The following is a 63145-nucleotide window of genomic DNA, read 5'->3' on the forward strand; positions in this document are numbered from 1 at the left end:
TGGCGTGGGGATCGCCGGAGAAAAAGCTCGGCACGGGGGAGGGGGGCTAGAGGGATGGCCGGGGCGGTGGCGGACCGGCGGTGGGGAGTGTTTTCGGGGTGGGCGGGGCGGCGCACTGCTGGCCGCGGGCGACAGGGGGCTGCTGTTTGGCCGGTGGTGGTTGGCAGCTCAGGGGGGTGGAGGTTGAAGATGAACCGCAGGCCCTTGATTTCGTATCCAATGGCTACAAAACCGACTAACCAGAGATGAAAAAGTCAGTCGACCAACGTGTAGCCTCACCTTACTAGTGCGTTCAGTTTCGACAGCAAAATTCAGTTTCAACAGCAAAATTCAGTTTCGACAGTTAAGTTCAGTTCGACAGTTAAGTTCAGAGATGAGCGGATGATGTATTTTACATCTAGCACTTTGTGGTTATGTATTTTACGTCATGTATTGGAGATGCTATTAGAATTCCACTCAGGTTAACGTTGTTCGTTGTTTCTCTTGTCCTGCTTCAGCCTCGGCGTCATACAACTCACCAGAGCTGCTCCAATGACGAAACCCTCCATCACAGCGGAGCAGTACCTCGGGCTCCATCTCTAGACGCCTAAGATCTTCTTCCCCTCCTCTGATAGCAAAGTCAGCCGGAGTATCCTCACCGGCCAACCCAATCACGCTGAGATCGACATGGCCTCGCCAAAAAGGTTGTACACTTGTTGCATCTCTTTTCTACTCTACATGTTATATATATTGTCCACTGAGCACACGGATTTTTTCCTTTAGTGTCTCCTTGAAAGAAAAAAGTAGGAATTTTAATTTTCACTTGTCCTCCTTTTCAAATTCCTATTCATGAAGCACAAGACTAAGAGATAGTAGCATAATAGCATTATAACCGTACATTTTCTTGTGGTTTGACTTAATCTCACCATGCTTCTTTACATCATGTGATCTTCCAATTGTTGTGAATCAAACACCCAGATTGGCAGAAATCCTGTGTTTTTAAATTCTCTGTTTTGCACGTGCATTCGTATCCTATTCTTGTCTATTTCGTATCCCTGCATTGTTGGAATCCTCCAATTCAAACGAGCCCTTACAGAATTACTTCTCTTATAGATAGTTGTCAAAGAAAACCTTGTGTGGTTTGTCCCGCTCCTGCTACGCCGTCGTCCACCCCAGCTCAGCTGCTCCAACGACAGAAGGGTCCAGCACAACAGGGATCCGGCCTCCAGACTGTCTTTCGCCGCCTCAGATCTTCTTCCCGGCCGCTGGCAGCCATGAAAACTGCATTACGATCATCAACCGAGCAGATGACCTCGAGGACTACATGGGTCCGCAAGAGAGGTCGCACTCTTTCGTGTCCGCTTACGTTATGCATCGCTTAATATTACATGCTACTTTATCGTCCTGTTCACCGATTAGACTCTAAGTCAGCTCCAAACTAATGGTCAAACTTGAGTTTTAAAATGGTTGTGGGGTACATATTGGGGCCGCTATCAATAGTATCTATCTACTATCTGGTTAATCTCCGGTGTCTACTATGAGTTTCATGTTGGGTGGGAAACAAACAGTAAAGAAGCCATTATCTGTATTTTTTAACTGAAGCCATTATCTGCCTGCTATTATTGGTTTTGGGTCTATCCACAGGTTGCTACCATCATTCTGGATTTCTGCATGCACTCCTTACATAATCTCACTATGTTTTATTCCTATGCATGACAGTTATTGTAAACAATGGAACTGAACATGTAGAGCAAAAGAGACGAGCCTTGCATGGTAATAAAATTTCATGCAGACGTCGCTCCATGGTAGGCGCAAAGGCAGCCCCCCTCCACGCATTTTAGATTGTAATTGAGAGGAAGATATCTGTTCTGAGGGGGATTCAGAAGGAGAAGACAACTCCTATTTACCCCCTGAGGTCTTCGCTCTAACTTGGCATGCTGATGTTGGTTATATCATGCATATGGTGTCTTGCATTGCTTACTTTATACATCAAATATGTCATCTGCTTAGTTTAGACATCCTTTGTGCGAATGCTATCTGTTTTGTTTATTCATCATTTATGTGAATTATGCAACGCCATCTTGTTTAGCCAGGCATCATATATGTGAATTTTGCAATGCCATCCTGCTTAGCCTATCATTTTATATGTAAATTATATCAGGCCATCCTTTTTTTCATCACATATTACATTTGTCAACAATGTTAGTACATTCAACTGCTCTTCGTGTGCATGAGCCATTTGACATGGTGATGGCAAATGCTGGAGTGAAAACAAGGTCTTTAGAGCAGACTATGCTATCTGACGAAGCGCATATCTCGTTGGTTATGGATAGCTCCTCAGAGGAGGATTCAGCGATAGATGACCAGTCCTACCCCCCCCCCCCAAGGTGTATGCTCTAACTTGGCAGGGTTATGTTGCTCATATCGTGCGTATGGTGTCTCGCATTGCTATGTCATTTGATTAGTTTAGACATGCTTTGTGTGAATGCCACTTGTTCAGTGTCTAATTACCATATATGTGAATTATGCATTGCCATCTTGTTGCAAGACATTATATATGTGAATTATACAATGCTATCTTGTTGCAAAGGCATTATATATGTGAATTATGCAATGCCATGTTGTTTAGCCAATCATCATGTATGTGAATTATATCATGCTATCATTTTTTTGTATTACGTGTTCCATTTGTCGACAACGCTTGTATATTCAACTACTCTTCCTATGCATCAGCCATTTGAAGCGGTGATGGAAGTATCTGGAGTGAAAACAAGGTATTCGGAGCAGACAATGCTACCTGCTGAAGCAGACATCTTACTGGTTACAAAGAGCTCCTCGGAGGAGGATTCAGAGACTCATAACCAGTCCTATTTCCCCCCTTGAGGTTTATGCTCAAACTTGGCAGGGTTATATTACCCATGTCATGCATGTTGTCTTGCATTGCTTAGTTTTTACATCATATATGGATTGCCATCTGCTTACTTGCTTACTATATAAATCATATATTTGAATTATATCATGCCATCATGTTTACATAGTACATACACATCATCTATCTAAATTATGTCATGGCAACCCATTTAATAAAGACATCATATAGTTATATTATCTCATCCTGTTTAGTGTTTACAGTCATCATATTTTGGATTATGGCATTCTATCCGTGAATGTATGTGGATTATGGCATGCCAACCTATTTAATAAACACATTATATAGTTACGTCATGTCATCATGTTTACATAGTCTCGTATTTTGAACTATGTCTTTCCATATTTTTTAATTAGCCATCATAATATGAAATTGTGTCATGTTATCTTGTTTAGTTAGCCATCATATATGTGAAATTGTGTCATGCTATCATGTTTGGTTAGACAACATAAATATGAATTATTGTATGCCTCTTTTATTCCCCACTATCCATTGCACCTATCTATCATACAATGTTTATACTTTCAGTTACTTTTCTTGTTTATCGGCCATTTGAATTGGAGAGCGTGATGGCAGTATCTAAGGGAGTAACAACATGGTCTTTAGAAAAGATAGTGCTACCAGTTGATGCAGATAGAACCACAGTTGTACTTGCCCAAGGACCAGATCCACCACACATAACCTAGACTCTCGCAGATTGTACCCCTACCCAGTTGGACAGAGAACCAGCTACACCTCTTCTAACCCCAACCCCGGCAGATAGTAACCCAATTCCAGTTGACATAGCACCGTCTCCACCACAGAGCACCCAAACACGAGCAGTTAGTAAGGGAACTGCAGTGCCCAAAGCACGAGGACCACCACTCTGAATCCCAACTCAACGCTTAAAGGAGAAGAAGATTTGTTCTCAGGTCAGGTTCTGTAGTTATGGTTCATACTCCTTTGCTCTTGCATTACTGTATTTACTCATACCAACTATTTTTAAATTTGAAGGATGGAATTGAAACTCCAATGGCGCAACAGGTATGTTTTAAACCTGTTTCTTTAACTGGTTTGCTGTTGTAACCTGCTCTATGTTGATTTCAGTTTCAGTTGAATACACAGTTATGTTCTCATGTCATGCACATTACAAGTGTTGTTATTGCTCTATAGTTACCCACACTTATATTCTGTCTATTCTGCTTTGTCTTGAACAAATATTATTTGAACTGTGTCTCTATCTTGATTTGGCAACAAAACAAGAATGATATAGACCATAAAGTGACCATGGTACATAGATATATGTTTTTTTCATGCTGTTACCCTGTCCACTTTACTGCTGAACTCATTTACCAAAATGAGTTTCATATACAACATGATAAACATGTGATGTGTCTTCTTGTTTCTCTTTTAGAATGCGGACAAAATATTGGAGAACAGTACCGCGTTATCCAATGGTAAAGGAAGTAATGCAGATAAGATTCAAGATAGTGAGACATCCCTGTTGGTCTCCAAGAAAGCTGATAAAAACTATCTTGACGACAGTGAGGGAACCCAAAAGCCCTGTCTTGATGTAGTGTTTGAGTTACTGGCCGCTACTGCTGGCACAAGCTCTTTGAACTCGCTGCCTGAATTAGTTCATCTTCTTGAGTCTCAACTTCAAGTTGAAATACATCGATCAGATGTGCTGCGACAGGAAGCTGAAGGACTGAGGAAGTCCCTGCAGAATTCAGATGCATATTTTCTGGTGCAACAGCAAGCGCTGGAGGATTTAAGCGCCAAACAAGAGAAAGTTAATAAGCTTGCTAAGCATCTTGCCAGCATTATGGGTACCCACGATTTTGTTTCTTGAGATCTTTTGAAGTGGTTTCAGTTCTGGATTTGTTTTGTCGTGGCGTTTATTTGCGCTGGTCGCCAACTTTGACAACCAGTGTATATGATATGCTGATTTGTTCCCTATATTTGCACTGGTGGCGAACTTTGATGCCCAGTGGATGTAATATGTGTAATAGTCGTGATAGCCTAGCATTAGTTGCTTGCTTATTTATTTCCTTGTTGTCTTGTTTATTTGTTTGCTTGTAGTCATTGCAGTTCTTTTTCCGCAGTTTGCTAGTGGCTGCAATAACCTATTTTTTAAAAGTAGGCCACAATAACCATGGGCTAATATTTACTGTAGTGACACTAGGCCTCCTACTGGCCGTAGAAACAGTGGGCCTTCTAAGGGCCGTAGAAACAATGGGCCTCCTACGGGTCGTAGAAACAATGGGCCTTCTGCGGGTCGTATCATCAATGGGCCTTATACGGGCCATATGATCTATTGGCCAAACATGGGCCAAACAGACCGCATTATGGCCGTAAACGGGCTAGAGTTGGAATCGTCCGTTCATGGGCCGACCATAACAGGCCATCATTAATAGGCCGTATTTGATGACGCTATGAAAATGGTCCAACGTATTAATGGACCACAAACGGGCCAACTGTAACCACGGGCTGAATTTGGTCCACAAGCAGAAAATGACAGTAATGGACCGAAGTAAACGAATGCTAGAAATAAGCCCAAGAATAAATGGGCTCTGAGAAGGCCAAAAGATAACATGGTCTGAAAATGGCCCAACGGAATAACGGGCCGTTAATGGGTATAAAGTGATACACTGTTCATTACGGGCCAGTTTCACCACGGGCCATTAATGGGTGTAAAGTGATACACTGTTTATTACGGGTCAGTTTCACCACGGGCCGTTAATAGGCCAAGAGTTACATAGGGCCTCATATGGGCCGAAAGACATCATGGGCCATACATGCGCAAAAAGTGAAAATGGGCTGGAATCATATTGGATGGCCCAGATGACGCCACTGGGCCTAATTCGGATAGGGCGTAACGGGCCTTGGGTTAGCGGGTTGTAAATGGGCTATATGCGAACATGCCGTTAACAGGCTTTCCATGGGCCGGCCCGCCACCTTTTGACCAAGTCAAACGGGCCGGCCTTTTCATAGGAATGGGCCTTTGTTGGGCTGTGCCACGTGTCGACGTATCATAGACGCCTTCGCTCCAATGAGTGGATGACATCTGTCCAAGCGATGAGCCGACACATGTTTCCTTCAGCCAATGATGATTTTACACGTGGAAAATCCCCATTGGTCGGGGCTATTAACGGGTTATCGGATCCAAAACCCGACCCGATAGCTTAACGGCGTTCCGTTATGGTGGATGCCACCTGTCGGTCACCCTTGACGAAAGCACTTCTGTGACGCGCGATTTATCGTCATGGAAGTGGACACTTCCGTGATGATAATTTTGATAATGTCATGAAACACTTCTACGACAGCACATGTATGACTATCTTGATTTTGTCATAAAATCATCATGGATGTACATGCATGAAAAAAACGCGACCTACTGTGACAAACACGTATCATCATGGAAGTGTATATTTTTTATAGTGAGGACACGTGGCAGTCACCTATGCAAACTGGCAACACTGGCTGCCTATTTGGTCAGTTTGCCGTCTGCAAGCGGACGGCAAAGTGACTACATAGGTCTGGCAAACAGGGCCATCTATGTCGTCTGCTGGCCGACGGCATAGCTAGCCACATGGCAGCATCCCAGTGCTGCCCTAGCTAAGCTCTTTACTGTCCATTAGCGGACGACAAAGAGGTCGCCGTTAACCCCTAACGGCTCTCACCTCACACCGCTGACGTCCGTCGTCATTGCCGTCTTCTGGCCTCGGATGGCTGACAGCACAATCCTTTGCCGTCGGTTTCTACGAAGCGGACGACAAAGAAGGTCTTTGCTGGCACGTGTTCAGCCAGACGGTTTGCCATCCGCTGGCTGACGGCAAAGGCTTTTGCCGTCTGCGATCCATGCCTTTGCCGTCTACCATGGCGGACGGCAAAGAAGCTGATTCCAGTAGTGAAACATAAATCATTATGTTGTCTTCCTTGTCCAACGTCAACAATTTTGGCATATAATATTTGGATGGATGCTCACAATCACAAAAGATTTCGAGGATAGTGTATTTGTATGTAAATCTTCTCTTCACTTATTAATTCTTTTATAAGTTTCATCATTGACCAATGCTATGTTTGTCAATCTACAATAAAAATTTCTACTTGTACTTTTCCTTGTGTAATGTCATCAGTTACCATAAGGTTAGCATATGATCTTTTTCATTTATTTTCTTTCTTTTTATTGAAACAAGAAAGTAAGGAAAGCAAAACTCAAACTAAACTTTATTATATATGTTGCACACGATTACAGGGATTGATCATTAAGCAAACTCTCAAAAAGAAAGGATTGAACTAAACTTTTATTCATCTAAAAGCAAAAGAACCATAGATCAAACTAAGAAAACTCCCCCAAGCTTGGCGAAAGCCAAGGGGAGTGTCCATACCCGATACTCAGTTTTCTTTTGATGGTGAAGAATGAGATGGTGGTAATGAAGTACAAGGCTTCTTGTCCTCGGGTTTCCATGGAAGAGGCTCACCATCATAAGAGGAAGAGTGAGTCTCTCGGATCCTACAACTGCCAGCCAAACTCATACCTTTAAACCTTGCCTCATATTCAAAGACTTGGCTTTGAAGGTCCTAAATCTGGCTATGAAGGAAGTCCATTTGCTCGTTGAGGGAGAAGACTATGTCTTTTATGGACTTGCCATCCACCTTGAGATCACGGGTGTAGTTCGCAATCATGAGGTGATTGGCATTGAGTCCATGTTCCACCATCCCCTTGCACCTAAAGATGTCCTGCTCCATAGCTTCAAGTCTGGCCTCCACGGATCCAGTCACCTTGGGTCCTTGCACATCGCAGATGTGCAACACCCCACCCCGCATCTGGATAGCTTGAGGGTGCTGCATCACCTCCCGCAGATATGGGTTGATGACGTTGTTGAAAAACTTGTCCTTAGAGGAGCTTGAAGCGGCCATGATGGATTGGATCTGACAGAAAACAACAAGAAAAGAAAACGGGAGATTTCTCCACGATACAGAGGTTAACAGGTTCCGGAGGTATATAAAGATTTTTTTATCTTGGAGAACAAGCAGAACAAAAGAAAGACGGGGTCCGAAAAGTACCCGAGGTGGGCACAACCCACCGGGGCACGCCTGATAGCCAGGCGCGCCTTGGTGTATCGTGCCCACCAGGGTCACTTTCCTGAAAGTTTCTTATTTTTCTAATTTTTTAAATATTCCTAAACTGACAAAAAATATTTTTGCGGATTTTTTGGAGTCCGTTTACTTATCGTATCATGTAGTTCCCTGTTTTCATGATTCTGGGGTGTTCCGGAAGGTTTCTTTTATGTGTTCTTACGGTGTCAAAGTTTGGATGATATTGCTTTCAACATTAACGGGCGTACCTGAGATATAGTGTTTGATTCGTTGCCCATTGACAACCTTTGGGTTAGTACCTTCAGCATTATTTATTTTGATAGCTCCAGATCGATAGATCTCCTCGATGACATCGGGTCCTTCCCATTTGGAGAGGAGTTTTGTTGCAAAGAATCTGAAACGAGAGTTGTACAAAAGAACATATTCTCCAACTTTGAACTCACGCTTTTGGATTCTTTTGTCATACCATCTTTTAACTTTTTCTTTGAATAACTGCAAAGCCTAGGTTCCTCATTCATCTAATGAGCTAATATCAAATAGCCTCTTTTCACCAGCAAGTTTGAAATTATAATTGAGTTCTTTAATTTCCCAATATGCTTTGTGTTCTAACTCAGAGGCAAATGACAAGCTTTTCCATAAACCATTTTATATGAATTCATACCCATAGGATTTTTATAAGCTGTTCTATAAGCCAAGAGTGCATCATCTAATTTCTTAGACCAATTCTTCCGAGAACTATTGACAGTCTTTTGTAAGATTAGCTTTTTTCTCTATTGCAAAATTCAACTTAACCACTAGACTGAGGAGTTAGTTGCAATATGATGTATTACGAAACGAGTAAAGAGACTTGTCAATAACGATATTGAACTAGGTATAGAGATACCGACGATCAAATCTCGGGCAAGTAACATACCAACAGACAAAGAAAATTGCGTATGTCGTCATAAAGGTTCAACCGATAAAAGATCTTTGTGGAATATGTAGAAATCAATATGGGCATCCAGGTCCCGCTATCGGTTATTGACCGAAGAGGTGTCTCGGTCATGACTACATAATTCCTGAACCCGCAGGGTCTCACGCTTAACGTTCGTTGACGTTAAAGTAGTACCAAATGTTGTTCGGAGTTCCTGATGAGATCCCAGACGTCACGGGGAGTCTTTGAATGGTCGAGAGGTAAAGATTTATATACGGGAAGTCATATTTTGGGTTCCGAAAAAAGGTGCAGTTTTTTCGGTATTGTACAGAGAAGCTTCCAGAGGGTTCCAAAGGGGTCCGGAAGTCTACAAGTGGGTCCACCACAACCCAAGTGCTAGCATGGACTGCAGGGAGGCGCTCTGGCCTTATTGGGCTAGGCGCACCAAATCCTCAAAAGCCCATGTGGCTAAGGAAGGCAAGAAGGAAGGAGTCCTAGTAGGAATAGGATTGGACTTGGAGTCCAAGTCCTCTCCCTCTTAGCTGCGCCCTAGGAGGGGTTGTTTCTCATGCCCCTCCACCTGTATATAAAGGGGAGGGGCGCCTCAAGAGGACACACCAAGCTCTTGGCGCCCCTCTCTTTCTCGTTACTCCATAGTTCCACGGCCTCGTCCTGGCAATGCTTAGCGAAGTGCTGTCGGTGCTCCACCACCACCATCACCACCATGTCGTCGCGTTAGTTGTGATCCCATCTACTTCTCCTCTCCCGCTTGCTGGATCAAGGAGGAGACGTCATCGAGCCGCACATGTGTTAAACTCAAAGGTGTCGTCTGTTTGGCACTAGATCAGTTGAATCGTGGTCGAATCACGAAGAGTACGACTACATCAACCGCGTGATAAATGCTTCCGCTTAGCGATCTACAAGGGTATATAGATCATCTCCCCCTCTCGTAGCTATGCATCTCCATGGATAGATCTTGCGTGTTCGTAGAAATTTTTTGTTTTCCATGCAACGTTCCCCAACACGAGCCGCCCGCCGGCGATCACCGGGGCTCAACCCTGGCCGCTCCTCCGCTTCACCTCCTTCTCTTCCTGCCTCTCTACGCACGCCGCCGATCCGTGCTGCACGCCGCCGTGCCAATGGCCGCTTCTCTACGCCGGCTCCCCATGCTGGGGGGCGAGCCCTAGCGACCCCCGATGGTCCCAATGGCGGGCGACGGCGCGGTGACCCGAGTGGAGCCCCATGGCGGGCGACGACTCCCAGCCGGTCCCGATGGCGCGCGGTGACCCGTGCCGGAGCCCCATGGCGCACGGTGGAGACTCCAAGCGGCGCGCGCGGCAGGGTCACCGGCCTCTGGTATGCCTCCTCGTCTCCACCTTGTCACTAGGAGCTCCGGTGAGCTCCTACCAGCAGCAGTAGTGGAGGGGGGCTTGAAGTGGCATAGGGCGGTGGTCGGACGTGGCACAGGACGAAGGCGTGGGCTAGCAATGTGGTCGGCAGCCATGGCGGTTCTATGGTGTTCTTGACGAGCAGGAAGAGTGGAGAAGAAGAAGGAAGGCAGAGAGGAGACATGTGGCATGTGGGCCCCACATGTCAGTTAACGGTCAAACTAATGCTTCGTTTAGGTGTGGGCCTGACCTGCCATAATCACGATCAATTGATAAGCACTTGGTGATTTGGGTTTTTTTGGAAAAGCCGACCATCCATTTGGTAGTTATCTGAGAAAAATTAAAAACCGGTAGTTTTTTCAGAACCCTAACCTGTAAAATAGAGACGGACAATATATTTCAACACGTCACAACAGACTCAATGAAGCATCTGCTAGAAGCGACATAATTGAAGTGGCATATGACATAGGGTGCCCTTTTTCTTTCCACTATTCCAACAACAGGGACACAAACAGTGAGCAGGCCATTTCCCCTTGTGGAATACCAACCATGGGGCCAACAAATGAGAAAATTCAGGGAATGATGGAAGGCGTTTACATCCAGTGCATTCCAGAGGATGCTGATCTTCAGAGGGGCAGGCGTTCTAATTTTAGAGCTCAACTGTGGCCTAAAACCGAGAGAGATCCTATTCTTGGCTGAGCACATTGACCTCCACAAAAGGCACGGTGACAATGCTCCTCCTACCTGATCACATCCCCTCCACAGGGATCGCATTCTTCTTGCAAGATGAGTGCGATGGCAATCTGTGACCAGGATCTTGCAGCAAGGGAGGAGAACTCCTCGTCCATGCTGCCATTGCATGTGCAAAGAGTCTTCTGGATTGTAAAGAGCAGAGGGGTTGGAGATCTCGTGGTGGGCACAAGGAGGAGGTTTGGTTGAGAGGCACATGCGTTGGGGAATTCGGACCGTGAAATGCTTTTCATGCTTCAGGCCTGAGAAGAAGACGTCGCCGAGGAAGACGGGGTCAGGGGAGGTCGCCACCTCCGCCGTCGCAAATGCCACCGTCTCGACGCGATCTGGAGCACCCCTCATGGAATCTGGTAAGGACCACGGAGGATTCGTTTTGTACCATTTGTCAAATCCATCTTGTTGCCATGCTTGTCCCTGTAATGCATGTTGAATTCTGGTAATAATGCATGATGGGCCACAATGGTATTTAAATATGGACCCCAGACTATTGCAGCAGACTGTTTGAATTTTGTCGAGAGCAAAACTAAGATCCTTCAAATAAGCACAAAATGGAGTTCTCTCTAACAAATACTGAAAACTCACCTTGCAGAGGCTCCAAAACATGGGCAATCATCCGAAACAAGAGCAAACGGTGAACCTGCCGAAAGGTCTAGCATGGCCAAAAATGCAAAAGCATTCACATACCGTGAGTTAGCGACAGCCACCAAGAACTTCCGCTCCGACTACCTTCTGGGAGAGGGGGGCTTTGGCAGGGTCTACAAGGGACAGCTTGAAAATGGCCAGGTATATATAGGAACAACCCAATGACAAACATTCTTCAGATAGCCCTACTGACTTGTAACAATCTGCTCATTGTTTCAATTATCTTTTTGATGCATGATCAGATTGTAGCTGTCAAACAACTAGACCTGAATGGATTTCAAGGCAACCGTGAGTTCCTGGTTGAAGTCTTGATGCTCAGCCTCTTGCACCATCCAAACCTGGTCAGCTTGGTAGGCTATTGCGCAGACGGAGATCAGCGGCTACTGGTGTACGAGTACATGGCCTTAGGTTCACTTGCAGATCACCTGCTTGGTAAGCGCTAGTCTTTTCTTCAGTAATACGTTCAAGTTTCAGTGCTAAACTTAACATCCAAATTATACTAGAACGAAAATCTAGATTCTCATATTTCGCAAAAAAACAAAAAAAAATCTAGATTCTTATTGATCATGAATTAACATTGATGCGTCATTTTCAACTTAAAAAACATGTGAAATATATTCTCTCTTTTTTTGCGGACATGTGAAATATATTGAGGCAACAGTATAGCATCACTTTCAAGTGCTGTCACCGTTAGCACATTTGATTACTAGATGCATAAAAAACTTATAAGTTGAACTGTTGTTGTCGCAGATAACACTACTGATCAAATACCACTAAGTTGGCATAGAAGGATGAAGATAGTCCACGGAACCGCTAAGGGTCTCGAATACCTCCATGAGAAGGCTAACCCGCCGGTCATCTACCGGGATCTCAAGTCCCCCAACATCCTTCTTGATGAGGAATACAACCCTAAACTCTCAGACTTCGGGCTCGCAAAGCTTGGGCCTGTTGGGGAGAAGACACACGTCTCAACTCGAGTGATGGGCACATATGGGTACTGTGCTCCAGAATATATAAAAACAGGCCAGCTAACTATCAAGACTGATGTGTACAGTTTTGGGATATTCCTACTTGAGTTGATCACAGGACGAAAAGCTGTCGATTCATCTAAACCAGCAAGTGATCAAATCTTGGTTAACTGGGTATGCACCTTTTGTTCCTATATGCTTCTTCCCCATACAGAATGCTTAGTTAGGAATTATTTCAAAAAGATGCTTGCGACAAGATTTCTTTCAGATAGTTGAGCTAAATTCATGTTTGATCAACAGGCAATGCCCATTATCAGAGATAGGAGAAGGTACCATGAGTTAGTAGACCCTCTTCTTAGAGGTGAATACCCAGAAAAAGACTTGAACCAGGCTGTGGCTGTGGCAGCAATGTGCCTACATGAGGAAGACTCTGTGCGGCCATACATGAGTGACGCTGTTGTTGCATTGGGATTCCTTGCAGAAGTGCCCGCTGGCTGTGAAGAAAAACCTAGTAGCGCGCCCCAAAAGAAACAGGCTGAAGATCCCCCATTATCTAATGGAACTCAGCAAGATAAGAGCACATTCGATCGTCAAAGAGTTGTTGCTGAGGCCATCGAGTGGGGCGCCATGAGGCAAAAACAGAAAGCTCAAACTCAAGGAAAGACAACTGATTCCCAGTGCATTACAGATCCTACTGAAGCCAACAGGGTGTAAAAAGCCCATGAAATCCATGTGTAAAGTATTTTAGGCTCCCTTGACTAGTAGCTTTCCAAATTTGTGCCTGAATTGTCATATAGAAACTAGAAAGTGTAAATGGTATTCTTGTCTCATAAAGGTGGCAGGGCTCAGTCTCTAGGCATTGTAGTTCATACTGAATCCAAAAGGTTGTATAGTGAATTATGAGCCAAATGCGATTATGTGTCAAGTCGCAGTATATCATAGCAACAAACTTATAGATACTGACTAGAACCAGATACAAGTAAAAGATTGAGCTTTATTTGCAAGAATGTTGGACATATACAAAAGTATGAGAAGGATTGGATAGAACATCATCAAGCATTGAACATCAGGGACAGTTGACTAATGGTCTAAATCCTGCTCACCTCCTCAAGTTAGAACATGCACTGACAAGCTGGCTTCCAGAAGAATAATCTCAGTCCTCTTTAAACAGCTCACGGCCAATTATCATTCTTCTGATCTCACTAGTACCCGCCCCAATCTCGAACAGTTTTGCATCCCTCAGGAGACGGCCAGTTGGGTACTCATTTATGTATCCATTGCCACCAAGACACTGGATTGCCTGCCATAAGGGTAGTTTTAAGATCAATTAGTGGACCAGAAAAGAACTGACTGCAACTCACCAAGCTCAAAGCAGTTACAAATACTAAAGTTAGTAAGAACTTTGTCCAAGGAAGATAAAGTAGGAGATCTAGGATCAAATAATTGCAAAATTTGAGAGGTCAAACATTTATATCTTATATGTCCAGTAAAGGGGAAAAATAAGAGCAGAATTCCAGGATATTTGATTGCATTCCAAAGAAATCATGTAGAACAACACATGCAATCAAAATTCTCATGAACTGAGGAGAGGGTTCTGACCTCAAGTGCAACTTGTGTTGCCCTTTCAGCAGCAAAGAGGATCACTCCTGCACAATCCTGGTTGCAAATATTATATTAGATCAAGATGAAGTCAGTTGTTTTATTTTGTCTTGAACAGTAGAACACATGAATGTAGCCATGTGATGCAACAATGTGACTCGAAAAGAACAGAGACATGTTGGTGCTTTGTAATGTACCTTACGGTCAACTTTGCCATTATCACAGTCCCTAGCAACTGAGTATACAAATGATCTGGACAAAGAAAACTCCAGTAAGAAGCTATTTAAACTTCACAGTAGAAGTCTTGGGTTGGTATCCCTACCTTGATGATTGCAAGGAGGTGTACATATCTGCCATTTTCCCCTGCATTGGAAGATCACTAGTTATGATTAACGCCAGATGCCCACTAAGATCCTAACAAGACGTTGCACCTAGAAACAGGGGAACACGATACAATGGGCTGCATGGCTATACCTGTAAGAACTGAAATTCACCAATCGGACGGCCGAATTGCTCCCTTTGTCGAACATAAGGAAGAATAACATCAAGGCATGCCTGCATGAGCCCAATAGGGCCCCCAGCTAATACAAGTCTTTCCAGATCAAGACCAGACATCATGACATAAACACCTGCAACAAGAAACGTATCGAGAATATTCATGATGAGAATTTCGGTTCAGGAAGTCATTTTCATTTCCAGTTAGAAGTTTAGTAAGTCTTTTAGAAGGATATGAGGGTAAAATCCAAAAGACAAAAATCACAGTTTTCCTTGTTTACATTGGCATAGGGAACTGACTGCCAACAACCAAGTGAAGATCTCAGAATAGCAACAGAAGTATAGAATAGAATTCAAGACTGTCAGGAGATGATACCTTTCCCTTCTTCACCAAGAACATTCTCTTGAGGCACAAAGCAATTCTCAAAGACAAGCTCACATCTGTTAATGAGATATCTGTTCAGTAAGAACCTATAAACCATTTAATGACCCTGCTTAAATAGGAACATCTTACGTATCACTTCCTCGCATGCCAAGTTTGTCCAACTTCTGGGCAGTACTGAACCTGTAATGATAATACTGGCATGTAAACATTTTTGTAGTTTCAGCAAGAACTATTAATGTTTTATCCTGAACTTTATACATCCAAGCCTCAATCTAGTAATCAAAGACCATCTATACATACATTTCACAAAATTCTAGAAAGATATGCATTCATGCGCAATAGAGCATAAGGGAAGATAATGAAGTGGTTAATTACCCTGGCATTCCCTTCTCAATTATGAAAGCAGTTATTCCTTTCGATCCAGCAGTTATATCTGTTTTCGCGTAAACAACCTGTAAATCTCAGTTTCAGTGAACTAGCAGACTTATAATAGCCACATAGGATGATAACAACTAGTATAACTTATTTTGTAGCAAGGCTCCAACAGATTCAGTGCTCAAAATTCTGACAACCGGGTGAAAGGTGTAAATATGAAATATACTAAACTGTTCAGAAAGTGTACACGCACTCATTGGGAAAATCGACAGAACCTAAAGGAAACACATGGAAACACCAAAGAAACAAAAACCAACACAGCCAACAACAGTGGTGAACCATTCCTCAAAAATTAATAAGTGGTGAACCAAGCACGGCCGCAGATAATATGGGGGGTGAATGTACAAGGGCCTCAGAAGCTTACCAGTGTCTGAGCAGACGGACCATTTGTGCACCACATCTTATTCCCGTTAATGACATAGCCGCCATCTACTTTCTCAGCTTTGCACTTCATACTGACAACATCAGAGCCAGCTGAAAGTAGGAACTAATGTGAAATCCTGTGCATAGGTGGAACTGAACAGTACAGTATTCAAATGATACTTACAGTTTGGTTCACTCATTGCCAATGCCCCAATATGCTCCCCGCTGATTAGCTTCAGAGAAAAAGGAAAACCACATTGTCACAATCCATTATCATTGCAAATATGCCACTCCTGGTGGCTGAGTCTGACTGAAACAATGTTGATATATGGGAAGGAACCTTTGGCAAATATTTTTCCTTTTGGGCAGGGCTGCCATGACGGACCTACATACAAATACCACAAATATTACAGTTATGTTATTCAGGGGGTAATTTAATCAATGTACTAATGACTAAGTAACATACTATAAACAAAGTAGAGTAGTACCAACTGGTTGATGCACAGATTTGAGTGTGCGCCGTAGGAAAGGCCGACCGACCCGGACGCCCTGCTGATCTCCTCCATGGCGATGCAGTGGTACATGTAACCGAGCCCGAGCCCTCCGTACTCCTCTATGGAACATGACAACCCCGTGTTACTTAATCTATTCCCTCCACTAACATTAGACAATACAGAGCCAGGCAGTGTTGAAAAAGGCAATTATGTTAATGCACTCCACTAACGCTTTAACTAAGATGACCATCCGTCATCCGTCTTAATTAATCTATTCCCTTAACCCACCCTGAGGTCCCACCTAGCGCTTTCACTTTACTGAGGACTTGAACATTGTGTAAGTACTAAGTAGTACTCCCTCCGTCCAGGTGCATAGGGCACCTAAGAAGGTGCAGCGCGATCTAGGCACGTATGGATTGGACTAGTCAAAATTAATTAACGCGGCTTTATATGTGTATTTAGTGGGGAGATGCACTTGGGCATCCAACCATGGTGTGTGGCCGTTTGCATGCACGTCCAGCAATTATGTGTTGGGACTTGCATGCAGTGGCCATTTGCAATGACTGGCCGTATGTTCCTTGTTATCCGGGTTGGACTCATAAAATTAATTACTCCACACCGCGCTAGCTAATTGTAGTGCCTTACATTATAGGAATTTCTGGATTTCGTTAGGTGCCTAATGCACCTGGACAGAGGGAGTAGTATTTGACTAGTTCCTACCAATTGCGGCACAAGCAAAGGGGTACTAACGCATTGGGGATCAGATTCAATATTCAGACATGGCCCAGGGTAAAAACATTACTAATACTCCCTCCGTTCACAAATATATAAGATGTTTTGGATATTTTAATACGGATTACATACGGACTGAAATGAGTGGACAGACACACTAAAACGTTTCTATATATATCCGATTCAGAAAAAAGTTACTCCCATGGGTCGGAGGGAGTAGAACATCTTATGTTTGTGAACCGAGGCCCTCTCTTCACTATTATAAGATATTTTAACCTTTTTCTGAATCGGATGCATTTTAATGCATTTGTTCACTAGTTTCAGTCCGTACTCCGTATTGAAATATGCAAAACATCTTATAATAGTGAAACGGAGGGGGTAGTATTTACTAGTAGTACCCTGTGTTCTGCTTGTGTCTTCTAAGACCGAAATGGTCTTATAATATAGAGGAATTTTACCTGGGGAGGTGAGGCCGTGCAGGTTGAAGTCCCCCATGAGCTTCCACAGATTCACCTCCTGCCCGTACGCCCGCCCCAAGCACAGAGCTAACTTAATTAGTACTACTACTAACAGACACGGAACTCGAACGGAGAATCAGTCAGCGGTACGAGGGACCGCAGCCGCCCTCCTCACCTTGGGGAAGTGGTTGGAGGCGTCGATGGCGGCGGCGTGCGGCGCGATGTGCTCCTGCGCGAACCGGTGCACGCTCTCCTTGAACTGCAATAGGAAGAAAAATTATGCCAGCCGCGGTGAGCGAGGGCGCGAATCGCAGGGCCAGCCGGTCCCTCTCCGCGGCGGCGGGACGGCGGATTCGAGGGTCTCGCGGCGCGGCGGGGCTGATTAGTCAGCTGATTAATTACCTGCTCCTGGGTGTCGTCGAAGAGGAGGGAGGAGGCGGCGGAGAGCCACCGGCGCGCGGGCCCCGCGCCCGCCGCGCGGCGGAGGAGTGCCGGCAGCCGGCGCTGCATCGCGGCGGCGACCGTCCGCTCGCTCGCTCGCTCGCCGGGAAGGGAGACGATGGATGACTGGAGCAGAGTAATAGTACTACTAGCGTGGCTGGCTTGCTCGAGTGCCGCGGCTGCTGCCTCTGCCTCACGGCTACGCGTGTCCTTTTCTACGGGGACGAGGAGGAGTGGCGTGTTTGGATTTGCGAGCCCAGACGATCAGTGCACATCGCTCCATTTGATCCCAGCAGGAAAGTGTGCAGTATTGTTAATTGAGCAGGATTTGAGCAAGAAAGCGGAAAATTAAAACGGAGGCGGCACGTGGGATGTGATCCGCTAACTAGTTTCCCTTATCCTCTTTGTCATCGTCGAGCTGGCTAGCTAGGAGTGTCCAACTTTCCGGCGGCTTCTTCTGATCTGATCTCGCTTGGCCTAGCTTATCGGCGGTTCGGGAAAGAGAAGAGGATAGATAGGTGGAGTACGAGCTGTCCCCTTGGCAGCTCATCTCTGAGGCTAGTAAGTAATTTAGAGTAGTAACATGCATATGTTACTAGTCTTTGTTACTACCTACATAGTGGATAGTAACATAAGTTTAGTGTCATACAAGCATTCATTTATTAGGTTGTAGACACATTTTGCATTGGGGTGCGTTATGTTACAGTAACATACTATGTTACCACAAACACCTCTCTCCTCATTAACTCTTTGCCACATAAGCATATTTATCTTGGGATGTGTTATGTTACTAGCTAAGTTACTCCCACTATGGCTAGCCTGATCCATGTTGCCGTGTGCGGGCTATCAAATTATGTGCAGAAGGTCCCTAAGAAAAATGCGCTCCGTCCAATCCATATAAAAGTTGTATTAAACGTGTGTCAATTAATATGGATCAGAGGAAGTACAGAAGGTCGTGTTTGTGTGGCAATGCCATGTGAATTTAATGTCCTGGTTATGCATAGTAGTAGCTTTGACTCTGTTGGAGTGTGGAGCTTAGTATGTAAACACAAACGGGGCAAGCATTCCAGGACAATAGTTTTCCAATGAATGTTTTTTTTGGAATGTCAGGGGCATCTCTGCTCCAGGGAGAAAACCCCTTATAGTTGATACAATTAAGAAAGTGCAAGCATTTGTCCTAGGTTTCCAGAAAATCAAAAAGGAAGAATTTTCTGACTCCTACCTTAAGTCTTTAGTAGGGAGTAGGAACTTCTCCTGGCACCACCTCCCATCTAAAGGCTCTGCTTGGGGCATCCTGATGGGTGTGGATGCTGACCTGTTTGAGATCATCTCCTGGTCTCATCTTGATTACTCAGTTAGTTGTGTGCTTAAGATGAAGAACAAGGATGTAACCTTTAGAATTATCACTGTTTATGGATCCCCCTATGATGAAGGGAAAGAAGCATTTATTTCTAAGCTTCACTCCTTGTTCATAGAAAATCCATACCCCACCCTGATTGGGGGGGGGGGATTTCAATCTAGTTATATATGCTAGAGAAAAAAGCAATGGGGTTGTCAACCATAGATGGTGTGACAATTTCAGTGCTTGGATAGAAATTTGGAGTCTGTTGGAAATCAAGTTGTCTAGTAGAAAATTCACCTGGGCTAATAACCAGGTAGACTTAATCATGTCTACAATAGATAGGCTCTTCTGCAATACGGAGCTTGACAAAATATTCCCTCTAGCCTCCTGCATTGCTCTACCTAGATGTGGCAGTGAGCATGCACCCATTATTTGGGAATCAGGTGTGGAACAAATGCCTAAAAGTAGTAGTTACAAGATAGAAAAATGGTGGCTTCTTAGAGAAGACTTCTCCAATCTAATTGCCAAAATTTGGAATGAACCCACCTTTATAGCCGCCATTTGGACAATTGGAAGGAGAAAATGAGAAAACTTAGAAGAGTGACCAAAGGTTGGAGCTCAAATGAAGAGGCTCAACTTAGAAGATATAAGAAAATCCTTTTAGAGGAATATGACAAACTAGACATCAAATCTGAAACTGAAGTGCTTTCTGACTTTGAATCATCTAGGCTCAAATTCACACATAGTGAACTCCAGAAAATCTGGCTCCAAGAGGAGATCAAAGCTAACCAGAGATCTAGGGATAGAGACATTAAGGAAGGAGACAGGAATACTGAGTACTTCCATGCAGTGGCAAACCAACGGAGGAGGAAGACAGCTATCCACTCTTTGGATGGCCCACTTGGGCTAGTCACTGACACTAGGGAAATGCTTGTGATTGCTTGTGATTACTATAAGAATATCTTCAAGAAAGAGGAAAGGAGTGGGATCCAGTTAGACCCAACCTTCTTCTCGGACATAGAAAAAGTTAACAATGCTGAAAATGAAGCCCTCAAGGCCCCCTTCTTGGAAGAAGAAATCAAAAAGGTTGTCTTTGAATCATACTCTGATGGTGCCCCTGTCCCGGATGGTATCCCCTTCTTTTTTTTACCAGCACTTTTGGGAGTTGGTAAAAAAAGACCTGATAGCCATGTTTGAAGTTTTTCATCAAGGAGAACTGGCTATTCGTAGGCTTAACTTTGCTATGCTGACTTTAATCCCAAAGGAAGCTGATGCTTCCAGTATGAAAAAATTTAGGCCTATTAGTTTGCTAAATTGTAGCTTCAAGATCTTCACCAAGGTCCTCACAAACAGGCTAGCTAAGATTCTGCAAAGGCTTATAGCTAGTAACCAGTCAGCCTTCCTTAAAGGTAGGTATATATTAGAAAGTGTGGTTACAACTCATGAGATTCTGCACTCCATCCACTCTACCAAGAGGCATGGCCTAGTGCTTAAACTAGACTATGAAAAGGCTTTTGACAAGGTAGATTTGGATTTCCTTGAAGAGCTGCTTAGAAAAAGAGGGTTTGGTGAAAAATGGGTCCATTGGATACTGCAAGTAACTAGAGGAGGATCAGTGGGTGTTAAGCTAAACAACACTGAGAGTGACTTTTTCCTTACAGGGAAAGGTTTAAAGTAGGGGGACCCCATTTCCCCTCTGCTGTTCAACCTGGTAGTTGATATTTTAACTAGGATGTTAATGAAAGCAGCAAATCATCAGTTGATACAGGGATTTTGTTCTGAGATTTGCCCTGGACGGATAGTATGCCTCCAGTATGCTGATGATACTATTTTGTTTTTAGATAATAACCTAGAACATACTAGGAACCTTAAAATGGTTCTCTCTAGTTTTGAGTTGATCTCGGGGATGAGAATCAATTACTTAAAAGTGAGCTCATACCAGTTAACATGGAGGCATCTGAGGTGGGGGAGTTCCTAGAGATCCTAGAGTGCACTAAAGGGCCCTTCCCCATTAAATACCTTGGGATACCTTTACACTATGATAAGCTTAGGAGGGAAGATGTTCAACCACTTATTGATAAGATAATGAAAAGGATTACTGGATGGAGAGGGAAACTTCTTTCTTACAAGGGGAGAATTATCCTCATCCAAGCATGTTTAGCTAGTATTTCTGTGTACTTACTTTCTTTCTTTAAATTCCCTAAGTGGGCAATAGAACTTATTAATGCCCAAATGGCAAATTGCCTATGGAATGATTTTGAGGGACATAGGAAACTGCACTTAGCTAACTGGAAGATGGTTTCTATGAAGAAAGAATTTGGAGGTCTTGGCATCCCAAATCTCCAGGAGGTCAACCTCTGCCTCTTATGAAGGTGAAGGGAAACCCTGGAAGATGATGATAGACCAGAAATATATGAGAGGCAAAACTAATGTTTTTGCCCCAAGCACCTCCACCAGTACCTTTAGGTTCTGGAAAGGAGTGAAATCCATCATCCAAACTTTGAAGTTTGGATATAGATGGAAAATAGGGACAGGAGATAAGATTAGGTTTTGGGAAGATACTTGGTTTGGCACCTCCCCCCTAACAGTACAATTCTGGCACATCTACATGGTTTGCAATGAGCAAAACAAAAGTGTCAGGGATGTATGGGATGGTGAAATACTAAAGTTGACCTTTAGGAGGAACTTTGATAATAAGATGATGGAACAATGGTACCAGCTATTGGATATTGCTAAAGAAATCATCTTTGATGGTGACTCTAATGCCCTAATCTAGCAACTTGAGAACAAGGGTGTCTACTCCTCTAGTTCTCTGTACCATGTGATTAACTTTAGGGGAGTGCAGCCCCTGTTCCTGCCAGCTGTATGGAAACTGGTAGTCCCCCCAAAGATTCATGTCTTCCTATGGATGTTCTCCCAAAACAAGCTGATGACTAGGGACAACCTGAGGAAAAGACATATAATCAAACCACTTGATTGTGTTTTCTGTGCTTAACATGAAACAAACCACCATTTTTTTGACTATGTGGTAGCCAGGAATATTTGGTTGTTTGTCAATCTCTTTTTCCAAAAGAACTTGGGTACAAACTTTGAGTCTGTGGCCCAATTTTGGATCTCTAATAAAAACAATTTAGCTTTAAACATAGTTAGTTCTGCTGTCCTTTGGTGTTTATGGAAATATAGGAACTCTATAATTTTTAATAACACCATTTGGACGTCTATTAGTCAGGTGTGGAGACTGATACACATGATGCTAAAGTTCTGGGTGACTCTGATCCCAGAAGCAAGCAAATGTCGAGTGGAAGAATTCTTGAGAGCACTGGCGAAGCTACTCCAGCAACTCTTGATGATCTCGAGTGGCTGAAGGCAAGAAACCCTGGATTGGGTGTTGGTGTATGCTGGGACAACCTCAAGATCTCTGAGGACAGCGACTTCCTTTCTCCTGCCAAGAAGCGCGACGCTGACAGCAAGACCATGGTGAACAACCCCTTGTCTACCCTTGCAATCTGCTGGTCGCCCCAGGCGGCCCTGGCACCACCACTCAAGAGGAGGGGAGCGAGCGAACCCGTGGTGTGATCTCACCCCTGCTTCCTGTCGCCCCCCCTGTTTTACCTTCTTTGTGTTTTTTGTTTTTGCCCTTTGGCTCTTGTCGAGCAGGGCTGTAGAAACTGTCTAAATCTGGACCGTCGAACTCTAGCTTAATAGTGGTTAAGACTCTGTATGGTTTCATTCTGGTTAATGGAACCGGGAATAGGACTCCCTGTTCTTCTAAAAATACTTCATTGGATAAACATGAAAGCACAAATTACAGAAGGATCCAAATAAAAAGGAGCATTACAACTAAGTCCCTGGCTTTTACAAGGAGGGCCCCAGGCTGAAAGCAAGAAACATGATTGGGTCCTTGACAGCCGCCGGCTAGATTGAACCTCGCCACCGCCGGGGATGAACCACTTGGCGTGCCGAATCGCCATGGAAGCATCACCTGCTCACCATGGCCTTTGAACCGTTGCTGGAACTGCCTCCCATCAGGCACGCAGGCCGGGAGGAATGTAGTTAGCCACCATCCATGGGTGTCGTCGCTCCACCAAAGTGACATCTGCTGATAGGCTTGAACTCAACTTGTGGGATTCAGTTTTCTACATCTTCTCTTCTCCTCATCCACCACCATCGCGGCATGAGAAAACAAGCAAGAGTAGATGGATGCCCTCTCGATCAGGAAACACCCGAGCCGGACCGAGTTTATTCAAGGGGTACTCTCAGATCCAGTGCCTTCCGCTTCCCTCCACCATGAGGACAAGGAAGAAGACAACGGCGATCACCACCAGACGATGCTCGGGAGCTCTGATAACCCACAAGTATAGGGGATCGCAACAGCTTTCGAGGGTAGAGTATTCAACCCAAATTTATTGATTCGACACAAGGGGAGCCAAAGAATATTCTTGAGTATTAGCAGTTGAGTTGTCAATTCAACCACACCTGGATAACTTAGTATCTGCAGCAAAAGTGGTATGATAGTAATGGTAACAGTAGCAACAGAAAAGGTAAATGTTTTTGGGTTTTCGTAGTAGTTGTAACGGTAGCAACGGAAAAGTAAATAAGCGAAGAACAATATATGAAAAGCTCGTAGGCAATGGATCAGTGATGGATAATTATGCCGGATGCGATTCCTCATGCAATAGTTATAACATAGGATGATATAGAACTATCTCCAATTCATCAATGTAATGTAGGCATGCATTCCGTAAATAGTCACACATGCTTATGGAAAAGAACTTGCATGACATCTTTTGTCCTACCCTCCCGTGGCAGTGGGGTCCTAGTGGAAACTAAGGGATATTAAGGCCTCCTTTTAATAGAGAACCGGACCAAAGCATTAACACATAGTGAATACATGAACTCCTCAAACTACGGTCATCATCGAGAAGTGTCCGGATTATTGTCACTTCGGGGTTGTCGGATCATAACACATAATAGGTGACTACTAGATCATGGATGGCGCACGCTGCCGCACCCGTCCATTTTTTCAAGAGGTTGGTTTGAATTTTCTTTTATATGTGAAGGAATGAAACATGAAAGTTAAATTTGGTAAGACCTATCAATACAATGTCAGTAATTGAAGTGAGGGAATTTCAATCGTTCTACAAAACAAAAAGGGGTCAAATATGTAACACATATAGCTTGATAGAGGAATGGATCATTTTATTGGATGGAGCAAAAACTAAATTGAACATCAGTTTATAAGTTTTTTTTCTTGGCGAAGTTGGCACAAAAATTTGTAAAGCGTATCCTTGAACATATAAATAAGATATCAATAGTTTTGGCCCATCCAATGCATTAACAGAGCTTCGGAACTTCTAAATCGGGAGGTGATCTCACAACTGCTACCCATTTTGTCTCGGATGTATTATAATCATCCCATCCCCATACTCAATAAACCAAACGCATGAAAGGTCGTGGGCACGCGCCATTGCACAGGAGCTCACCTGCAGCACTTGCTCGAGTATTTGCTATTGATATGACACAGGAAGCTTCCTAAAGCAGCAATACCTGTGTTATTAGCACTGAGCTACTGAAGACACAAGGTGTACGTAGTTGACTACCTTTTCTACTGGAGACACAAGGCGTAGTTAACTTCTTTGCCTTCTACGCACGTATTTACATAAGATTCACTGATCTATATGGACCTTACCTGAGATGCTTGCCTGCTGAGTGTATCTCAAGCACCATAAGTCATAATAGGTTCCACCCGTAGCAATGAGTCCATCCACGATCCAAAGCGGTAGCTCCCATCTCCTCTTCCTCTCGCCGGGGTGGTGACGTTGTCGGGGCTGACGGTGAGGAAGATGGCGCAATCGCCGGACGCATGACTGCCAGCGCCATGTCGAAGGAAGATGGGGCTTGTATTGTCACGCAGAGGGAGATGAGGCCACAATACGCCCCCTCGCATCTCTTTCACTGCCAGCGCTGCTGCCTGAGCACATGTAGGGTTTGCGAGCCATGATGAGCGCGTTGCCACACCCGTCTATTATTGTCCTTATAATTGCTAGGCATCCAAAGTAATTTGTATACATTTGTTTGAATTGTTTTGAAGTACTGTGCTTTAGTATAGTTTGTGCTTTCCACCATCAATGATGGTATGTAACTGAATAGAGAAATTCTATTGGTTGCAAGAGAAGAGTGTGTTGAGCTTTTTTCTTAGGTCCAATAAACTTGTAGTTGTTTGACCTTGGGTCTGAGGTGTTTTAGTTTTGAATTAGGATGATTGATGGTTTTGTGATTGATCCTAGCCTCTTTTGGCTCCTAAAAAAGCTCCATCGCAAAGGCTCACATCACTACATCCAAAAAACAGGAAAGTTGAAGAAAAACAATAGAAATATGAGAAAATGAAAGAAATAGATCGTACATATACTGCAAAAAAATTGGAAATATATTAACTAAACAATATCAATGCATTCTAAAATTGTTGATGACCCGCAAGAAATTCTTCATTTTCGTCTAACAAATAGACATTTTTTTAATTTTGCATCGAACAAATAGACATTCTACAACCCCCAGCTGAGAAGCATTACACTCAGGTATACATCCCTTTTGTAGGTGTACAATAAACTGAGGATACCCAGAATAAAACTGTATCCCAACAACTGTTTTCACATCAAGCACAATTGACTGTTCTATATCACGACATTCAGGAGCAGGCTTATCCTTTCTGCAACTACTCGGAGAAACGACAATTCATTTTCGGGCCTGAGGTCAGCTTTTCAGATTTGATCACGTGCGAGATAACTTGGCATCACAATGAGAGAAATAGATGATGCCCCTGTACTACCTCATGTATTGCCTTCAGGCATACCTGATGTATTGCCTTCAGGCAATAACACAATGTACTAAATTGGTTCACATAATTTAGAGAAAGATAATCCACACAATGAGCAGAAGTAAAATATGGACGCTAATATATAATGCAGCTTAAAGTTGACATGTTGGTAGTGTCCAGTATACTGAAGTTGATAGTTTCTTGACTCCTACATATGACACTGGATTGCTTCTAGTCAATTAAATATGCAGTAGATAGGAAGAAAAATACAGGAGAATAGCACATGACCAGTATTGAAAGGACATGGGAAAACTACTTAGAGGTCAATGAAATATTAATCTAGTTTGCAACTGAAAGACTCTAGAATGATATCCTTATGCTGAAAATAATCTGCCACTTAGTTGCTACCTTGGCATCCCTCTGAAATTAAATACATTAGCACTTATTTTACTTATAACATTAAATTAATTGTTAAGATATGGATTTAGATATAAAATAACTGAAAGCTTTGAGACTTATATATAGCATCCATTTATTTTACCTGTAACAGATTTACATTTTGTTAAGTAGATGATTGAAAAGCATTCTTCATGCAGATCTAAACTTTCCTTCACTAAAGGTCGATAAGTGAAAATAAGTGATAAATCAGTTGTACCTGTAAATGTGCATGAATGGCAGAAACCTGACTGGCTTTACGGCCTAAGACCACAAGGAAGTTGTCCGCTTTTATATCATGACGAAGGAAGTCCTCAAGTACAGTTACTCTACCTTCCCAATCTGCACAGAAAATTTTCATTACTTTTACTTGGTGGTAAAAAAACGACTAAATAAGGATTCATAAGATTTTACTTTGGAGATAAACATTTTCAGTGGTATTCTATCAGACATGTAGTCCAGCATTAATAGTCAAAATGATAAGATAGAGTAAGAAAAAAAATCAGCATTTGATCAGCAAGCAAAAAATATATTGTTTAGAGAGTGCATTTTCTATCGCGATAGTTGAATAATTCGTCCAAACTTGAACTAAGAAGATAATGGCCATGAACTTATACTATCCGTCCACTCCAAACCACTTCCCAATGCCGAATCCCTAATTAAGTTTGAAATGAAACATTAAGTTAATAGCCATAAATTTATTTTATTAAAATGCAGGTTGTTGTATTGCTAATTAATTAACATCCCTTACGGAATAGTGTATAGTCTCATGATGATGTTGATGATCCATTGGTTTAATAGATTTATAACAAATTGTGGGATGATACAAAGTAGGAACATTCAGGTAGGTACGTTCAGATGCTAGCAGTTGCAGGGGCAATGACATGCCCTAGCACTCGGAATTTATGTTGAGACAAAAAAATATGCTCAAGTTCTGAAAGAATGGTACCACTTAATTCTTACCTACATTTTTTCATGGCATAGTACTTGCTAGCACATATTGCAAGGAGCCATTACAACAACAACAACAAAGCCTTTAGTCCCAAACAAGTTGGGGTAGGCTAGAGGTGAAACCCATAAGATCTCGCAACCAACTCATGGCTCTGGCACATGGATAGCAAGCTTCCACGCACCCCTGTCCATAGCTAGCTCTTTGTCGATACTCCAATCCTTCAGGTCTCTCTTAACGGACTCCTCCCATGTCAAAATCGGTCGACCCCGCCCTCTCTTGACATTCTCCGCACGCTTTAGCCGTCCGCTATGCACTGGAGCTTCTGGAGGCCTGCGCTGAATATGCCCAAACCATCTCAAACGATGTTGGACAAGCTTCTCCTCAATTGGTGCTACCCCAACTCTATCTCGTATATCATCATTCCGGACTCGATCCTTCCTCGTGTGGCCACACATCCATCTCAACATACGCATCTCCGCCACACCTAACTGTTGAACATGTCGCCTTTTAATCGGCCAACACTCCGCGCCATACAACATTGCGGGTCGAACCGCCGTCCTGTAGAACTTGCCTTTTAGCTTTTGTGGCACTCTCTTGTCACAGAGAATGCCAGAAGCTTGGCGCCACTTCATCCATCCGGCTTTGATTCGATGGTTCACATCTTCATCAATACCCCCATCCTCCTGCAACATTGACCCCAAATACCGAAAGGTGTCCTTCCGAGGTACCACCTGGCCATCAAGGCTAACCTCCTCCTCCTCACAGCTAGTAGTACTGAAACCGCACATCATGTACTCGGTTTTAGTTCTACTAAGCCTAAACCCTTTCGATTCCAAGGTTTGTCTCCATAACTCTAACTTCCTATTTACCCCCGTCCGACTATCGTCAACTAGCACCACATCATCCGCAAAGAGCATACACCATGGGATATCTCCTTGTATACCCCTTGTGACCTCATCCATCACCAATGCAAAAAGATAAGGGCTCAAAGCTGACCCCTGATGCAGTCCTATCTTAATCGGGAAGTCATCGGTGTCGACATCACTTGTTCGACACTTGTCACAACATTATTGTACATGTCCTTGATGAGGGTAATGTACTTTGCTGGGACTTTGTGTTTCTCCAAGGCCCACCACATGACATTCCGCGGTATCTTATCATAGGCCTTCTCCAAGTCAATGAACACCATATGCAAGTCCTTCTTATGCTCCCTATATCTCTCCATAAGTTGTCGTACCAAGAAAATGGCTTCCATGGTCGACCTCCCAGGCATGAAACCAAACTGATTTTTGGTCACGCTTGTCATTCTTCTTAAGCGGTGCTCAATGACTCTCTCCCATAGCTTCATTGTATGGCTCATCAGCTTAATTCCACGGTAATTAGTACAACTCTGAACATCCCCCTTGTTCTTGAAGATTGGTACTAATATACTCCGTCTCCATTCTTCTGGCATCTTGTTTGCCCGAAAAATGAGGTTGAAAAGCTTGGTTAGCCATACTATCGCTATGTCCCCGAGACCTTTCCACACCTCAATGGGGATACAATCAGGGCCCATCGCCTTGCCTCCTTTCATCCTTTTTAAAGCCTCCTTCACCTCAGACTCCTGGATGCGCCGCACAAAACGCATGCTGGTCTCATCAAAGGAGTCATTCAGTTCAATGGTAGAACTCTCATTCAGTTATCAGCTTGTCGAAGTACTCCCACCATCTATGCTTAATCTCTTCATCCTTCACCAAGAGTTGGCCTGCTCCGTCCTTGATGCATTTGACTTGGCCAATATCCCTCGTCTTCCTCTCCCGGATCTTAGCCATCTTATAGATGTCCCTTTCACCTTCCTTCGTGCCTAACCGTTGGTAGAGGTCCTCATATGCCCGACCCCTTGCTTCACCAACAGCTCGCTTTGCGGCCTTCTTCGCCATCTTATACTTCTCTATGTTGTCTGCACTCCTATCCAGGTATAGGCGTCTGAAGCAATCTTTCTTCTCTTTAAGCGCCTTCTGGACATCATCATTCCACCACCAGGTATCCTTATCTTCGCTTCTCCTTCCCCTGGACACTCCAAACTCCTTCGAGGCCACCTTACGAATGCAAGTCGCCATCTTCATCCACACATTGTCCGCATCCCCTCCTTCCTCCCAAGGGCCCTCCTTAAATACCCTCTCCTTGAACACCTGAGCTACCTCCCCCTTGAGCTTCCACCACTTCATTCTAGCGACCTTGGCACGCTTATCCCGCTGGACACGAATCCGAAAGCGGAAGTCAGCAACCACCAGCTTATGCTGGGGTACAACACTCTCCCCAGGTATCACCTTACAGTCTAGGCACGCACGCCTATCTTCTCTTCTCGAGAGGATGAAATCAATCTGGCTAGAGTGTTGGCCACTACTAAAAGTCACCAGATGTGATTCTCTCTTTCTAAAGAGGGTGTTAGCTACAATCATGTTGTAGGCTAGAGCAAAGCTTAAGACATCTTCTCCTTCTTGATTCCTGATGCCATAGCCAAAGCCCCCATGCGCCCCTTCAAAACCTGTGTTAGATGTACCCATGTGGCCATTGAGGTCTCCTCCTATGAAGAGCTTCTCACCAATCGGTACACTCCTAACCATGTCTTCCAAGCCTTCCCAGAACTCCCTCTTGGTGTTCTCATTGTGGCCTACTTGCGGGGCATATGCGCTGATAACATTGAGAACCAAGTCCTCAGCTACCAGCTTGACCAGGATAATCCGGTCCCCACGTCTCCTGACGTCTACCACTCCATACTTGAGGCTCTTGTTGATCAAGATGCCTACGCCATTTCTGTTTGCAACCGTCCCCGTGTACCACAGCTTGAAGCCGGTATCCTCCACCTCCTTCGCCTTCTGTCCTCTCCATTTGGTTTCTTGGACGCAAAGGATATCAACACCTCTCCTCACTGCTGCATCAACTAGCTCCCGAAGCTTCCCTGTCAGAGACCCTACGTTCCAGCTACCTAAGCGAATCCTCCTAGGCTCGTCTAGCTTCCTTACCCTTCGCACTCGTCGAGTCAAATGCTAAGACCCTTGCTCATTTTCCACTACATCCGGGAGCCGATGTAGCGCGCCACTAAGGATGCGACGACCCGATCCTCGCTCACTTGCCACCGTATCCGGATCAAGATACGGCGCGCATTGCAAGGAGTCATTCTGTAAGAAAATAACTGTCAAAATAGAAATTGGCCCAAATTATTGTTCTCAACATCAACACTATCACCGTTATTACCTGAGGAGGTTCCGGGTGACCCTGAAGGGGTTTAGCAATGATGACCTTGCTGTTGGTTCTTCATGAACGGGTAGAAGAGGGTGCTGAAACACGTCATACAAGCAAACTGATTGGAATATGCAGTTCAGTTGGCACAAAATTCAATTAAATATCACGCAGCATAAGCAAATTGGGTGGAGGGAGGGGCGATGATCTCACAATAAAGGCTTAAAGACCTTGAGCACTTACTTGATGGTGACACAGGCGTCCTTTTTGGGTAGGCTCGGTGATCTCTTGAGGTCTGTCCCCTGTAGCAGCGATGCGATATTGCGGAGCTTGAAGTCTGAAATGGCGACATGGTTCTCTGTCTTCACTTTGCACCCTTCATTGGATAATCCTTCCCCTTCCACATTTCTTCTCTGTGATGCCACCACACCGTGTCATTGGCAAACACGTAGAGCACATGGAGGTAGCATACACCCTTCAGCTCCTTCTCGAGTAGCTTGCAGAGTAGCAGCAACAAGTTATTACATTCTTCAGATCTGCCTTACTTAGTTACTTCACATCTCATTTTCTACAACACCGCATATACTTCATTTAGAGAACTTTACAAAACCCTATCGTTTTGATTTCCATATCATAGGATGGCATATTACTTTGATTGTCTGATCCATCAATAAGAAAGCTATTCCTAATCAACACAAACCATAGATCCAATACCAAAGAAAGTCCAAACAGATTAATACTAATACATTCGGTAGCATTGACATGTTGACAGAATGCATCAGAGCAACCTCATTTGTGTACCTGCAACCTATTGGGGGTAATAGTCGACAATCAAAATGCTTCGACCATAAACGAATATGGTACTCTTGCAATGGTCCATGTTCACATATACTCCCTCCATTCCTAAATATAAGTCTTTGGAGAGATTCCACTATGCACCACATACGGATGTATGTAGATGCATTTTAGAGTGTAGATTCACTCATTTTGTTCTGTATGTAGTCCATAGTGAAATCTCTACAAGGACTTATATTTAGGAATGGAGGGAGTATATATTCTTCTGAACCATAAGAAGCCACGAAATTGATAGGTGTTAGAGCTAGGAAAAATTCTCACCGCAGCAAAACAATGCAGGAGCTCAAACACGCCACCGAGTCTGAGCATGAACAACGTATGCTGGCTCCCCTCCCTTCCTGTCCCGCAAGCCATGTAGGATGTCGACCATCGTCATCGTCATCACCGCCTGGAATCTCTGAACCAGAGGAGGCGAATCCGCGCAGGAGGCGTGGAAGAAGGCGATGAAGGCCGAGCCAAGGAGCACGGGAGGCCGCTGGCGCCGCCACGCGTCAGACAGGGGCGGCTAGGGTTAGCCGCAGCGCCGCCGGCGAGGTAGAACAGCGAGCCGGTGGTGGATGATCGGAGGAGGAGAGTAGGACGTAGTCCGTGTGGCGCTGTCGCAGTGCGAATCGGCGGTGGAGGCGGCCGGTGCTGGTAGCGGCAGGCCGGCAGCGACGGCGCGATCTAGTGAGGGGATGAAGGAAAGGAAGAGAGAGGAGGGTGCGTTGGATGGGATCCTAGTAGAGGCCCAGTAGGTCAGTAGGCCCAATTGAATCTCCTACGCCCAAAAAAGCCACCGGAGCAGCGGCCCGAGAAGCCACCGCAGCCTGTACGCGCGATTTAGCATGTACGACGCGATTTTGGTGGGATTAGGAACAAATCTGACGGCCGAGGATGCCTAAAAATGACGATCCAACGGATAAAAAGACTAATGGTCTGAAAGGGCAGGAAAAATGCTCAGTTATAATATATTTAAATAAACTTGCAAGATAGGATTAAGAACACACATATATTCATGAAAACATAATAGGTTCAGATCTGAAATCATGGCACTCGGGCCCTAGTGACAAGCATTAAGCATAGCAAAGTCATAGCAACATCAATCTCAGAACATAGTGGATACTAGGGATCAAATCCTAACAAAACTAACTTGATTACATGGTAAATCTCATCCAACCCATCACCGCCCAGCAATCCTATGATGGAATTACTCACGCACGGCGGTGAGCATCATGAAATTGGTGATGGAGGATGGTTGATGATGACGACGGTGAAGAATCCCCTTCTTCGGAGCCCCGAACAGACTCTGGATCAGCCCTCCCGAGAGAGATTAGCGCTTGGCGGCGGCTCCGTATCGTAAAACGCGATGAAACTTTCTCTCTGATTTTTTTCTCCGCGAGACGGTATATATGGAGTTGGAGTTGAGGTCGGAGGAGGTCCAGGGGGCCCACGAGATAGGGGGGCGCGCCCTGGGGGGGCGCCCTCCTGTCTCGTGGACAGGCCTTGGGCCCCCTGGCCCTAATTCTTTTGCCAAAAAATCTTATTAATTCTGAAAAGTCCCTCCGTGGATTTGCAGGTCATTCCGAGAACTTTTCTTTTCTACCCATAAAACAACATCATGGTAGTTCTGCTGAAAACAGCGTCAGTCCGGGTTAGTTTCATTCAAATCATGCAAGTTAGAGTCCAAAACAAGGGCAAAAGTGTTTAGAAAAGTAGATACATTGGAGACGTATGAAGCTCCAGTGGTTTGCATCCCAACGGCATACCCCCAGACCACGGCATGAAGCCAAGACTAACTAATACTAGTGCTACCCTAATATACACAAGGAAGACTCAAGCACCTCTCCATAACCATCTCCGTCTGGCAGCACCGTCAAACGAGGCGTTGGATCGGGTCGGGCAGCCGTGAACTACTCCCAAAAGATGAAGGCGGGGGAAGAGAGGAGAGGAGAGAGGGGATAGGAAATAGGAGGCATGAAACTGTCCACGTATTTGCTGCGACGAAAACAGCTTTTCTGCAAGGCTATAGGCAAACTACTTCTCATGACCGCGGAAATAAGCAATTCAAAAAAATCTTTATTAAAGGTCGTTTGTGTGTGTTGGCCGGCTGGCGCAAGGATGAAATCATCCGCCTTCCCAACCGTTAGATCCTGCCCACAATGGTCGTTTGATTGGCCCGCCGTGGTTTGGGGTTTGCAATATGAGCCATGTTGCTCTTAGGGTTTGCAACATGAACTATGTTGCGGTTCCTTTGTAAACACTTCTCAACCTTGCAAACATTTTTTCTGTAGTTGTCCAGCCAAGGCACAAGATTTCTCTCCCACCAACTACCGCCAGAGTGGTAGGTGGAGGGGAGGCTATCGGTGTACTAAAGTAGGGGCACTCCTTTGTACCCCTTACTTGTGCACGGGCAGTCAGAGCCGCGCCCACGGCCACACTTAGCAGGGCGGAGGGAAGAGTCAAAGCCACAAGATGGTCAAAGCAACGCCAAGACCAGGAACACAAAGACCAAGAGGGCAAGGTGGACTCCCCCGGCAAGATCCTTGTCGGGGCAGCTTCCGCAGCTCCGGCAGGAGCCTTGCCGGGGCACCTTGCCCGAATGCCAGCAGAGTGCGCCACCCGTGAGCCTCAAGGGTCCCAACACTACCAACCATATTGGAACCAAATCTTGGGAGGCGCCTCCATGGTGGCATACAGATCTTTGTGAAGACAAAGATCAGAAGACGACGAGCCTCAGCAAGACCCTTGTCAAGGGCATCCACAAGACCTCCGGCAAGATCCTTGCCGGGGACGACCACAGTGCCGCAGCAAGACCCTTGCCGAGGACATCCACGGGGCCGCAGCCAGGCCCGCGCCCATGCCCGCCAAGGCTCCACCACCGCTCCCATACAGCTGCCAGCCCACCAGCTAGGCAGGCACCTGCATGTCGATGTGAAGCTTCCAGGCCAACTCAGCGAGTGCCTACGTGGTGGCATGCAAATCTTCGTGAAGGCCCTACCACCGCACCACCTCAGCAGCCTGCCAGCCTACATGGCACCATGCGCACCACTGGCCTGGATGCGTGTTGGACTGAGGTGGGGCGGTGACGGACGGGACGGGAGCTGGTTTCCGTCCCCGATAAAGTGAAGGGGACACCTAAGGGGCGCATTAAATGCATCTTGTCCCGTAATGGCTAGAGATAAGCCTAGCCACTGTACCCCTATGACACCTCCTGTGTGCCACTGTGGCGATCCCCTTGACTATAAAAGGAGGGTCGAGGCATACTGGAGAGGAATTAGGACCCCTTGACAAGTTACTCATCGTAGCTAGCTCAAAAACATCAAGAACACTCAAATAGACACTAAAGCAGGACTAGGGTATTACGCATCCTCGCGGCCTGAACCTGGGTAAACGATTCGTGTGCTTGAATCGACTATCGATCCCACTCTTCTCTCGACCCCGCGCCCCACAACCATAATAGGGATCCTAGTTGATCCCATAGGTGTCGTTTCCACCGACATCTTTGGCGCGCCAGGTAGGGGTTCTCAGTTGAGAGAATCTGGGTTCGATAGTTGGTTCAACAGTCCTTCGTCACCATGGCTTCCAAGGAAGAAGGCGACCGAGCGAGCAACACTGTCAGCGGATGCGGCAAGCGTTCGTGCGGCGACCAAAAAGCTAAGTCATGTGAAAACTCTGAGTAATTCCCTCTTTTATAAGGTTATTCTCCTCGGAGATCTTCCCTCTGTATGAGAAACCTACACGCAGTGGGGCCCTTCCATTATTGGCAGCTCCCTTGGTCTGTTTCAAGTCCGCTCAACAGATCGATCAGCCTCGTCGACAATGGCAGGGTGGCCTTCTGCTATTGGCAACGCTCTCGCTCTGTCTCGAGTCCGCTCGACAGTTCAAGCGGCCGCGCTGAGAACGGCAAGGCAGTTTGCACGGCAGCAAGCACACCCTGTCGGCCGCTAAAGGATCCGTCCTTCAGAGCGCAGCGATTTGGATTTACGCGCCAGCAAGCCTACCCAATAAATGTAGGGTGGATGTACACAGAAAGGTTGAACAGGGAAATAACATGTATCACAACAAAAGTACTGCAAGGTTATATTACATCATTTATTGATGCGGTTCTAACTAAGATAGAAATTGTCTTGGACATGAACCTGAAGTGGCGACAGGAAATGGGGCGCCTAGTCCCGGCGCTGGCCCTCCACCCTATGGATTCCGCCGACGCGGCTGATGATGGGCTCGATGAGCTCCTCGAGCACTATGAGGTCCGCATCGCCCGACAAGCTATCCAGCGCGGCGTCGAAGTTGAGGTTGGGGTTCCAGTATGCCAGCTTGGTGAGGACCTTGGTCATTGCGCCCGGCAAAGCGTCTGGGCCTCATGGGCCAGGGAGCTCGCCTAGTTGGAGTGGAACTGCTCTAGAGCTCCAAGAACGCCCTCAAAGAACATGGCCAGACTGGCGTTGGGGCTCACGTTCAGCTCCAGGGCGTACCTCACATCTGACATCTTCATGTCGGCTAGCTGCTTGGTGATCCTGTTGGCGACATCGGCAAGGCGACTGATCTAGAGTTTCTCGCCCTTCACGTGATCTTCGAGATTGGCGGCCTCACTCGCCCGCAGCTGCGTCTCCTCTGCCAGGCGTTTGGTCAGGATCCCCTCCCGAGATTTGGCCTCCGACAGCGCCCCCTCAAGGCCCGCCAGCTTAAGCTTCAGGTCCTTGATGGCGTCGTTGCCCGTGGAAAGCAGCCCAACCTTGCCGAGGATCGCGGCCTGCGCCTCGACCAAAACCCCATTGAGCATGTCTTTCTCCTTTGACAGCTCCAGGGCTCAGTTCTTGAGGCTGTCCCACTCCGCCTCCAGCTCCTTCACCTTGTCAATGTGGGCCAGAGCTTGAGCATCGAGCGCTTCCTTGTGCTTCTGCTCTAGCTCCCGGGTCTGCTGCACGGCAAGCTTATCGACCTCCTCGTCCTTGCCACGGAGTGCGGCGGCGAGTGCCGCCTCACGGGTGGCAAGGTCCTCCTCCTGGGAGTTCAGCTTGGCCTGGTGCTGGCACCGGGCGGCTTCATCCTTAGCAGCCTGTGCCCGTGCTACCTCCTGGGCCTTCTTGATGTCGGCCTGCTTCAGGATAAGCTCTTGGCTACGTTCGGACAGCTGGTCCTGGGCGGCCTTCATCTCCTCATGGGCCTGGCGGAACCAGGCCTGCACCTCGGCGACGCGCTCCTCATGGTCTGCCTCCGCCTTGTTCGCCACCGCCTCCTTGGACTTTGCCTTGTCCAGACGGGTGTGGTGGAGCGCCTGAAGCTTGTTGAAGCTGACGCTCATGGCCTGGAGGAGCTGCTCCTCTTGGGTACCGCCGCCGCCAGCACTCGGCTCATCAACGACCTCGAGCCCGACAGCGGCAAGCACCTCGTCGTTGAACACTTCTCCCTCAATGGGCGCTCCAGTGCTCGCCGTTCCAGGAAGGTGGACAAACATGTTGTCGCCCACCTTCAAGTACCTGCCCGATCCGGAGGCAGCAGAGGAGGAGGGTTGATCGTCGACCATCCCCTCCTCGGCAGCGGCCTTGCCGGCCTCCCCAGCAGGCCCCTTGCCGGCCTCCTTGGCGGCACCCTTGCCTGCCTTCTCGCCGGTCCCTCCGACGGGCCCCTTGGCGGCATCCTCTGCATCCTTGGCGGCCTCCTCGGCAGCGATCTTGGTGGCCTCGTCCTCAGCGTCCTTGGCGACCTCCTCAATGATGGTCCCACCGAGTTTGTGTAATCGGTCTTACCGAGATTTACCCTAACCATATCGGTCCTACCGAGCATGTCGGTCCCACCGAAATCACTAACGGTCACTAGGTTTACTAAATCGGTCTGACCAAGTTTGTTGATTCGGTCCCACCGAGATTGGTAAATTGTGTGTAACGGTTAGATTTTGTGTGGAGACTATATATACCCCTCCAGCTCCTCTTCATTCGGAAAGAGAGCCATCAGAACAAACCTGTAGGGGAACGTAGTAATTTCAAAAAATTTCCTACGCACACGCAAGATCATGGTGATGCATAGCAACGAGAGGGGAGAGTAATGTCCATGTACCCTTGTAGACCGTAAGCGGAAGCATTATGACAACGCGGTTGATGTAGTCATACGTCTTCACGATCCGACCGATCTAAGTACCGAATGTACGGCACCTCCGAGTTCAGCACACGTTCAGCTCGATGACGATCCCCGGACTCCGATCCAGCAAAGTGTCGGGGATGAGTTCCGTCAGCACGACGGCGTGGTGACGATGATGATGTTCTACCGGCGCAGGGCTTCGCCTAAACTCCGCGACAATATGACCGAGGTGGAATATGGTGGAGGGGGGCACCGCACACGGCTAAGGAACGATCACGTAGATCAACTTCTGTGTTCTAGGGTGCCCTCCTGCCCCCGTATATAAAGGAGGGAGGGGGGAGGTGCGGCCGGCCCCCTAGGGGTGCGCCTGGAGGAGTCCTACTCCCATCGGGAGTAGGACTCCCCCCTCTTGCCTTGGTGGAGAAGGAAAGGGGGAGGGGAAAGAGGAAAGGGGGGCGCCGCCCCCCCCTTCCTTGTCCTATTCGGACTAGGGGGGAGGGGGCGCGTGGCCTGCCCTGGCCGGCCCTCCTCTTCTCCCTCATGGCCCACTAAGGCCCATTAACCCCCTGGAGGGTTCCGGTAACCCCCCGGTGTTCCGGTAAAATCCTGATTTCACCCGGAACCATTCTGATATCCAAATATAGGCTTCCAATATATCAATCTTTATGTCTCGACCATTTCGAGACTCCTCGTCATGTCCGTGATCACATCCGGGACTCCGAACAACCTTCGGTACATCAAAACTTATAAACTCATAATAAAACTGTCATCGTAACGTTAAGCGTGCGGACCCTACGGGTTCGAGAACTATGTAGACATGACCTAGAACTATTCTCGGTCAATAACCAATAGCGGAACCTGGATGCTCATATTGGCTCCTACATATTCTGCGAAGATCTTTATTGGTCAAACCGCATAACAACATACGTTGTTCCCTTTGTCATCGGTATGTTACTTGCCCGAGATTCGATCGTCGGTATCCAATACCTAGTTCAATCTCGTTACTGGCAAGTCTCTTTACTCGTTACGTAATGCATCATTCCGTAACTAACTCATTAGCTACATTGCTTGCAAGGCTTATAGTGATGTGCATTACCGAGAGGGCCCAGAGATACCTCTTCGACAATCGGAGTGACAAAACCTAATCTCGAAATACGCCAACCCAACATGTACCTTTGGAGACACCTGTAGTACTCCTTTATAATCACCCAGTTACGTTGTGACGTTTGGTAGCACCCAAAGTGTTCCTCCGGTAAACGGGAGTTGCATAATCCCATAGTTACAGGAACATGTATAAGTCATGAAGAAAGCAATAGCAATATACTAAACGATCAAGTGCTAGGCTAACGGAATGGGTCATGTCAATCACATCATTCTCCTAATGATGTGATCCCATTAATCAAATGACAACACATGTCTATGGTTAGGAAACATAACCATCTTTGATTAATGAGCTAGTCAAGTAGAGGCATACTAGTGACTATATGTTTGTCTATGTATTCACACATGTATCATGTTTCCGGTTAATACAATTCTAGCATGAATAATAAACATTTATCATGATATGAGGAAATAAATAATAACTTTATTATTGCCTCTAGGGCATATTTCCTTCAGTCTCCCACTTGCACTAGAGTCAATAATCTAGATTACACAGTAATGATTCTAACACCCATGGAGTCTTGGTGCTGATCATGTTTTGCTCGTGGAAGAGGCTTAGTCAATGGGTCTGCAACATTCAGATCCTTATGTATCTTACAAATCTCTATGTCTCCCACCTGGACTTGGTCCCGGATGGAATTGAAGCGTCTCTTGATGTGCTTGGTCCTCTTGTGAAATCTGGATTCCTTTGCCAAGGAAATTGCACCAGTATTGTCACAGAAGATCTTCATTGGTCCCGATGCACTAGGTATGACACCTAGATCGGAAATGAACTCCTTCATCCAGACTCCTTCATTTGCTGCTTCCGAAGCAGCTATGTACTCCGCTTCACATGTAGATCCCGTCACGATGCTTTGTTTAGAACTGCACCAACTTACAGCTCCACCGTTTAATAAAAACACGTATCCGGTTTGTGATTTAGAATCATCCGGATCAGTGTCAAAGCTTGCATCGACGTAACCATTTACGACTAGCTCTTTGTCACCTCCATATACGAGAAACATATCCTTAGTCCTTTTCAGGTATTTCAGGATGTTCTTGACCGCTGTCCAGTGATCCACTCCTGGATTACTTTGGTATCTTCCTGCCAAGCTTATTGCTAAGCACACGTCAGGTCTGGTACACAGCATTGCATACATGATAGAGCCTATGGCTGAAGCAAAGGGAACATCTTTCATTTTCTCTCTATCTTCTGCTGTGATCGGGCATTGAGTTTGACTCAACTTCACACCTTGTAGTACGGGCAAGAACCCTTTCTTTGCCTGATCCATTTTGAACCTTTTCAAAATTTTATCAAGGTATGTGCTTTGTGAAAGTCAAATTAAGCGTCTTGATCTATCTCTATAAATCTTGATGCCCAATATATAAGCAGCTTCACCGAGGTCTTTCATAGAAAAACTTTTATTCAAGTATCCCTTTATGCTATCCAGAAATTCTATATCATTTCCAATTAATAATATGTCATCTACATATAATATCAGAAATGCTATAGAGCTCCCACTCACTTTCTTGTAAATACAGGCTTCTCCAAAAGTCTGTATAAAACCATATGCTTTGATCACACTATCAAAGCGTTTATTCCAACTTCGAGATGCTTGCACCAGTCCATAAATGGATCGCTGGAGCTTGCACACTTCGTTAGCACCTTTTGGATCAACAAAACCTTCTGGCTGCATCATATACAACTCTCCTTCCAGAAATCCATTCAAGAATGCAGTTTTGACATCCATTTGCCAAATTTCATAATCATAAAATGCAGCAATTGCTAACATGATTCGGACAGACTTAAGCATCGCTACGGGTGAGAAAGTCTCATCGTAGTCAACCCCTTGAACTTGTCGAAAACCTTTTGCAACAACTCAAGCTTTATAGACAGTTACATTACCATCAGCGTCAGTCTTCTTAAAAATCCATTTATTCTCAATGGCTTGCCGATCATCAGGCAAGTCAACCAAAGTCCATACTTTGTTCTCATACATGGATCCCATCTCAGATTTCATGGCCTCTAGCCATTTTGCGGAATTTGGGCTCATCATCGCTTCCTCATAGTTCGTAGGTTCATCATGGTCAAGTAACATGACTTCCAGAATAGGATTACCGTACCACTCTGGTGTGGATCTTACTCTGGTAGACCTACGAGGTTCAGTAGAAATTTGATCTGAAGTTTCATGATCAATATCATTAGCTTCCTCACTGATTAGTGTAATTGTCACAGGAACTGGTTCTTGTGATGAACTACTTTCCAATAAGGGAGCAGGTACAGTTACCTCATCAAGTTCTACTTTCCTACCACTCACTTCTTTCGAGAGAAACTCCTTCTCTAGAAAGGATCCGAATTTTGCAACGAAAATCTTGCCTTCAGATCTGTGATAGAAGGTGTACCCAACAGTCTCTTTTGGGTATCCTATGAAGACACATTTCTCCAATTTGGGTTCGAGCTTATCTGGTTGAAGTTTCTTCACATAAGCATCGCAGCCCCAAACTTTAAGAAACGACAACTTTGGTTTCTTGCCAAACCACAGTTCATGAGGCGTCGTCTCAGCGGATTTTGATGGTGCCCTATTTAACGTGAATGCGGCCGTCTCTAAAGCATAATCCCAAAATGATAGCGGAAATCAGTAAGAGACATCATAGATCGCACCATATCTAGTAAAGTACGATTACGACGTTCGGACACACCATTTCGTTGTGGTGTTCCGGGTGGCGTGAGTTGCGAAACTATTCCGCATTGTTTCAAATGAAAACCAAACTCGTAACTCAAATATTCTCCTCCATGATCAGATCGTAGAAATTTTATTTTCTTGTTACGATGATTTTCCACTTCACTCTGAAATTCTTTGAACTTTTCAAATGTTTCACACTTGGGTTTCATTAAGTAGATATACCCATATCTGCTCAAATCATCTGTGAATGTGAGAAAATAATGATACCCGCCACGAGCCTCAACATTCATTGGACCACAAACATCAGTATGTATGATTTCCAACAAATCAGTTGCTCGCTCCATAGTTCCAGAGAACGGCGTTTTAGTCATCTTGCCCATGAGGCACGGTTCGCAAGTACGAAATGATTCATAATCAAGTGATTCCAAAAGCCCATCAGTATGGAGTTTCTTCATGTGCTTTACACCGATATGACCTAAACGGCAGTGCCACAAATAAGTTGCACTATCATTATCAACTCTGCATCTTTTGGTTTCAACACTATGAATATGTGTATCACTACTATCGAGATTCAATAAAAATAGACCACTCTTCAAGGGTGCATGACCATAAAAGATATTACTCATATAAATAGAACAACCATTATTCTCTGACTTAAATGAATAATCGTCTCGCATCAAACAAGATCCAGATATAATGTTCATGCTCAACGCTGGCACCAAATAACAATTATTTAGGTCTAAAACTAATCCCGATGGTAGATGTAGAGGTAGCGTGCCGACCGCGATCACATCGACTTTGGAACCATTTCCCACGCGCATCGTCACCTCGTCCTTAGCCAATCTTCGCTTAATCCGTAGTCCCTATTTCGAGTTGCAAATATTAGCAACAAAACCAGTATCAAATACCCAGGTACTACTGCGAGCATTAGTAAGGTACACATCAATAACATGTATATCACATATACCTTTGTTCACTTTGCCATCCTTCTTATCCGCCAAATACTTGGGGCAGTTCCGCTTCCAGTGTTCAGTCTGCTTGCCATAGAAGCACTCAGTCTCAGGCTTAGGTCCAGACTTGGGTTTCTTCTCTTGAGCAGCAACTTGTTTGATGTTCTTCTTGAAGTTCCCCTTCTTCTTCCCTTTGCCCTTTTTCTTGAAACTGGTGGTCTTGTTAACCATCAACACTTGATGCTCCTTCTTGATTTCTACCTCCGCGGCTTTTAGCATTGCGAAGAGCTCGGGAATAGTCTTGTCCATCCCTTGCATATTATAGTTCATCATGAAGCTCTTGTAGCTTGGTGGCAGTGATTGAAGAATTCTATCAATGACACTATCATCAGGAAGATTAACTCCCAGTTGAATCATGTGATTATTATACCAAGACATTTTGAGTATGTGTTCACTGAAAGAACTATTCTCCTCCATCTTGCAGCTATAGAACTTATTGGAGACTTCATATCTCTCAATCCGGGCATTTGCTTGAAATATTAACTTCAACTCCTGGAACATCTCATATGCTCCATGACGTTCAAAACATCGTTGAAGACCCGGTTCTAAGCCGTAAAGCATGGCACACAGAACTATCGAGTAGTCATCAGCTTTGCTCTGCCAGACGTTCTTAACGTCGTCAGTTGCATCAGCAGTAGGCCTGGCACCCAGCGGTGCTTCCAGGACGTAATTCTTCTATGCAGCAATGAAGATAATCCTTAGGTTACGGACCCAGTCCGTGTAATTGCTGCCATCATCTTTCAACTTTGCTTTCTCAAGGAACGCATTAAAATTCAACGGAACAACAGCACGAGCCATCTATCTACAACAAACATAGACAAGAAAAATACTATTAGGTACTAAGTTCATGATAAATTTAAGTTCAATTGACCATATTACTTAAGAACTCCCACTTAGATAGACATCCCTCTAATCCTCTAAGTGATTACGTGATCCATATCAACTACACCATGTCCGATCGTCACGTGAGATGGAGTAGTTTCAACAGTGAACATCAATATGTTGATCATATCTACTATATGATTCACGCTCGACCTTTCGGTCTCCGTGTTCCGAGGCCATATCTGTTATATGCTAGGCTCGTCAAGTTTAACCTGAGTATTCCGCGTGTGCAACTGTTTTGCACCTGTTGTATTTGAACGTAGAGCCTATCACACCCGATCATCACGTGGTGTCTCAGCACGAAGAACTTTCGCAACGGTGCATACTCAGGGAGAACACTTCTTGATAATTTAGTGAGAGATCATCTTAAAATGCTACCGTCAATCAAAGCAAGATAAGATGCATAAAGGATAAACATCACATGCAATCAATATAAGTGATATGATATGGCCATCATCATCTTGTGCTTGTGATCTCCATCTTTGAAGCACCGTCGTGATCACCATCGTCACCGGCGCGACACCTTGATCTCCATCATAGCATCATTGTCGTTACGCCATTTATTGCTTCTACGACTATCGCTACCGCTTAGTGATAAAGTAAAGCAATTATAGGGCGTTTGCATTTCATACAATAAAGCGACAACCATATGGCTCCTGCCAGTTGCCGATAACTTCGGTTACAAAACATGATCATCTCATACAATAAAATATAGCATCACGTCTTGACCATATCACATCACAACATGCCCTGCAAAAACAAGTTAGATGTCCTCTACTTTGTTGTTGCAAATTTTACGTGGCTGCTACGGGCTTAGCAAGAACCGTTCTTACCTACGCATCAAAACCACAACGATAGTTCGTCAAGTTAATGCTATTTTAACCTTCGCAAGGACCGGGCGTAGCCACACTCGGTTCAGCTAAAGTGAGAGAGACAGACACCCGCCAGTCACCTTTAAGCACGAGTGCTCGTAACGGTGAAACCAGTCTCACGTAAGCGTACGCGTAATGTCAGTCCGGGCCGCTTCATCTCACAATACCGCTGAGCCAAAGTATGACATGTTGGTAAGCAGTATGACTTGTATCGCCCACAACTCACTTGTGTTCTACTCGTGCATATGACATCTACGCATAAAACCTGGCTCGGATGCCACTGTAGGGGAACGTAGTAATTTCAAAAAAATTCCTACACACACGCAAGATCATGGTGATGCATAGCAACGAGAGGGGAGAGTAATGTCCATGTACCCTCGTAGACCGTAAGCGGAAGCGTTATGACAACGCGGTTGATGTAGTCGTACGTCTTCACGATCCGACCGATCTAAGTACCGAACGTACGACACCTCCGAGTTCAGCACACGTTCAGCTCGATGACGATCCCCAGACTCCGATCCAGCAAAGTGTCGGGGATGAGTTCCGTCAGCACGACGGCGTGGTGACGATGATGATGTTCTACCGGCGCAGGGCTTCGCCTAAACTCCGCGACGATATGACCGAGGTGGAATATGGTGAAGGGGGGCACCGCACACGGCTAAGGAACGATCACGTAGATCAACTTTTGTGTTCTAGGGTGCCCCCCTGCCCCCGTATATAAAGGAGGGAGGGGGGAGGTGCGGCCGGCCCCCTAGGGGTGCGCCTGGAGGAGTCCTACTCCCAGTAGGACTCCCCCCTCTTGCCTTGGTGGAGAAGGAAAGGGGGGAGGGGAAAGAGGAAAGGGGGGCGCCGCCCCCCCTTCCTTGTCCTATTCAGACTAGGGGGAGGGGGCGCGCGGCCTGCCCTAGCCGGCCCTCCTCTTCTCCCTCATGGCCCACTAAGGCCCATTAACCACTGGGAGGGTTCCGGTAACCCCCCCCCCCCCGATGTTCCGGTAAAATCCCGATTTCACCCGGAACCATTCCGATATCCAAATATAGGCTTCCAATATATCAATCTTTATGTCTCGACCATTTCGAGACTCCTCGTCATGTCCGTGATCGCATGCGAGACTCCGAACAACCTTCGGTACATCAAAACTTATAAACTCATAATAAAACTGTCATCGTAACGTTAAGTGTGCGGACCCTACGGGTTCGAGAACTATGTAGACATGACCTAGAACTATTCTCGGTCAATAACCAATAGCGGAACCTGGATGCTCATATTGGCTCCTACATATTCTGCGAAGATCTTTATCGGTCAAACCGCATAACAACATACATTGTTCCCTTTGTCATCGGTATGTTACTTGCCCGAGATTCGATCGTCGGTATCCAATACCTAGTTCAATCTCGTTACTGGCAAGTCTCTTTACTCGTTACGTAATGCATCATTCCATAACTAACTCATTAGCTACATTGCTTGCAAGGCTTATAGTGATGTGCTTTACCGAGAGGGCCCAAAGATACCTCTTCGACAATCAGAGTGACAAAACCTAATCTCGAAATACGCCTAACCAACATGTACCTTTGGAGACACCTGTAGTACTCCTTTATAATCACCCAGTTATGTTGTGACGTTTGGTAGCACCCAAAGTGTTCCTCCGGTAAACGGGAGTTGCATAATCTCATAGTTACAGGAACATGTATAAGTCATGAAGAAAGCAATAGCAATATACTAAACGATCAAGTGCTAGGCTAACGGAATGGGTCATGTCAATCACATCATTCTCCTAATGATGTGATCCCATTAATCAAATGACAACACATGTCTATGGTTAGGAAACATAACCATCTTTGATTAATGAGCTAGTCAAGTAGAGGCATACTAGTGACTATATGTTTGTCTATGTATTCACACATGTATCATGTTTCCGGTTAATACAATTCTAGCATGAATAATAAACATTTATCATGATATGAGGAAATAAATAATAACTTTATTATTGCCTCTAGGGCATATTTCCTTCAAAACCTACACTTCCAACTTACCATTTCTGAGAGAGAACCACCTACTCATGTGGTGAGGCCAAGATATTCCATTCCTACCATATGAATCTTGATCTCTAGCCTTCCCCAAGTTGCTTTCCACTCAAATCTTCTTTCCACCAAATCCAAATCCTGTGAGAGAGAGTTGAGTGTTGGGGAGACTATCATTTGAAGCACAAGAGCAAGGAGTTCATCATCAACACACCATTTGTTACTTCTTGGAGAGTGGTGTCTCCTAGATTGGCTAGGTGTCACTTGGGAGCCTCCGGCAAGATTGTGGAGTTGAACCAAGGAGTTTGTAAGGGCAAGGAGATCGCCTACTTCGTGAAGATCTACCGCTAGTGAGGCAAGACCTCCGTGGGCGATGACCATGGTGGGATAGACAAGGTTGCTTCTTCGTGGACCCTTCTTGGGTGGAGCCCTCCGTGGACTCGCACAGCCGTTACCCTTCGTGGGTTGAAGTCTCCATCAACGTGGATGTACGATAGCACCACCTATCGGAACCACGGCTCAAAAATTACTGTGTCTCCAAATTGCGTTTGAAATCTCCAAACCCTTCCCTTTTCATTCTTGCAAGTTGCATGCTTTAATTTCCGCTGCTCATATACTCTTTGCATGCTTGCTTGAATTGTGTTAAGATTGCTTGACTTGTGCTAAGTTTGCTAAAATCTGCCAAAGACTAAAATTGGGAAAAGGCATAGTTTTTATTTGGTCAAGTAGTCTAATCACCCCCCCTCTAGACATACTTCTTAGATTCTACAAGTGGTATCAGAGCTTAGTCTCAATTGCTTTGGTTTAATCACCATTGGAGGAAGATGGATGAGTCTACTTTGGGGAGTCTGAGACATAGAGTGCTTATACTTGATGGAGAGTATTTTCATGAGTGGAAAAATGAGATGCTTGTAATTTTCAATCAATATCATTTGAACAAGTACATTGCTAGTCCTTGTGCACCTCATGTTGATCCTATGCATCCTACCCTTGATGAGTCGATTGACATGATTACGAATGTTAGAACTGTTAATCTTATCACTAGAGGCTTGCCTAGAAACTTGATTGGAAAACTGCCTACTCTTGAGTGTGCCTACACTATATGGAAATTTTTTGAGCAACGATTTCCTAATTATTCCTTGAAAAATCTGGATGAAATTCTTTATAAGTCTATTGCCTTGAGTAAGATGAATTCCAATGATCCTATGTTTGGTAATTGTCTATTTGAACTTACAAATCTTATGCATGCCAAAGGAAATGTTGGAATTATTAGCGATATTATTTCCGAAGCTACTAGACTTCATAAAGGAGATCATTGTCAAACTCATACTAATGAATCACCCTCACTAGGAATTGATCCACCACATGACGATGTCGAACATGGATACTATGATGAGGATGATGATGATGACTTTGATCTTGATGATGCAATGAGACACTTTGGTCTTATGGAAAATCTTCGGGGATATATGGCAGGAGAAAGGAATGGGTTCTTGACAGTGGATGTACCGATCACAATGACCGGAGATAAAGACATGTTTCGTGAGCTTGCTGAAAACGATGGTCCTCGAAAGTATGTCACTTTTAGTGACAACTCAAAGGGTAAGGTGGTTGGCCTCGGTAAGGTGGCCATCTCACATGATAGCTCCATTCAGAATGTTATGCTCGTTGAATCTCTTGGCTACAACTTACTTTCAGTATCTAGACTTGCTGATTTTGGTTTCAATGTCCTATTTACTGAAGTAGATTGCCAAGTGTTTCGTAGAGACAATCACAAAATGGTCTTTACTGGTATATGTAGAGGTGATCTTTACATAGTTGATTTCACTAAAAAGGCTCAACCTAGAACTTGCTTCATTACTAAATCCTCTAAAGGTTGGTTATGGCATAGACGATTAGGTCACGTTGGCATGCGAAATCTTGACAAGCTTATTAAAGGGAATCATATCCTTGGTGTTAACGATGTCATATTTGATAAGGATAGACTTTGCAGTGCTTGTCAAGCAGGTAAACAGGTTGGAGGAAGGCATCCCGTGAAGAACATCATGACCACAAGGAGGCCACTTGAGCTACTTCACATGGATCTCTTTGGTCCCAACGCTTACAAAAGTCTCGGTGGAAATTCTTTTGGTCTAGTTATAGTTGATGATTTTTAAAGATTTACGTGGGTGTTCTTTCTCGATGACAAATCGCAGGTCCAAAAGATCTTCAAAAACTTCGCTAGGAAGACCCAAAATCAGTTTGAAGTGAAGATCAAGAAGGTTCGCAGCGACAATGGAACGGAGTTCACGAACGCAAATGTGGACACCCTTCTTGACGAAGAAGGGATTTCACATGAGTTCTCGGCTACGTACACACCTCAACAAAATGGAGTTGTTGAGAGGAAGAACCGGATGCTCATCAAAATGGCAAGAACGATGCTTGATGAGTACAAGACGCCGAAGCACTTTTGGGCAGAAGCGGTTGAGACAGCTTGTCATGCAACAAATCACGTGTATCTTCACAAGCTACTCGGCAAGACGGCATACGAGCTCCTCACAGGTAACAAACCCCAAGTTGGATATTTTCGAGTATTCGGCTCAAAGTGCTACATTCTTGATAAGCATTGTTGTTCTAAATTTGCTCCTAAGTCTCATGAAGGTTTCCTACGTGGTTATGGCTCAAACTCTCACACATATCGTGTCTACAACAATTTCACCCGAAAGGTTGAAGAGGCGGTAGATGTGAAGTTTGATGAATCTAACAGCTCACAAGTAGAGCAATTGCCAATTGATGTAGGAGACAAAGACCCCTCGGAAGCAATCCAAGACTTGTCTATTGGCAAGATTCAGCCAACGGAGGTGAAGGAGAGTACCTCGTCCGTTCACGTGGAAGCTTCTACCTCACGACAAGGTGAACCAAGAGTTGATACGGAAGCATCCACAAGTGGGACACACCAAGATGAAGAAAATGAGGAAGTACATTAAGAACGTCAACAACCTCCTTCTCCACCATGACAAGAGAACGACAACACGAATAATGAAGAAGGCCAAGAAGAAGAACAAGATGAATAAGAAGTTCAACCAAGACCCAAGCAAAAGCTTTCACAAGTTCGAGCAAGAATTGCTAAAGACCATCCCGTCGAGAAAATCTACAATGATATCCAAACCGGGAGAATCACTCGCTCTAAAACTCGTTTAGCTAACTTTTGTGAACACTATTCATTCATCTCTAGCATTGAACCTATGAAGGTTGAATACGCATTGGAAGATCCGGATTGGATAAATGCTATGCATGAAGAGCTACACAACTTTGAGAGAAATCAAGTTTGGACATTGGTTGAGAAGCCCGGCGACAACCACAACATCATCGATACCAAATGGGTGTTTCGCAACAAGCAAGATGAAGATGGACAAGTAGTTCGCAACAAAGCACGTCTCGTTGCCCAAGGCTACACACAAGTCGAAGGTATGGACTATGGTGAGACTTATGCTCCCGTTGCTAGACTTGAGTCCATTCGCATCTTACTTTCCTATGCTAATCATCATGATATCACCTTGTACCAACTGGACATTAAAAGTGCTGCTTTTCTAAATTGTGAAATAGAGGAGGAAGTTTATGTTAAACAACCTCCCGACTTTATCAATCCTAAGAAACCCAATCATGTCTACAAAAAGCTCTTTATGGTCTTAAACAAGCTCCTAGACCTTGGTATAAATGCTTAACCAAGTTCCTTATTGAAAAAGGGTTTGAAATTGGGAAAATTGATTCTACACTTTTTACTAAAAGGGTTAATGGAGAATTATTTGTATGCCAAATTTATGTTGATGATATTATATTTGGATCAACTAATCCTCATTTTAGTGAGAAGTTTGGAAAGCTAATGTCGGAGAAGTTTGAGATGTCAATCATGAGTGAACTCAAATTCTTTCTTCGGTTGCAAATCAAGCAAACTAAGGAAGGTACTTTTGTCTCTCAAACGAAGTACACTAAGGACTTATTCAAGAAGTTCAATATGCAAGAATGCAAAGGTATGTCTACACCCATGCCTACTAGTGGACATCTTGATTTGACCAAAGATGGTGAACCAGTTGATCAAAAGGTTTATCGCTCTATGATTGGTTCATTATTATACCTATGTGCTTCACGACCCGATATTATGCTAAGTGTGTGCATGTGTACACGATATCAAGCTGCACCTAAAGAATGTCATCTTAAGGCCGTGAAAAGGATAGTGAGATATTTAATTCATACGCCAAATTTTGGCATTTGGTATCCTAAGAGGGCCTCTTTCAATCTTGTTGGCTACTCCGACTCGGACTATGCCGGAGACAAGGTTGATAGAAAGTCCACTTCGGGTACTTGTCAATTCCTTGGTAGATCTCTTGTGTATTGGTCTTCCAAGAAACAAAACTCGGTATCCTTATCCACCGCCGAAGCGGAATACATAGCCGCTGGTTCATGTTGTGCTCAATTACTTTGGATGACCCAAACTCTTAAAGATTATGGGATATATGTGAAACATGTTCCATTACTTTGTGACAATGAAAGTGCTATCAAAATTGCTCATAATCCCGTGCAACATTCTCGGACTAAGCATATTGAAGTTCGTCATCATTTCATTCGAGATCATGTTGCCAAAGGGGACATTAATCTCAAGCATGTTCGCACTGAAAAACAATTAGCGGACATTTTCACTAAACCTCTTGATGAGAAAGTGTTTTGCAGGTTGAGAGGAGAACTGAATATCATTGATGCTTCAAACTTGGAGTAGGAACTCCAATTGATACATGCAAGACATATGCCTATGACTAATCCTTGATATTTCTCTTATGATGAAAATCTTACATCTTGGACATATTTGCATCTTGCATGTCATCTAACTTTTGTAGAAATTTGGAGGAATCTAAATCTACGAGATTGCAACACACTCACATATTGAGCAATCTCAACATCTCCAAAGTCTCTACATAATGGTGGTTGAAGACAAGGAAGCAAAATTCATACACACATATCCTTTGACAAATTCTATGTTGAAATTCATGATTGTTATTTTGGATACACAAGTTCTCTTCCTTGCAAGAACTAACCCATGTAGGAAGATGAACTCAAATTCCAAGTGGTGCTCCCAACTCTTGATGAACTACATCAACCTTGAGCAACCCACACAAGTTCAACTACATGAACGATCAACACCACCACCCAAGGTATGTTTTTCCATCTTAGAGAAGCTTTACTCCAAGACATGAGTTAAAGCAACTCTACAAGATGTGAATACATCAAGATGCTTAAACGAAAAGTGGTAACCCCATTTTGAGCTTAAACGATGAGTATGACCTATGATCAAGTGAACTCACTTGACTCCTAAGTCAATATACTCTAACATAGGTGACTTTGTCGCCGACCAATTCTAGATGAAGTTCTCTCGTGTTCTTTTATGTGCTCTTGCATTTCTCTCATGCATATTTGTTTCCACTTTAAAAAAAACTTCATCTAGATTTCCTTTAAGTCTTCTCTTTTTCTGTCTGCTCTGCATTTCCTGCATCCAATTCATTGCAAATCATTCAGTTAATTCCTTGCAAATCCTTGTGAGATCTTACTAGTCTAGTGAGCTGAGGTGACAAGTGTTTTCTCTATGATGAAATCGGTTCCACCCGTTTGTCATTTTCGGTCCCACCGAAACCTCTCGGTGCTACCGAAGAATACAACTCGGTGCTACCGATCTCACTACAGGAAAAACTACCTGCCACTTATTTTTGTGATTCCTTTAAATCCATCTCCACTCAATGAATCTTGTCCTCTACCAGCATCACATTTTTCTTGCTGCTTTGGATTGTGACTCAAGGACCAAACCCATGCGACAACAAAGCTAGAAGACCCTTCTTGGAAATTGATGTCAAAGGGGGAGAGGGAGATCACATCAAAAGCTTTATGTATAGAGAGAGATCAACTTTATCATATCTCTAGGGGGAGAAAATGCTCAAGAGAAGAGTAATCTTCAATGATCCCAGATGCTTGGTGTTCAAGAGGAGAGATGTTACATGTCTTCTAGAGGGGAAAGACATGCTCATATGTGCTTAGTTGCATTAGCTCTGTTCATTTACTTCCTTGAGCTCTGATTTTCTGTTCCCTATCTTCTCCCAGTATCCCATGCTAGATTCAGGGGGAGCAAGATACTAAAGGGAAAGAAATTCTTTAAATTCATTGCATAACTTTATCTTTGGGTACATGTCTAATCCAATGTGGTACTTGGTACTCACTCTCTACATGTCATCTCAGTCTTGGTATTCTTGTGGTTTCTTCTTGTTTGCTCTAGCTAGTAGATGCATCTATGTTATCTAACCTTATTTTCACAGGTTCACTCTATCCTAAGCCAACTCAAGACCACAAGGTAAGTATATGCATCACAATCATGTATATGAGAAATTCTTGCTGATGTACATACTGTTTGCAAGAAGGACTCATGAGCATGAAGGTACATTTCCCAAAATTCTTTGCTCTGATGTATATAGCCAAGATACATGTAACACATTGCCTACTCTGACATGTTTATGCATTCACATGCTCCTATATTCTATATTCACATGATTGCATACATGTAGGGGGAGCCTATGCTTGTTACATGTCCTTCCAAAGCTTTACTTGTTATTGTTGTTATCCTCTATCTAAAGCTTTGATGTATGTTGTCATCAATTACCAAAAAGGGGGAGATTGAAAGCACAAGTGCTCCCTAGGTGATTTTGGTAATTAATGTCAACATATCTCTTGTTGTACTAACACTTTTATCTAGTATAATTTCAGATAAGTTCAACAATGGAGTGGCATGGACTAAAGGATGTGGAACTCCTTCAAGATGCTAAGGACAAATGATTGGCTCAAGTTTCAATCTCAAGACTCTGCACTTTATATTTTAGTGATCCAAGATCACATTGAGTCTATAGGACAAGCCAATACTATCAAGGAGGGATGAGGTGTTGCTTAATGAGTTTCTTGCTTCATAGTGCTTACTGATATGCTCCAAAACCCTCAACTACTTTCCCACATCCACATATGACCTAAACCTAAAGTCCAACTCGGCCCCAACGATTCTTTCTATCCGGCGCCACCGAGTTCAGATGTCATAGCCACTTCCACAAACCCTAGGCAAATCGGTCTCACTGATAGGGATCTCGGTCTCACCGAGATGGGATTGTAATCTCTTGTGTATGTCCATTATCAAAATCGGTCTCACCGAGTTTGAGTAATCGGTCCTACCGAGATTACAATGCAAACTCTCTGTTTCCTTTTTGTAACATTTCGGTCCCACCGAGATAAGCGAATCGGTCACACCGAGTTTGCCTGACCAACTCTCTGGTTAGCTTATTACCAAAATCGGTCTCACCGAGTTTGTGTAATCGGTCTTACCGAGATTTACCCTAACCATACGGTCACTAGGTTTACTAAATCGGTCTAACCGAGTTTGTTGATTCGGTCCCACCGAGATTGGTAAATTGTGTGTAACGGTTAGATTTTGATGTGGAGACTATATATACCCCTCCACCTCCTCTTCATTCGAAAAGAGAGCCATCAGAACAAACATACACTTCCAACTTACCATTTCTAAGAGAGAACCACCTACTCATGTGTTGAGGCCAAGATATTCCATTCCTACCATATGAATCTTGATCTCTAGCCTTCCCCAAGTTGCTTTCCACTCAAATCTTCTTTCCACCAAATCCAAATCCTGTGAGAGAGAGTTGAGTGTTGGGGAGACTATCATTTGAAGCACAAGAGCAAGGAGTTCATCATCAACACACCATTTGTTACTTCTTGGAGAGTGGTGTCTCCTAGATTGGCTAGGTGTCACTTGGGAGCCTCCGACCAGATTGTGGAGTTGAACCAAGGAGTTTGTAAGGGCAAGGAGATCGCCTACTTCGTGAAGATCTACCGCTAGTGAGGCAAGTCCTTCGTGGGCGACGGTCATGGTGGGATAGACAAGGTTGCTTCTTCGTGGACCCTTCTTGGGTGGAGCCCTCCGTGGACTCGCGCAGCCGTTACCCTTCGCGGGTTGAAGTCTCCATCAACGTGGATGTACGATAGCAACACCTATTGGAACCACGGCTCAAAAATCACCATGTCTCCAAATTGCGTTTGAAATCTCCAAACCCTTCCCTTTTCATTCTTGCAAGTTGCATGCTTTAATTTCCGTTGCTCATATACTCTTTGCATGCTTGCGTGAATTGTGTTAAGATTGCTTGACTTGTGCTAAGTTTGCTAAAATCTGCCAAAGACTAAAATTGGGAAAAGGCATAGTTTTTATTTGGTCAAGTAGTCTAATCACGCCCCTCTAGACACACTTCTTAGATCCTACAGTTCTCCTCCACGATCCAACACCACCGGCCCCGCCACTCCTCCCACCTCTCCTTCAGGGCACCCTCTGGGTATGCGCCTTTCCCCTGGGCCCTCGGGATCCAGGCGACGCTTCCAGAAAGGGCGCCCCCAGATTGGATGCGGGGATAAAAGTAGTGGCGGAAGAGCGCCGTGCTAGGAAGCACCCTGGCGAAGCCCTCACAGAGGTGGGCGAAGAACGCCAAACACGCCACGACATTTGGCGTGAGATCCAACAGATGAAAGCCAAAAGTGCGCATGCCATCGTTGAAGAAATCAGAGAAAGGGGGACAGAACCCGCAGAAGAAGAAGTCGATAAAGAATGGATACCGTTCTGAGACGGCCTTGTCGCAATCGGCGGGGATGACACGGGTGGCAGGGTGCCCCGTTGTTTTCGTCCCCCACAAGGGCTTGAAGTAGTCCCTGAGGTCGAAGACGTCGATTGATGACTGGGAGAAGTAGGCGAACTGCGCCCGCCGCGCTACCGCCTCGCTCTCCGGCACCTCCTTCTCCTTCACGTCCTTGGCCGCTCCCTTGGCCTTGCTAGGTTTAGGCGCCATGGCGGTTGGAAAAGGGCGAGGGGTCGAGAGCAATGGAAGGCACGATGGCGGCGAAGCAAGTGCAAGAGCTTGAGGAGGAAGAAGGACGGGACGACGGTTCCGAGATTGAGGAAGCGCATGGGGTAAATGAGCAGCGCGCCCCACGGTTATTCCTTTTTATGGGGAAGGCGCGGGCCGCCTCTTTTCCCATTAACTGCGATGTGACGCATGCGTGCAGCAGCCGCTCCACGCATGATCCCCACATCACACACGTCCCCCATGTCGCACGTTCAACGTGGGTCGTGGGGAAGTGTAGCAGACGGAAAAGGTTACTGCGGTAAAAACCGCCCCGCCTACCCGTGCACCATTCTGGGCCTAGCCCAACAACGCGTTGCGCTTATGTGTGGCCCAGGCCCGGGGGCTCCTATCGGTGTACTAAAGTAGGACACTCGTTTGTACCCCTTACTTGTGCACGGGCAGTCAGAGCCGTGCCCACGACCACACTTAGCAGGACGGAGGGAAGAGTCAAAGCCACAAGATGGTCAAAGCAATGCCAAGACCAGGAACACAAAGGCCAAGAGGGCGAGGTGGACTCCCCCGGCAAGATCCTTGCCGGGGCAGCTTCCGCAGCTCCGGCAGGAGCCTTGCCGGGGCAACTTGCCCGAATGCCAACAGAGTGCACCACCCTTGAGCCTCAAGGGTTCCAACACCACCAACCATATTGGAACCAAAGCTCGGGAGGCGCCTCCGTGGTGGCATACAGATCTTTGTGAAGACAAATATCAGAAGACGACGAGCCTCGGCAAGACCCTTGTCGAGGGTATCCACAAGACCTCCGGCAAGATCCTTGCCGGGGACGACCACAGTGTCGCGGCAAGACCCTTGTCGGGGCCCCGGCAAGACCCTTGTCGAGGACATCCGCGGGGCCGCAGCCAGGCCCGCGCCCGCCAAGGCTCCACCACTGCTCCCATATAGCTGCCAGCCCACTAGCTAGGCAGGCACCTGTGTGTCGATGTGAAGCTTCCAGGACAACTCAGCGAGTGCCTACATGGTGGCATGCAAATCTTCGTGAAGGCCCTACCACCGCACCACCTCAGCAGCCTGCCAGCCTACATGGCACCATGCGCACCACTGGCCTGGACGCGTGTCGGACTGAGGTGGGGCGGCGACGGACGGGACGGGAGCTTGTTTTCGTCCCCAATAAAGTGAGGGGGACACCTAAGGGGCGCATTAAATGCGTCTTGTCCCGTAATGGCTAGAGATAGCCACTGTACCTCGATACCACCTCATGTGTGCCACTGTGGCGATCCCCTTGACTATAAAAGGAGGGCCGAGGCATACTGGAGAGGGATTCGGACCCCTTGACAAGTTACTCATCGTAGCTAGCTCAAGAACATTAAGAACACTCAAATAGACACTAAAGCAGGACTAGGATATTACGCATCCTCGCGGCCCGAACCTGGGTAAACGATTCGTGTGCTTGAACCGGCTGTCGATCCCGCTCTTCTCTCGACCCCGCGCCCCGCAACCATAGTAGGGATCCTAGTTGATCCCATAGGTGTCGTTTCCACCGATAGAGGCAGATCCATGGGCTTGCCAGCGAAGATCGAGGGGAGGAAGATTTTGCCCTAGTCGCCTTGTGAGAGGGGAAAGAAAGACATAACCATGTTAGTTTGAGAATGCTAATGGGGGAGTAGCTCTAATGAACTCTATCGCTTTAATAGTAATTTCTTTTCATAACTCAAATGGTAATTTTGTGATTAAAGTGGTTTTTCTGGACAAAAGTTTTCTGACTTAAGTCACCAACCATGGAGCCTAGGTACCTTTTGGTCGCATCACGTCAGTGTCTACGGGTGAGCTTGGATCATCGCTCGAAGCTTCTTCGATTTTGGGTGGACGGTCTCGGTGGCCTCCTACCCTATACATGTGACGTTATCACCTTCCTTTTTGGTCGTCATTGTTCACGGGCAAGAGTGACACTCATCGGTGCGGAGGACAGTGGCGGATCCAGGACCCAGGCCGGGGGGGGGGGGGCCTGGGCCTGGGGCGTGAGAGCAATTTACTTTGTTGACTATAGCTATTTTCGCACTGTAGATGAACTGTAGCAGAACTGTAGCAGCCTGGGGCCCTGGGCATTGCCCAATCCTGGGTCCGCCCCTGGTGGAGGACATGTTGTTCTCTTTGGCTTGCTATATATGGATGAGGTGACAATGTCCGGTGATTTCTCAAGAAGGTGTGATCTCGTCTTTGATATCGCGTTGTCGGCCGTACGGATGAGAAGCGGGAGCGCGCGCGTGACCTTCTATTCCTCTTTTAACACATCACTTAGCGTGATGAAGAGAATCCACTGTATAAAGTGGTCAAACACTTTCTACACTAACAGAAAATAAAGACTCCTATTTCACATGCTTTTCTACTTTTCATTTCAACCTTTTTAGCTTTATGCAGCGGATCATATTTTTTTCTCAAGCACCCGTCTCCTGCAGAGGATCCGCCTACTTCATTTGTACCTACTTTTGCGCCGTGCACGAGAGCAAAGTCGGTGATGTCACCAGCGCGCTCAGTGCGACCTCGCGATGGCCACGTGCCATCAGCTTAGCGTCATGGCGTGCCTCGCGGCGGGGCACAGGCGCACAGCCCAGGATGGGCTCACCGTGTTTGCTAGCTCTGGGTGCCTACTGCCGAGCGAGAGTGTCCTAGCGGTGTGCGCTGGCTTAGGTTGTGCGCGACGGCGTGCGCGATGACGGCTTCCTGAACGGCACCAGCTGCTCCAAAAGTGGCTCGCCTGCAGCAATGTCGTCGGACAAGCCGGTGACCGAGGTCCGGTAACGACACCCCTATCGACGTCGCCCACATTAGCGGCACGGTCCAGGCCGGCGTGCTCGACGACGGTGCCGTGATGACGGTGCTCGTCTCAGCAGGCGTTGCTGCTCGGCGGTGCAGGTCAAGGACGGTGAACAAAGCGGATACGGTGAATCTTCTTGGGATGTGGCCGCCGCCGTTGTTGCTGTTACCGCACAGGCTAACGCTAATTCTTCATTGCTCCACCTGATCCTACACCGCTCGCAAGGTGTTCGACAGATTGTCTCACATGTTTATTTTCAAGTGTTGGTGTCTTCCACTCTTTCTTTGCCGTAAATGCTGACTGATGCTGCAGGACTGCTGCTGATTGCCTGTGCTCAAAAGTTAAAACACAAATTGAGCTTCCCCCCTCTCCCACCTGAGCTTCCAATAGCATCCTCTTCGTCGTGGTGTCAATGAAGGTAAGCTTAATAGTCCATCCATCAGATCTTATGGACCACTGAATTTTTGCACCTGAAGGTGTCCATCACCTTGAACATTTACTTGTGCTCTCATGTATATCAGGTTCAACTGAGGACAATGGTTGAAAGCTACGCATCTTGCTTGATTTTATTTTTGTATGTCCGAATAGTATATCGTCATTAATTTAAGACCATTGTTATGAGATATTATTTGAAATGTTCATTTGTTCGTCAGCAAGGCGCACATACTGTGTTCGACGATGAGAACCCAATCCCGACTTGTTGTGCATACCCTGCTTGCAAGAGAGCACCTTTGCATGTCTAATTCATTTCCTGTAAGTTTCTATGCTAGCAAAGTGGCAAGGTGCAATCACACTCGGAAGTTGTATTGGTCAAGTGGAAGAAAAGGAAGTATCAGGCTCTGATCCTCACTGCTTAGCTTTTCTAGAGAGGGTCAAAAGATTTTTTGTTCTGGAACATTTTTGTATTTGGTGAAACCTTGGACAGAAGACCCAATCCTGAGCTTCATTTTCAGTTTAGCAGTGCCCGTGTGCGGTAATGTTGCTTCGTTGAAAAGATATGGACAGTAGAGGCTAAGGAAATTTTGCTTTGACAGAACACAAAGAGAAAAGGGGGATAGAAACAGAAGTTTGCTGGCCTGGTACAGTATTTAACTTATTGGTTGGTGCTGTTTTTCTAAACCAGCTTACATGCAGGGTTTTTTTTTTCTCCTGAAGGAGTTATAAGTATGCTAACTTAACATCAGTGGTGTTGCTGCAAACATCATATTCTCTCCTACAGTTCTTTTTTTTTTGTCTGATACGTTTAGAATTACAACTTGACAATAAGCATTGTCGAGACATTTAAACAGCACTTACGGCCGAATAAAGAAAAGATGCAGGAAGCCGAAGGGAAGATGACTTTCCCAGACACATGATCACTTGTCTTTACAGAAACGCAGTTTGCCTATTTGCTTCTTCAGTGTTGGGTATGCTATTCCAACTAACTGAATATGGCAATATGTGAGCTCAGCTGTGCACAAGAGCTATCTGATTTTTGTATTGTTTGCAGACTTTGTGCGCCTCAGATGGCTGGTAATCCGCCCAATTTTGCTTCAGATCCAGGTTAGCACTTTAGCGGTTCCTCTCAATGTTTTGGGGCACTTTTTTTTATTGACACGACCCATAGATGTAGTTTCTGGCCTGTGTTTATTGCCACATTTTCTCAATATTAGCATTATTCCACTATACTGTTTCTGATGTGGATGCATGACTGAAAAATACATATGGTTGTCGTTATGGAACTTCGATATGTTTCATGTGGTCATAAATTGAAGAAAATTCCTATTATTTTATCACTAGTTTATCGCTGTTTCTTATGTAGTACTCCCTCCGTCCCATAATACTCCCTCCGTCCCATAATATAAGACGTTTTTTGACACTAAATAGTGCATTATGGGACGGAGGGAGTAATTCCTATGGTTTCTGCTACAAAACTTTGGCTTGCCCAGACCAGTATGAAGGCACGATGGTTGTGCGGCCTCTGCCTCCCGGGAGCTCGTGGCAGCCGGGAGCCTCTACTTCCCACTTGGAAAGAGAGACAGGTGGCGTCTCGGAATAGTAGACGCGCATTGGTTGAAAAATGGAACCTTGAACCGGACCAAACAGGAAGCAGAGAGGGGGGAGAAGAAGAAGCCGGAGGCGAAAGGGATAGGTGGGCAGAGCCGCAGAGAGAGCAATCCCCAAAAGCTACCCTCTTCCTTCTCCTCCACAGAACTCGATTGCCAGGCATCTTTACTCTGTGCTGCTTCTCCCGTGGACTTGGCCCATGGACCATGCTTGTAGCAATTTTATTCTCTTTATTATTTTTTGGACCTGTGATATAGTAGCAGTGTTGAGAATAAGGATCTCACGAGAATAATGTGCTCGATTTTTTATGAGTCAAACCGACTCAATGCACCTTGGCCGTAGAAAATTGGAAACTCATGAGAATAACTTCCTTTCAATTTCCTAACCAAAAAAAAATGTAACTGTGAACGAGGGACAATACATTTCCATTCCTTTTTGCAAGGGAGGAGCATGGAAAAGTTGAACTCTCTGTGAAGCAAAACTGAAACATTAAGTAACTTTTGAAACACATGCGAAATCCAAAAAATAATAGATCATGGTTGTAATGGCACTGTTCTCTTTTTAACGCTAGCAGTGGCATTATTACTTAATTAACATAGTTCTCCGCTAAAATGTATATAAATTCAGAAGGAAAAGATGGGCGGTAGCCTTTTTTCTAAAAAAAGGATTTGAATAAAACCATATAAGTGGTACATTAGCACATGATTACAAGAGAAAGCAGCAAATTATACCCAAGCACACTCGTGAATAGTTTTTCTTTCCCGGAAGATCTTGGAGAGGGTGACCGGTTGCGAGAAGCTAGAGTAGTTAAGAATTGTGAATTTTACTATGCATTTACATTGTTCAAAAGTAAAAATGATCTTTGAGTTTGATGACCATAACGACCCTTATCTTGCGATAGACTCCACTCGAGGGCTTGCACAATAGTGGACGACGAAAGTTTGTGTGAGGAGGTGCAAGATCAATGTTGGTTACGTATCGGCGATGAAGATGGACCAAGATGATGGAGTACCAAGTACACAACAGATATAACAGAAACAATAACAACAGGATGGACGGGAAATGCATGGGAGCTCACAGGTGCCACACACCCCTATATGAAAAACAGTATTAAAAAATACCAGGAAAACTCACGAGAATAACTTCCTTTCCCTTTCCTAACAGTAATTGTGCAAGAGGGATAATACATTTCCGTTTCCTTTTGCAAGGGAGGAGCGTGGAAAACTTGAACTCTCTGTGAAGCAAAATTGAAACATTAAGTACTTTTGGAACATATGCGAAAATCCAAAAGGTAATAGGTCATGGTTGTAATGGCAATGTTTTTTAACTGTAATAGTGGCTGATTAGCATAGTTCTCTGCTAAAATGCATACATGTTTTAGGTAAAAGTGTATACAAATTGAGAAGGAATTTTTAACAGTAATAGTGACATTACAACTTAATTAACATAGTTCTCTACTAAAATGCATACATTTTTTTAGATAAAAATGTATACAAATTGAGAAGCAATTTTCTTAACTGTAATAGTGGCATTACTACTTAATAAACATAGTTCTTTGCTAAAATGCATACATTTTTTAGATAAAAATGTATACAAATTGAGAAGGAAAAGATGGTCTCTCCAAGCATTAAAGACAAGAATTTGTATATAAAACCGTATAAGCGCTACATTAGCACATGATTACAAGAGAAAGTAGCAAATTATAGCCGAGTGCACATAGCACACTCGTGAATAGTTTTTCTTTCCCGGAAGATCTTGAAGAGGGTGACCGGTTGCGAGAAGCTAGAGTAGTAAAGAATTGTGAATTTCACCATCATGGGATAGACTCCAGCGGAGGGCTCGCACAATAGTGGATGATACCTAAAATGTTGTGTGAGGAGGTGCAAGATCAATGTTTGTTATGTACCAGCGACGAAGAAGGTTCAAGATGATGTAGTGCCAAGTACACAACAGATAACGGGCAACCTGGTGCATGTAGCTCCCGCTTGCGCAGGGTCCAGGGAAGGGTCCGACCACTTTGGGTCTATAGTACGCAGCCTTTCCCTACATTTCTGTAAGAGGCTGTTTCCAGGACTTGAACCCATGACCTCATGGTCACAAGGCAGCAGCTTTACCACTACACAACAGATAACGGAAACAATAAAAATGGGATGGACTACCTACTTTCTCTCTTGAAAACGTATCTTCAAGAAACCCCGAAAGACCAAGTTCTCATGAAAAAGAAAAACTTTTGAGGAACACCGAAAGATCAAGTTCTCATGAAAAGAATGAAAATTTGACTACGAAAATCTAACAAAGTTTGATTATAACTAGGAAAAAGAAAAGATGAAAACCCAATCGAAAAGATGTGTGTGTAAAGACTTGTGATACTTAACATATGGATTTACTTGCAAAAAGAAAAAGATACTTAACATATGGATTTACTTGCAAAAAGAAAAAGATACTTAACATATGGATTTATGCCTTTTTGCAATAAGAAAAATAAGTGTGTGTGTGAAACTTAATAATGTGGATATTCGGTGTCTGCAAAGTAGCATCTGCTGCACGACTGACCGACCATAGCGGTCCATAGGCGTGGTCCATGTCGCAAGGCGGGAAGAAGGTTAACGGCCAAGAAGCGGCCCCGCCTTTCCAACACTCTTCCAGCTCCACGCCTGCCTGAGCCTGACCACTCCACCTCCAGTCGCAGTATTCCCCGGAATCTTCCTTCCTCCGCCTCCGATTCCCTTCCCTCCTCCTCCCTCCTCCACCCCCCCGCCGAGCTCCCCGCCCGCCACCTGTTCGACCAAACATCCCACCATTTTCTACATATACGCACGCGCCATTTCACCCTTCCTCCCGCCATCACCCGGTGACCGCGACCGCGACCGACCGGCACGATGCTCAAGGCGCTCAACCCCACCCCGATCCGGGTCCGCCCGGCGTGCCGCGCCTCCTCGGCGGGGTGCGCGCGCAGCCCGGCGCGGCGGGGAGGCCCGCGGAGGGCGGTCCCGCAGCAGCCGCCCGTGCGCCGGCCGTCCGGCGACC

At 45.2% G+C, this 63145-nt stretch overlaps 3 protein-coding genes and 2 long non-coding RNA genes across 12 annotated transcripts in view; 3 read left to right on the forward strand and 2 right to left on the reverse strand.

The window, feature by feature from the left end:
• Positions 1–10713: 10713 nt before the first annotated feature.
• LOC119322061 (isovaleryl-CoA dehydrogenase, mitochondrial) lies at positions 10714–18244 on the reverse strand. 5 transcript variants are annotated; one of them, XR_005155391.1, is made up of 17 exons: positions 18015–18244; positions 17788–17871; positions 17613–17670; positions 16417–16541; positions 16269–16313; positions 16113–16161; positions 15930–16039; positions 15506–15582; positions 15260–15310; positions 15122–15186; positions 14725–14879; positions 14573–14613; positions 14448–14502; positions 14251–14307; positions 13755–13951; positions 11624–12108; positions 10714–11455 (listed from the first exon to the last, which is right to left on the reverse strand). XR_005155391.1 is itself a non-coding variant. In XM_037595565.1 (15 exons), the coding sequence occupies exons 1-15, from the start codon at positions 18120–18122 to the stop codon at positions 13805–13807; spliced, it is 1227 nt and encodes a 408-aa protein (XP_037451462.1). In that variant the 5' UTR covers positions 18123–18241; the 3' UTR covers positions 13626–13804. The 5 variants fall into 5 exon arrangements, 1 of the variants encoding a protein (XP_037451462.1); XR_005155392.1 differs by lacking the exon at positions 11624–12108; XR_005155387.1 differs by having other exon boundaries at positions 10714–12108.
• On the forward strand, positions 11238–13459 carry LOC119350200 (probable serine/threonine-protein kinase PBL25). The gene is made up of 5 exons (XM_037618145.1): positions 11238–11391; positions 11631–11824; positions 11926–12115; positions 12434–12825; positions 12952–13459. The coding sequence occupies exons 1-5, from the start codon at positions 11238–11240 to the stop codon at positions 13363–13365; spliced, it is 1344 nt and encodes a 447-aa protein (XP_037474042.1). The 3' UTR covers positions 13366–13459.
• Positions 18245–25825: 7581 nt separating the features above from the next.
• LOC119322080 lies at positions 25826–32366 on the reverse strand. 4 transcript variants are annotated; one of them, XR_005155412.1, is made up of 4 exons: positions 31935–32366; positions 31062–31302; positions 30834–30916; positions 25826–26986 (listed from the first exon to the last, which is right to left on the reverse strand). It is a non-coding gene; the product is annotated as an uncharacterized LOC119322080 (long non-coding RNA). The 4 variants fall into 4 exon arrangements; XR_005155402.1 differs by having other exon boundaries at positions 31062–31314; XR_005155405.1 differs by having other exon boundaries at positions 25826–26629; positions 26865–26986; positions 31062–32366.
• Positions 32367–57948: 25582 nt separating this feature from the next.
• LOC119302154 lies at positions 57949–59846 on the forward strand. Its single transcript, XR_005147378.1, has 4 exons — positions 57949–58297; positions 58385–58490; positions 58594–59478; positions 59562–59846. It is a non-coding gene; the product is annotated as an uncharacterized LOC119302154 (long non-coding RNA).
• Positions 59847–62851: 3005 nt separating this feature from the next.
• Positions 62852–63145, forward strand: part of LOC119322098 (protein SEEDLING PLASTID DEVELOPMENT 1-like) — a 4836-nt gene continuing 4542 nt past the window's right edge. The window contains exon 1 of the mRNA XM_037595598.1: positions 62852–63144. Within this exon, the coding sequence (XP_037451495.1) occupies positions 62998–63144 (147 nt within the window). The 5' untranslated portion in view covers positions 62852–62997. The remainder of the gene's footprint in view (position 63145) is intronic.

This window comes from Triticum dicoccoides, chromosome 1B (genome assembly GCF_002162155.2).
Source record: "Triticum dicoccoides isolate Atlit2015 ecotype Zavitan chromosome 1B, WEW_v2.0, whole genome shotgun sequence".
In the NCBI taxonomy this organism is placed as follows: domain Eukaryota; kingdom Viridiplantae; phylum Streptophyta; class Magnoliopsida; order Poales; family Poaceae; genus Triticum; species Triticum dicoccoides.

Coding starts and splice junctions, on each gene's coding strand:
- LOC119322061 (XM_037595565.1), bottom strand. CDS start 18,122: ATGCAGCGCCGGCTGCCGGCACTCCTCCGCCGCGCGGCGGGCGCGGGG. Junction 14,880..15,121: donor TCTTGGTGAAGAAGGGAAAG/GTATCATCTCCT, acceptor TTCTTGTTGCAG/GTGTTTATGTCATGATGTCT. Junction 14,503..14,572: donor ACCTCCTTGCAATCATCAAG/GTAGGGATACCA, acceptor TTCTTTGTCCAG/ATCATTTGTATACTCAGTTG.
- LOC119350200 (XM_037618145.1), top strand. CDS start 11,238: ATGCGTTGGGGAATTCGGACCGTGAAATGCTTTTCATGCTTCAGGCCT. Junction 11,825..11,925: donor GACAGCTTGAAAATGGCCAG/GTATATATAGGA, acceptor ATGCATGATCAG/ATTGTAGCTGTCAAACAACT. Junction 12,116..12,433: donor ACTTGCAGATCACCTGCTTG/GTAAGCGCTAGT, acceptor TTGTTGTCGCAG/ATAACACTACTGATCAAATA.